The sequence below is a fragment of the Entelurus aequoreus genome, unplaced genomic scaffold, assembly GCF_033978785.1.
Source record: "Entelurus aequoreus isolate RoL-2023_Sb unplaced genomic scaffold, RoL_Eaeq_v1.1 HiC_scaffold_218, whole genome shotgun sequence".
In the NCBI taxonomy this organism is placed as follows: Eukaryota; Metazoa; Chordata; class Actinopteri; order Syngnathiformes; family Syngnathidae; genus Entelurus; species Entelurus aequoreus.
The window spans coordinates 5,001-56,800 of NW_026908143.1; the positions used below are offsets into that span (position 1 = coordinate 5,001).

At 38.2% G+C, this 51,800-nt stretch overlaps 2 protein-coding genes across 4 annotated transcripts; both read left to right on the plus strand.

The window, feature by feature from the left end:
* Nucleotides 1-13,067: 13,067 nt before the first annotated feature.
* Nucleotides 13,068-43,353, plus strand: LOC133645490 (gastrula zinc finger protein XlCGF57.1-like). The gene is made up of 2 exons (XM_062040330.1): nt 13,068-13,382; nt 40,274-43,353. The coding sequence occupies exons 1-2, from the start codon at nt 13,121-13,123 to the stop codon at nt 41,323-41,325; spliced, it is 1,314 nt and encodes a 437-aa protein (XP_061896314.1). The 5' UTR covers nt 13,068-13,120; the 3' UTR covers nt 41,326-43,353.
* Nucleotides 33,201-37,381, plus strand: LOC133645492 (uncharacterized). Of its 3 annotated transcripts, none has more exons than XM_062040333.1 (5): nt 33,201-33,911; nt 34,997-35,168; nt 35,323-35,475; nt 35,775-35,940; nt 36,671-37,381. In XM_062040333.1, the coding sequence occupies exons 1-5, from the start codon at nt 33,359-33,361 to the stop codon at nt 37,214-37,216; spliced, it is 1,590 nt and encodes a 529-aa protein (XP_061896317.1). In that variant the 5' UTR covers nt 33,201-33,358; the 3' UTR covers nt 37,217-37,381. The 3 variants fall into 3 exon arrangements, with proteins under 3 accessions (XP_061896317.1, XP_061896316.1, XP_061896315.1); XM_062040332.1 differs by having other exon boundaries at nt 33,203-33,725; nt 33,780-33,911; nt 35,775-36,800; XM_062040331.1 differs by having other exon boundaries at nt 33,203-33,911; nt 35,775-36,799.
* Nucleotides 43,354-51,800: the final 8,447 nt, after the last annotated feature.

Sequence of the window (51,800 nt, forward strand, 5' to 3'; positions counted from 1 at the left end):
ATGAGAGAAGAAAAGAAACGGCAGATCAACTGGTCTAAAAAGGGGGGTCTATTTAAAGGCTAGATTATACAAATGAGTTTTAAGATGGGACTTAAATGCTTCTACTGAGGTAGCATCTCTAACTGTTACCGGGAGGGCATTCCAGAGTACTGGAGCCCCAACAGAAAACGCTCTATAGCCCGCAGACTTTTTTTTGGCTCTGGGAATCACTAATAAGCCGGAGTGCTTTGAACGCAGATTTGTTGTCGGGACATATGGTACAATACAATCGGCAAGATAGGCTGGAGCTAAACCGTGTAGTATTTTATACGTAAGTAGTAAAACCTTAAAGTCGCATCTTAAGTGCACAGGAAGCCAGTGCAAGTGAGCCAGTATAGGCGTAATATGATCAAACTTTCTTGTTTTTGTCAAAAGTCTAGCAGCCGCATTTTGTACCAACTGTAATCTTTTAATGCTAGACATAGGGAGGCCCGAAAATAATACGTTACAGCAGGGGTGGGCAATTAATTTTTACCAGGGGCCGCATGAGCAACCCGAGCACTGCTGGAGGGCCACATCGACAATATTTCAATTAAATTTTGCTCAATATTATTTTTGATTTATACCGTAAGATAAATAATAATAATAATTAATAATAATAGTAATACTTCAACATAGTGTATGTAACAGCATTCCATGACTAATATAAATAAATTAACATTAATAATAAATGACAGTAAAATAAGCACACGTATGACTGAGGAGTCATAGTGTAACTTTGTGTGATGTTTGAGTTGTCCGACTTTTTGTGTGGCCATAAACGCACCAGTGGTTTAGTGCTATGCGTGTTGGTGACAGATGACAAGTTGGTTTTGGCCTGGTTTGTACGGCAGAAAATGACTAGTTTTTCGAGATAGAAGTGTTTTACTTATGTTTTTGGTGTGGTTATGGCCGAATATAAACAGTTTTGCTCAATAAAGTGATCGATATAATTCCTGGCCTCGAAGCATCTCGATAGACGTTACAATAATTGAACGGTGTTCAATTGAACGGTGTTGACGAACACCGTTAGGGCCGCTTGTTGTCACTGTCACTCAAAGTTGCATTGCAAAATTACATAGAATAAATATGTTTATTTTGTTTAGAATTCAGATGGGATTTGATTTGGTGCGCGGCATATATTTGCTGCGCGCAGCAGACGCTTGAGCAGTGCACAATTGCGCAGGCACGCACCTTAGAGGGAACGTTGCATGGCAGTCCATGTCTTGTTGGAAACACGCCATTCTTCATCAACTTTTCTCTTTTTAGCGTCTCGGGTGTAAACCGTGCATCACTTGTCGCTGCATGTGCACCTTCACTCGCAGGTTACACACTGACACACGCCCATAAATAATCATTTTCAAAATAAAAGCAGCACAGTTGTATTGCGCGCACGACATAGATGTTTTTTCAACTTTATTTTGTAATTAATGATTGCAGCTGTTCACATTCACTCACAATCACGCACACGCATACATCCACACGGAAGTAATACAAATAACGATTTTCAAAACAAAAGCAGCACCGTTGTATTGCACACTCGACATAGATACTTTTTAAAATTTATTTTGTAATTTATAATTGGCCTCACGCGGGCCGGACAGGGACGCACAAAGGGCCGGATGCGGCCCGCGGGCCGCAGAATGCCCAGGTCTGCGTTACAGTAATCGAGACGAGACGTAACGAACGCATGAATAATGATCTCAGCGTCACTAGTGGACAAGATGGAACAAATTTTAGCGATATTACGGAGATGAAAGAAGGCCGTTTTAGTAACACTCTTAATGTGTGACTCAAACGAGAGAGTTGTTTTAGTAACACTCTTAATGTGTGACTCAAAGGAGAGAGTTGTTTTAGTAACACTCTTAATGTGTGACTCAAACGAGAGAGTTGTTTTAGTAACACTCTTAATGTGTGACTCAAACGAGAGAGTTGGGTCGAAGATAATACCCAGATTCTTTACCGAGTCGCCTTGTGTAATTGTTTGGTTGTCAAATGTTAAGGTGGTATTTTTAAATAGATTTTGGTGTCTAGCAGGACCGATAATCAGCATTTCCGTTTTCTTAGCGTTGAGTTGCAAAAAGTTAGCGGACATCCATTGTTTAATTTCATTAAGACACACCTCCAGCTGACTACAATCCGGCGTGTTGGTCAGCTTTAGGGGCATGTAGAGTTGAGTGTCATCAGCATAACAGTGAAAGCTAACACCGTACTTGCGTATGATGTCACCCAGCGGCAGCATGTAAATACTAAAGAGTGCAGGGCCAAGAACCGAACCCTGGGGAACTCCGCACGTTACCTTGACATAGTCCGAGGTCACATTGTTATGGGAGACGCACTGCATCCTGTCAGTAAGATAAGAGTTAAACCAAGACAAGGCTAAGTCTGACATACCAATACGTGTTTTGATACGCTCTAATAAAATATTATGATCGACGGTATGGAAAGCGGCGCTAAGATCAAGAAGCAGCAACATAGATGACGCATCAGAATCCATCGTTAGCAATAGATCATTAGTCATTTTTGCGAGGGCTGTCTCCGTAGAGTGATTTGCCCTGAAACCGGATTGAAAAGGTTCACAGAGATTGTTAGTCACTAAGTGTTCATTTAGCTGTTGTGCAACAATTTTTTCGAGAATTTTGGAAATAAACGGAAGGTGGTCCTTGAGGTCAGCCCTCCTCACGATCGCATAGTCAATATAGTGTGTATATATATATATATATATATATATATATATATATATATATATATATATATATATATATATATATATATATATATATATATATATATATATATATGTATATGTATATTTAGTCTATACATATTTATCTGAAGTAAAAAAAAAGTGAGCATAGTGTCCCATTACGCCGGCCTACCTGGCCGGTCTAGGGTGCATGTGCCTGACCTAAGTTCAGGGAACACCTGATGTCCTTCCAGACCCTGATGCAACTAGTGTATCTCTGGGAAAATCTCACAACAACTCGGCTGTTCTCGTTGTCGGTTAAACTTTGACACATGCTTCCAAAATGGCTGTGCCATGTTGTTTATACCGATTAATGTTAATTATGCAACGACTTAAACAGTTGAAAATGTAAGAAAAAAGGGCATGTCACTGTGTTTTTATCAATTTATTCGTATAAACAATTACGTTACAATTGTCCATTATAAGGATGTCACGGTATGAACATTTATCACGGTTATTGTGACCACAATTATTACGGTTATCATTATTATCGCGGTCATTTTAAATGTGCTCAACATTTTCAAAAACTACTTATACTGAAATCCTTTAACCAAGTTTTAGTTTTTTTTTTAAAAACACAAACTGTGTCATAATGTATATATGTACCTCAAGTAGAAAGTTTAATGTGCATCTGAAAGCAACACAAGCATTATAAACAAAGTCATATGGCATAATTAAACTAATAATATAAATGTGAACAATTTGTAAGATGGCACCTTGTGGATATAAGATGTAACTGCACTTTTTGTCCATATAAATACAAGTAGTGTTCATGTATAAGATCTAGTCTTACACCTAGGACTGCACATTTATGGGCAAAATAATAATTACGATTATTTTAAAAATTTTAATATCTTGATTATTAATCATGATTATTCATTGTTTGGTAAAACAGTGTTGGTGTGAACATCATGTCATTTGTAATATCTCATAAAAAGGTTGTAGATTCTGGATCTATATATTTAAAGACACATATTTGTGTTTTTGTTTATTAATAGTATCAGCACGTCAGATTTTTTATTACATGATGCCTTTATATTTAGTTTTACATTTTCATAGAAAGAAGTATTGTTTAAAGGCCTACTGAAAGCCACTACTAGCGACCACGCAGTCTGATACCGTAATTTCCGGACTATAAGCCGCACCTGACTATAAGCCGCACCAGCTAAATTTAGGGGAAAATACAGATTGCTCCATATATAAGCCGCACCCGACTATAAGCCGCAGGGTTTTGATGTGTAATTACCGTAGTATATAGGGGTTCCTGCTACCACGGAGGGGATTGTCGGGACAGAGATGACTGTTTGGGAACGCAAAGCGTCCCATTTATTAACAATAAATCTTTCAATCATTCAATCAAACTTTCACATCTTTGACATGGCGAACAGCATTCGTGCAGAGTACAAATAATACAACGGTGCAAAGTAATACAAAGTGCTCGCCTGTACGTTATCAAAATAACCAGCCTATATGAAAAGTCAGTCTTTAATCATTGTGTCATCGTCTTCCTCCTGCGTACTAAAACCACCGAAATCCTCTTCGTCGGTGTCGGAGAAGAACAGGCCGTAAATAAGCCGCACCCTTGTATAAGCCGCAGGGACCAGAACGAGGGGAAAAAGTAGCGGCTTATTGTCCGGAAATTACGGTAGTTTATACATCAATGATGAAATCTTAACATTTCAACACTTGCCAAACTTCCGGCTGTTTCTTATTGTTTATTTGCTTTTCTGCACCAGGTTAGCCCATCAGTGGGAGCATGGTAACATGTTTAAGTACCTGCAGCATCATACACTTGTGTGTGTAAATGTGTTTTCATGAGGTTTCCTGCAGCATCATACACTTGTGTGTGTAAATGTGTTTTCATGAGGTTTTCAAAAATAAACCTCTCTTGAGGAAAGTGTACCCCTGGGAAAATGTATTCATAATTTATAATATTTATATTCAAGTTCATAGATTTGATATTTATATTCTAGTTGAAAACAGCCCTGTGAGGAATTTATAGTAAAGTTCATAAAAAGTTAATAGAATTAAAATTGATGGAAAATGTCAGACTATTTCATTCAGAAAGACTGTAGGTTAGCTAGCTCATTTAAAATATCCTAAACTTTTTTTTGACCCTGCCTCTTAAAATAATCGGAACCGAGAATCGTCAGGAATCGGAATCGAAACAAAGAATCGGAATCGGAATAGTTCGAATTCAAACGATACCCAACCCTAATCACGTTAGCTCCGTAGCTAAAGTGCTTCACCGATGTATTGTCGTGGAGATAAAAGTCACTGTGAATGTCCATTTCGCGTTCTCGACTCTCATTTTCAAGAGGATATAGTATCCCAGGTGGTTTAAAATACAAATCCGTGATCCACAATAGAAAAAGGAGAGAGTGTGGAATCCAATGAGCCAGCTTGTACCGAAGTTACGGTCAGAGCTAAAAAAGATACGTCCTGCACTGCACTCTAATCCTTCACTCTCACGTTCTTCATCCACGAATCTTTCATCCTCGCTCAAATTAATGGGGTAATCGTCGCTTTCTCGGTCCGAATCGCTCTAGCTCCATTGTAAACAATGGGGAATTGTGAGGAGCCTTTCAACCTGTGACGTCACGCTACTTCCGGTACAGGCAAGGCTTTTTTATCAGCGACCAAAACTTTATCGTCAATATTGTCTACTAAATCCTTTCAGCAAAAATATGGCAATATCGCGAAATGATCAAGTATGACACATAGAATGGATCTGCTATCCCCGTTTAAATAAGAAATTTCATTTCAGTAGGCCTTTAAGTTATGTATATTTCCATGTACTAATGTGTGTACATGTACATGCTGTATCAGGACAGATCCATTGAGAGTTTGAGCAGAAATATGTTGTATAGGAATTATTTATACACAATATAACATGAACAAAATGCTGTGTCACATGAATGGTTATTAAAGTAATTACTTTGTGAAATGAAAAAAAAAGACAAGTAATGTAAAAAAACATGGTGTTTACTTTGTGATGTCAATATAAAACATAAAGCAGTTTGAATAATGAAAATTAAGTCTAATAAACAATCTTTGTTCTTCAACAACAACCACGTACTTCAGTACAACAGTTTGGCCAACAAAAATAAAGAGTGATACCTCTCACATCTAACACACAATCTTTGTGCCTCATCGACAACTCAGCCAGCGATCAATTGGATGAGATGACAAAACATTTGAGCTAGTATTGATGTTATTGGAACACTAACAAAGAAAGCAGTTAAATAAAGGAGGAGTAAACAAACTACAGAGTTTATAAACAAGTTGTGACAACACATCACCTGCTGCATGCTAACTCTCAGTCCCAGCAGCTGACGGAAGGACGCTAGCTTCAGGTTCAAAATGAAAGTGCAACATCAAATATTGTTCTCCTCCAACAGCATTGTGCTCTTAATCGCACACCCACACTCCATGGAAGTAGAAGACATTGAAATGAAGTGAAACGAAGCGATCGGCTCCGTTAGCTCGGAGGGAACATTTTCAAAATAAAGTCCATGAAGTCTCCGCCATGTCTCCCGAGCCGTACGACTCTAGTGAGCATGAGCAGACGCTGCGGCACTTCAGTATTCAGGAAGTAAGCAGTTGCGTAAAGTGCATTGATAAATTACGGTTTTTTTGGTACTTAAAAATGTAAACGTGTTACTAAACATCTGGAATTTCACTGCTGTGTATCATTATAGCGTTTATTGTTACATCCATAGTCCATTAACAAGTAAAAAGTCAAAGGCGGTCACGGCATGTTCTTGCCTTAAATGCCGGTCAATTGTTTGGGGCATTACGGCAAGTCACAAGGGTGGTCACGGAAAATACAGCGGTTGGCGTGGTTCAATTTGAGCATCACAAGGAAGTGAAAAACACCAAATATGGGCACAGGACAGGAACTTATATACCACATACAGATAACAAGCAAACTTAAGTCCAAAACAGTTACAAAGATGTAACAATTTCCTCACTTTCGGACGAAGCTATCAACCTCTATTCTCTCTGGTCGGTAGAACCAATCAGATGTTAGGACCCGCCCACTGACTTTGATGGCTGAGTTTGAAAGATAAAATACATTTATAATGAATTATCACATTTAAGTAATTATTTAAAGATGTATTTATTTGTTTAATTTTGTCCCATTTGACCCTCCATATTTTTGGAACAGCAAGACTTCCACAATATGGACTCATTTAGCCTTTTCAAATCAAGAACACACTTATTCCAGAATGCTTATTCACTTTCATTTCAGCTATTTCTAGTTTCTTGTCTAAACTGACATTTTATGTTTCATATTGTTCAATGTTGTAATGTTTGTATCGTCTCTAGAAAGGCACCTTATAAATAACATTGATTATTATTATTCGTATTATTCCTAAACAGAGGATTTGGTCCTTTCACGTCATCTACAACCTTTTTTTCTTCCTGAGAACTACTCATTTGTTGTCGTGTTTATTTTCATAGCTTCTTTCAAGCCAAACAAAGGAAATACGATTATTTTGCCAGAGCACATTTGTATCACTACTAGAGGTATTTTGTCAAAAATAAAAGATTTTGTGTTTTATTAATATGAGCAGCAACATTTCAATGGTACTATATGTAGGACTTTACAATACTGTACTGCCATCTACTGGTGAATTTTGGCTACCACACGATAAATTGAGGTGTAGGCGAGAGGCAGTAGCTTAGTTTCACTTTCACTTTGCCTCTCACCTCATTTTTCATTATCATCAGAATAAAACACAGGACCAAAATGTATCGACTTATTGGTGAATAATACAACAATATATACATCATTTTAGTTCATGTAACAATTACAACAAACTAATGCAATTAATCATTTTATTACAAACAACAGTTTTAACAAAGTCAATAATGCAAAATAAATGTAGAAAATCAAAAAGTGATCAAGCTCCTGATTTACTACAAAGCTTTGAGTCTTCTGCGCATGACACATCTCGCGAGAGCAGAGCAGTCATAGACGAGAGCAGAACCGTCTTGTAACGTCAAGCGTGCCAACTGTCGTGAAAGCACATTGACGCAGAAAGAAGCCAGAAGGACGCTAATAAGTCAGTCTTATTATTTGTTCTCCAGTTTGTTAACATGTATGTCGTATAAAATACATCTTTGAGTCTTTAATTCAGGAAAAAACCCGTCTCGGTGAGCTAAAACCTTATCGTGCTAGCAAATTTAGCTATCTTAGCTTGTTAGCTGCTAACAAAGAGACGCGGATGTTATCAACACATCGCTAAGTAGAGATCAAATGTGAGTGTAAAGTGTTGTGATTGTGTGAACATGTGAGTGTAAAGTGTTGTGATTGTGTGAAGATGTGAGTGTAAAGTGTTGTGATTTTGTGAACATGTGAGTGTAAAGTGTTGTGATTGTGTGAACATGTGAGTGTAAAGTGTTGTGATTGTGTGAAGATGTGAGTGTAAAGTGTTGTGATTGTGTGAACATGTGAGTGTAAAGTGTTGTGATTGTGTGAACATGTGAGTGTAAAGTGTTGTGATTGTGTGAACATGTGAGTGTAAAGTGTTGTGGTTGTGTGAACATGTGAGTGTAAAGTGTTGTGATTGTGTGAACATGTGAGTGTAAAGTGTTGTGATTGTGTGAACATGTGAGTGTAAAGTGTTGTGATTGTGTGAACCTGTGCGTGTAAAGTGTTGTGATTGTGTGAAGATGTGAGTGTAAAGTGTTGTGATTGTGTGAACATGTGAGTGTAAAGTGTTGTGATTGTGTGAACATGTGAGTGTAAAGTGTTGTGATTGTGTGAACATGTGAGTGTAAAGTGTTGTGATTGTGTGAACATGTGAGTGTAAAGTGTTGTGATTGTGTGAACCTGTGCGTGTACAGTGTTGTGATTGTGTGAAGATGTGAGTGTAAAGTGTTGTGATTGTGTGAACATGTGAGTGTAAAGTGTTGTGATTGTGTGAACATGTGAGTGTAAAGTGTTGTGATTGTGTGAACATGTGAGTGTAAAGTGTTGTGATTGTGTGAACATGTGAGTGTAAAGTGTTGTGATTGTGTGAACATGTGAGTGTAAAGTGTTGTGATTGTGTGAAGATGTGAGTGTAAAGTGTTGTGATTGTGTGAACATGTGAGTGTAAAGTGTTGTGATTGTGTGAACATGTGAGTGTAAAGTGTTGTGATTGTGTGAACCTGTGAGTGTAAAGTGTTGTGATTGTGTGAACATGTGAGTGTAAAGTGTTGTGATTGTGTGAACATGTGAGTGTAAAGTGTTGTGATTGTGTGAACATGTGAGTGTAAAGTGTTGTGATTGTGTGAACATGTGAGTGTAAAGTGTTGTGATTGTGTGAACATGTGAGTGTACAGTGTTGTGATTGTGTGAACCTGTGCGTGTACAGTGTTGTGATTGTGTGAAGATGTGAGTGTAAAGTGTTGTGATTGTGTGAACATGTGAGTGTAAAGTGTTGTGATTGTGTGAAGATGTGAGTGTAAAGTGTTGTGATTGTGTGAACATGTGAGTGTAAAGTGTTGTGATTGTGTGAAGATGTGAGTGTAAAGTGTTGTGATTGTGTGAACATGTGAGTGTAAAGTGTTGTGATTGTGTGAACATGTGAGTGTAAAGTGTTGTGATTGTGTGAACCTGTGAGTGTAAAGTGTTGTGATTGTGTGAACATGTGAGTGTAAAGTGTTGTGATTGTGTGAACATGTGAGTGTAAAGTGTTGTGATTGTGTGAACATGTGAGTGTAAAGTGTTGTGATTGTGTGAACATGTGAGTGTAAAGTGTTGTGATTGTGTGAACATGTGAGTGTAAAGTGTTGTGATTGTGTGAACATGTGAGTGTAAAGTGTTGTGATTGTGTGAACCTGTGCGTGTACAGTGTTGTGATTGTGTGAACATGTGAGTGTAAAGTGTTGTGATTGTGTGAACATGTGAGTGTAAAGTGTTGTGATTGTGTGAACATGTGAGTGTAAAGTGTTGTGATTGTGTGAAAATGTGCAAAAGAACGATAGCAGATTACCAACAATCAACTACTGGACGATGTTTTCAAGAAACATCAAGTTGTGTTACACACAACAGGTTTGTTGACTTCTTACTCTCTCATCTTTACTAACTTTATATTTGATTATTAACACTTTTCTTCAATAGATGCTTTGTCTTGTGGGGATGATGCAATGCTTTCATTTAGATTCTTCATGAAAAGGAGACAGTTTGAGGTTGATGTTCCTCTCAGTTTGTAACAATGTGTGATTGGTTGATTGAAGGAGTTATGAGAAGTTTGCATAGGAAAGGCTACACTTTGATCACGGTACACATTCACTGCTACAAGAAAGCCTGAGATGGTTTCAGTTGAAATATTTGTTCACTCACACAGATAGAACACAAAGTATGCAGAAAGTAGCAAAAAGACAACAATACTGCAAGAAAATTGCAACAAAAGGTTTTGTATATTCCCAGTTACGAGTAGCCACAACCTGTAATGTCTTGTCCAAGCTGCTTTGAAGGAAGTAAGGGATTTACACTCCTTTATGGCTATTGATAGGAAGACCCACATGTTGGTGGTATAGCAGGCAAACTAATTACAACCTTTTTTGGAGTGAGATCTGGGTTGAATATGACTTGTACAACTACTTCTGGTGTTATAATGGTCAATATATTTTGAAGTATCTAGACAGGTACATGGGTATTTTAGTGGTATGGTGTATCTTGTACACCAGACCAACTGCAAGAAGATGTACTCTGTCACCTACCAAGAGCCTCCCCACGTTAAGGAAATGGTTGGCGGAAATGTGAGCCCGAGATGGACGGTTGAGTAGAAGCTCAATCATTTTGTTTTGGCTGTCTGGAGTTTGTTTTTCAGGGCTTTTAAGGCGTCACGGTACTAAACATGAACTCTGTAGTCAAAGTGGGGTTAAATGAGTGCTTGTGTTAGAGTCTTAAGTGTATTTCTACCCACCAGCCGGGTGATCCTACTATGTAAGAACTAGGGTTGTATGGTATACCAGCATTCGTATAGTATCGCGATACTAATTAATCATATTCGGTACTATACCGCCTCTAAAAAGTACTAATTCTATGATTACATCAATATTTTTTGGCATCACAACATCTTCTTTCGTTTAAAAAAAAAAAATATTATGTTTATAAAGTCAGTAAATATGTCCCTGGACACATGAGGACTTTGCATATGACCAATGTATGATCCTGTAACTACTTGGTATCAGATTGATACCCAAATGTGTGGTATCATCCAAAACTAATGTTAGTATCAAACAACAGAAGAATAAGTGGATATTACATTTTAACAGAAGTGTAGATAGAACATGTTAAAACAGAAAATAAGCAGATATTAACAGTAAATGAACAAGTAGATTAATAATCAATTTTCGACCACTTGTCCTTAATAACGGGGGACGGCGTGGCGAAGTTGGGAGAGTGGCCGTGCCAGCAATCTGAGGGTTACTGGTTCAATCCCCACATCTGAGGGTTACTGGTTCAATCCCCACCTTCTACCATCCTAGTCACGTCCGTTGTGTCCTTGAGCAAGACACTTCACCCTTGCTCCTGATGGGTCCTGGTTAGAGCCGTGGATGGCAGCTCCCGCCATCAGTGTGTGAATGTGTGTGTGTGTGAATGGGTGAATGTGGAAAATAGTGTTAAAGCGCTTTGAGTTCTTTAAAAAGGTAGAAAAGCGCTATACAAGTACAACCCATTTACCATTTAATAATATTGACAAAATAATAGTCAATATAAATAACAATATGTTACTGCATATGTCAGCAGACTAAATTAGGAGCTTTTGTTTGTTAACTTCCTACTAAAAGACAAGTTGTCTAGTATGTTCACTATTTTATTTAAGGACTAAATTGCAATAATAAACATATGTTTCATGTACCCTAAGATTTTTTTTTAAATAAAGCCAATAATGCACTTTTTTGTGGTCCTTTCTATTTAGAAAAGTATCAAAAAGTATCGAAAAGTATCGAAATACATTTTGGTACAGGTCCCGGTACCAAAATATTGGTATCGGGACAACACTAGTAAGAACAGAATTTGTTGGTTGATTATTTGACTACCTTAGTAGTCATTTTTTCACTGGAGAGATTAGTCTCTACGATGCAGCCAAGATAGGTCATCTCATTTTTGTTTGTTATAATATTGTCACCCACTTTGACTGTGAAGTTATCTACTTTTCTGAGGTTAGGAATTGACCCAAAAACCTGTGTACTTGCAAGTACCAGGCGAGTCTTAATTTGCCAGTTTGTCATTGAAAGCCTTGCTAGTCTAGGTCTTAAGGATTGTAGCTTTGCTTGTTTTGTGGCCGTCAGTCTCAGTTCTATGTTCTTTATGGGTACGGAAAATGATGGAATGATCACTTAAGCCGCATACAGTAGTTCCACTTGTGGTGATCTTAGACTGGTCAGAAGTAACAACGAGGTCTATGAAGGTTAAAAAGGACTCACTCACCCTGGTAGTTTGCTTAATGAGCTAAGTGAGACCATGTTTGTGGCACAGCTTAGTGAAGGTTTTAAAAATGGGTGCATCCTTTCAGGACATATCTGTGTTCCAATCCCCAAGAAGATGTAAACCTGTATCAACATGTTTACACAAAACTCACACACTCGCAAAAACATTTTATACAGTAATCAAATCAAATTAAATTTATAATTTCACTTCCTGATTCTGACTTACATGCAACAATACGTGAAAGTAAACATTTATTTTCAATAACCAAAGTAGTCAACACTTGAATTATTATAAGAACATAAAGGTGAGTGGCTTTCTGTCAGCGTGTCGTAGATGGTCTACCCAATTCCTAAAGAGGAATTGTTGATGGAGATACTCCATAAAACACCACATAGTAAAACAAGTTTTTGTTAAAAGTTCCTTTTGGCCCAGCCAACAAAATGACCACAAAAAAGTATTCTGCATGATAACAAAAACATACCATGAATGTTTTTTTTAAGTGATTTTGGAATTAGATTTTTTTTATTTCCATGATATTTAAGTTATGGTAATGACAATCTCAATATTTACACACTTTACATCAGTGAGTGTAAAGTTAAGAATGCCTCAATCAATGCTGCCTCGTACTTATAAAACTTTTCCAATTGACCCCCATCAAATGTCCAAGTCGGTTTTGTACTCACTGTGCCACTTTTAAATAAATTTTAGGACAAAAGGTGGTATTTCCCATGTTTTTATTGGTTGTTTTGCTACACACTTTTAACACAACACACAAAATAACACAAATAATGTCATTGTGTTAACAGTGTCAGTCCAAAACTATTTATATTATCTCTGTATCTTATTTACTTATTTACCCAACAGATGTCCAGCAGCCCCCTCACATTAAGGAGGAAGAGGAGGATCCACAGCCCACCCACATGAAAGAGGAAGATCCACACATGAAAGAGGAAGAGGAGGATCCACAGCCACCCCACATGAAAGAGGAAGAGGAGGATCCACAGCCACCCCACATGAAAGAGGAAGAGGAGGATCCCCACATGAAAGAGAAAGAGGAGGGAGAGTGTGTTGTAGGGCAGGAGGAGGATGATGTCAGCAAGTTTCCACTGACTGTTGTCTCTGTGAAGACTGAAGAGCATGAAGACAAAGCACGTGAGTCCTCACAGCTTCATCACAGTCCAAGTAAGCACATATCATTTTATTCTCAGGGCATTCAATCCATCACAACTGGACTGTTCACTTTGTCTTAGAAGACTCATCTAAGTAGGCTTCATCACTTCATGCTCATACACTTCAAGTCTTAAATCTAATCATTGCAATTTAGAGGGGAACTGCACTTTTTGGGGGGGAATTTTTCTATCGTTCACAATCATTATAAAAGACATGATGGTGGATATTAAAAAAAAAAACACACATTCTAACTAGGGCTGGGCGATATGGCTTTTTATAAATATGTGGATATGTTCTGGCCATGTCACGATACACCATATATATGTGGATATGTTTAGTCCATGTCACCATACACCATATATATGTGGATATGTTTAGTCCATGTCACGATACACCATATATATGTAGATATGTTTAGTCCATGTCACGATACACCATATATATGTGGATATGTTTAGTCCATGTCACGATCCACCATATATATGTGGATATGTTTAGTCCATGTCACCATACACCATATATATGTGGATATGTTTAGGCCATGTCACGATACACCATATATATGTGGATATGTTTAGTCCATGTCACCATACACCATATATATGTGGATATGTTTAGTCCATGTCACGATACACCATATATATGTGGATATGTTTAGTCCATTTCACGATCCACCATATATATGTGGATATGTTTAGTCCATGTCACGATACACCATATATATGTGGATATGTTTAGTCCATGTCACGATACACCATATATATGTGGATATGTTTAGTTCATGTCATGATACACCATATATATGTGGATATGTTTAGTCCATGTCACGATACACCATATATATGTGGATATGTTTAGTCCATGTCACGATACACCATATATATGTGGATATGTTTAGGCCATGTCACGATACACCATATATATGTGGATATGTTTAGGCCATGTCACGATACACCATATATATGTGGATATGTTTAGGCCATGTCACGATACACCATATATATGTGGATATGTTTAGGCCATGTCACGATACACCATATATATGTGGATATGTTTAGTCCATGTCACGATACACCATATATATGTGGATATGTTTAGTCCATGTCACGATACACCATATATATGTGGATATGTTTAGGCCATGTCACGATACACCATATATATGTGGATATGTTTAGTCCATGTCACGATACACCATATATATGTGGATATGTTTAGGCCATGTCACGATACACCATATATATGTGGATATGTTTAGTCCATGTCACGATACACCATATATATGTGGATATGTTTAGTCCATGTCACGATACACCATATATATGTGGATATGTTTAGGCCATGTCACGATACACCATATATATGTGGATATGTTTAGTCCATTTCACGATACACCATATATATGTGGATATGTTTAGGCCATGTCACGATACACCATATATATGTGGATATGTTTAGGCCATGTCACGATACACCATATATATGTGGATATGTTTAGTCCATGTCACCATACACCATATATATGTGGATATGTTTAGGCCATGTCACGATACACCATATATATGTGGATATGTTTAGTCCATGTCACGATACACCATATATATGTGGATATGTTTAGTCCATGTCATGATACACCATATATATGTGGATATGTTTAGTCCATGTCATGATACACCATATATATGTGGATATGTTTAGGCCATGTCACGATACACCATATATATGTGGATATGTTTAGTCCATGTCACGATACACCATATATATGTGGATATGTTTAGGCCAGGGGTCTCAAACACGCGGCCCGCGGGCCAATTGTGGCCCGGGAGACGTTATTTTGCGGCCCCCACCTTAATATGAAAGTTTAATGTTAGTGCGGCCCGCGAGTTTTAAATGAATGGCGCTTGACAGCGTTGTGTGCGGAGCTGAAGAAATCTACCAATCACGTTGTGGTATGAGGCTCTCGACAATATCGAGGGCGTGCCGTGATGGCACTGTCATCAGTGTCCTCTAGAATCTGTCACCGCATCATCTTTTTCTCCATACTAACAGCGTGCCAGCCCAGACACATGTTGTATGAGGCTTCTAGAGACACACGCAGGTTATTGCAAGACATACTTGAGGAACAGCCATACATGTCACACTGAGGGTGGTCATATTTTATTTTATTTATATTTTAACACTGTTACAAATATGCGCCACACTGTGAACCCACACCAAACAAGAATGACAAACACATTTCGGGAGAACATCCGCACCTAAACACAACATAAACACAACAGAACAAATACCCAGAATCCTTTGCAGCCCTAACTCTTCCGGGCTACAAAAACACCCCCGCTACCCCTAACCCCGCCCAACTCAACCCCCCCCATCTCCCGAATTCGGAGGTCTCAAGGTTGGCAAGTATGCATTGATGTCACTTGCGTAATGCAAGCAGAGAAACATTTTGCTGCTTTTCTATGACACACGCTCTTCCTTCCTCCCTCCCTGCCTCCCTCCCTCGCCCGCCTGCTCGCTCCCGCCCCCGTTGTAAACAGTCCGGGCGGGGAAGACGAGCACTCCGCCGAAGGAGCGAGCGACAATACAAAAGTGTGGTGCACTGGACCCCAGCGCTGATACAGACGTGGTGATGTTAACCCGTTCGGGGCTAATTGTGCTACCGTAACTGTAAACTCCACCCCCCACCCTCCTCCCGTTGGCTCCAGACAGAGACGATTTTTGATGCAATATTTCTTTCACAGGGGCACCCCGACGTGTCTTATTTCATTTCATTTCATTTTTATTTATCTCCTTCATTGATGTGCATCTTTGATCGATAGACAATTATACCTCAATTTTTAAATTATACATTTACACACCAATGCCTGAGAAGGAGCAGGATGAAGAAAAATCTTATATTTTTCTGCCCCCTTCAACATAGTACGTAGTCTTACTTAATGATATCATATAAACAAACAATTACATCCAAATATAACGAAAACAAACAAAAAAACACAAGAAGTGCAAAACTTCATGATGTACAAAACGAACAAAAAAAACAAAATAAGTAGTATACACCTCACAGGATGATACAAAACAAATACAAAACTAGGCAAAAAATAAGTAAAATAATAAATATAAAGCAAAATGTAAACAGTTATGGCTGTCCATATGATCTCATTGTTCTGTCCTTATATATTTTTTCAATTGGAATATATTTTTACAATCTTTTATCTCTTGTAAAGAGAATTCCATAGTTTAACCCCCACCACTGATATACACATTTGTTTTAAAGTTGTCCTTGAATACTGATGTTTGAAATGACCTTTTCTTCTATGCTCTTCATTCTCAGAAGTGATGACAAACATTTTTTGTAAATTTGCTGGTAATGTTTTACTTTTAGCCTTAAACATGACACATCATGTCTGTAACTTTACTAGCTCCTGTAGTTTCAATAAACCCGAATTAATAAATAATATGTTAGTGTGTTTTAAGTAATCTACTTTATGAATAATCCTTATAGCTCTTTTCTGTAGTTGATACAGAGAAAGTTGCGTTGCACAAGGAATACAATTTGAAACGTCATTATACAACTAGACATGCTGAGGAGTATGCAAAATACTAGGGGAGTGAACCGGGTTGCAAATTTTAAAACCAGTCTACTGAGGCAACAAGATTTCGTCAAGAATTGAAATGACCTTTTCTTCTATGCTCTTCATTCTCAGAAGTGATGACAAACATTTTTTGTAAATTTGCTGGTAATGTTTTACTTTTAGCCTTAAACATGACACATAATGTCTGTAACTTTACTAGCTCCTGTAGTTTCAATAAACCAGAATTAATAAATAATATGTTAGTGTGTTTTAAGTAATCTACTTTATGAATAATCCTTATAGCTCTTTTCTGTAGTTGATACAGAGAAAGTTGCGTTGCACAAGGAATACAATTTGAAACGTCATTATACAACTAGACATGCTGAGGAGTATGCAAAATACTAGGGGAGTGAACCGGGTTGCAAATTTTAAAACCAGTCTACTGAGGCAACAAGATTTCGTCAAGAATTGAAATGACCTTTTCTTCTATGCTCTTCATTCTCAGAAGTGATGACAAACATTTTTTGTAAATTTGCTGGTAATGTTTTACTTTTAGCCTTAAACATGACACATAATGTCTGTAACTTTACTAGCTCCTGTAGTTTCAATAAACCAGAATTAATAAATAATATGTTAGTGTGTTTTAAGTAATCTACTTTATGAATAATCCTTATAGCTCTTTTCTGTAGTTGATACAGAGAAAGTTGCGTTGCACAAGGAATACAATTTGAAACGTCATTATACAACTAGACATGCTGAGGAGTATGCAAAATACTAGGGGAGTGAACCGGGTTGCAAATTTTAAAACCAGTCTACTGAGGCAACAAGATTTCGTCAAGAAAGCAAGCGAAAAGAGCGATGCAGCAGTCAAAGCTAGCTACATGGTGAGTGAGATGGTTGCTAGGGCGGGAAAGCCATTCAAAGGAGGTGAATTCATTAAAAAGTGCATGTTAGATTTTTTTTAAGAAATCTTTTCTTGCGGCCCAGCCTCACCCAGTTTCTGCATCCAGTGGCCCCCAGGTAAATTGAGTTTGAGACCCCTGGTTTAGGCCGTGTCATGATACACCATATATATGTGGATATGTTTAGTCCATGTCACGATACACCATATATATGTGGATATGTTTAGTCCATGTCACGATACACCATATATATGTGGATATGTTTAGTCCATGTCACGATACACCATATATATGTGGATATGTTTAGTCCATGTCACGATACACCATATATATGTGGATATGTTTAGTCCATGTCACCATACACCATATATATGTGGATATGTTTAGTCCATGTCACCATACACCATATATATGTGGATATGTTTAGTCCATGTCACGATACACCATATATATGTGGATATGTTTAGTCCATTTCACGATCCACCATATATATGTGGATATGTTTAGTCCATGTCACGATACACCATATATATGTGGATATGTTTAGTCCATGTCACGATACACCATATATATGTGGATATGTTTAGTTCATGTCATGATACACCATATATATGTGGATATGTTTAGTCCATGTCACGATACACCATATATATGTGGATATGTTTAGTCCATGTCACGATACACCATATATATGTGGATATGTTTAGGCCATGTCACGATACACCATATATATGTGGATATGTTTAGGCCATGTCACGATACACCATATATATGTGGATATGTTTAGGCCATGTCACGATACACCATATATATGTGGATATGTTTAGTCCATGTCACGATACACCATATATATGTGGATATGTTTAGGCCATGTCACGATACACCATATATATGTGGATATGTTTAGTCCATTTCACGATACACCATATATATATGTGGATATGTTTAGGCCATGTCACGATACACCATATATATGTGGATATGTTTAGGCCATGTCACGATACACCATATATATGTGGATATGTTTAGTCCATGTCACCATACACCATATATATGTGGATATGTTTAGGCCATGTCACGATACACCATATATATGTGGATATGTTTAGTCCATGTCACGATACACCATATATATGTGGATATGTTTAGTCCATGTCATGATACACCATATATATGTGGATATGTTTAGTCCATGTCATGATACACCATATATATGTGGATATGTTTAGGCCATGTCACGATACACCATATATATGTGGATATGTTTAGTCCATGTCACGATACACCATATATATGTGGATATGTTTAGGCCGTGTCATGATACACCATATATATGTGGATATGTTTAGTCCATGTCACGATACACCATATATATGTGGATATGTTTAGTCCATGTCACGATACACCATATATATGTGGATATGTTTAGTCCATGTCACGATACACCATATATATGTGGATATGTTTAGGCCATGTCACGATACACCATATATATGTGGATATGTTTAGTCCATGTCACGATACACCATATATATGTAGATATGTTTAGTCCATGTCACGATACACCATATATATGTGGATATGTTTAGTCCATGTCACCATACACCATATATATGTGGATATGTTTAGTCCATGTCACCATACACCATATATATGTGGATATGTTTAGTCCATGTCACGATACACCATATATATGTGGATATGTTTAGTCCATTTCACGATCCACCATATATATGTGGATATGTTTAGTCCATGTCACGATACACCATATATATGTGGATATGTTTAGTCCATGTCACGATACACCATATATATGTGGATATGTTTAGTTCATGTCATGATACACCATATATATGTGGATATGTTTAGTCCATGTCACGATACACCATATATATGTGGATATGTTTAGTCCATGTCACGATACACCATATATATGTGGATATGTTTAGGCCATGTCACGATACACCATATATATGTGGATATGTTTAGGCCATGTCACGATACACCATATATATGTGGATATGTTTAGGCCATGTCACGATACACCATATATATGTGGATATGTTTAGGCCATGTCACGATACACCATATATATGTGGATATGTTTAGTCCATGTCACGATACACCATATATATGTGGATATGTTTAGTCCATGTCACGATACACCATATATATGTGGATATGTTTAGGCCATGTCACGATACACCATATATATGTGGATATGTTTAGTCCATGTCACGATACACCATATATATGTGGATATGTTTAGGCCATGTCACGATACACCATATATATGTGGATATGTTTAGTCCATGTCACGATACACCATATATATGTGGATATGTTTAGTCCATGTCACGATACACCATATATATGTGGATATGTTTAGGCCATGTCACGATACACCATATATATGTGGATATGTTTAGTCCATTTCACGATACACCATATATATGTGGATATGTTTAGGCCATGTCACGATACACCATATATATGTGGATATGTTTAGGCCATGTCACGATACACCATATATATGTGGATATGTTTAGTCCATGTCACCATACACCATATATATGTGGATATGTTTAGGCCATGTCACGATACACCATATATATGTGGATATGTTTAGTCCATGTCACGATACACCATATATATGTGGATATGTTTAGTCCATGTCATGATACACCATATATATGTGGATATGTTTAGTCCATGTCATGATACACCATATATATGTGGATATGTTTAGGCCATGTCACGATACACCATATATATGTGGATATGTTTAGTCCATGTCACGATACACCATATATATGTGGATATGTTTAGGCCGTGTCACCATACACCATATATATGTGGATATGTTTAGGCCATGTCACGATACACCATATATATGTGGATATGTTTAGTCCATGTCACCATACACCATATATATGTGGATATGTTTAGGCCATGTCACGATACACCATATATATGTGGATATGTTTAGTCCATGTCACGATACACCATATATATGTGGATATGTTTAGTCCATGTCATGATACACCATATATATGTGGATATGTTTAGTCCATGTCATGATACACCATATATATGTGGATATGTTTAGGCCATGTCACGATACACCATATATATGTGGATATGTTTAGGCCATGTCACGATACACCATATATATGTGGATATGTTTAGTCCATGTCACGATACACCATATATATGTGGATATGTTTAGTCCATGTCACGATACACCATATATATGTGGATATGTTTAGTCCATGTCACGATACACCATATATATGTGGATATGTTTAGTCCATGTCACGATACACCATATATATGTGGATATGTTTAGGCCGTGTCATGATACACCATATATATGTGGATATGTTTAGGCCATGTCACGATACACCATATATATGTGGATATTTTGCCTTAGCCTTGAATGAACACTTGATGCATATAATCACAGCAGTATGATGATTCTATGTGTCTACATTAAAACATTCTTCTTCATACTGCATTAATATATGCTACTTTTAAACTTTAATGCAGAGAGGGAAACCACAACTAAGTCAATTTAGCAAAAGTGTATTTATTAAACAGTTATTAAGCAGTGGCACAAACATTCATGTCATTTCAAAACAGAAAGTGCAAGATTGTCAGAGACATTTTAAAACAAGCTATTAGTGCACTTTTGTGCATGATGTCACTAAGATGACATATCAAAACAACACTAAATTAAAGTGCACTTTTTGTACAGAACGCCACTACAATAGTTTAAAACAAATAAAGTGCACTTTTGTGCATGATTTCACACAAGATATTTCAATAAGTGTCAAATAAAAATGAGCTGCATAATAGGACATCAAATAGTGTATGTCCTTCACTATGTGGTAGGTTCCTGCGGACGTTATCTCCTTCTGTTGTTGACTATTTGTTTCATACGGTGTTGATGTGGAAATGGTTGCTTGGGCATTTTGTGGGTGTGGCACTGAACGGAGATGTTGACATGCAGAGTTTCAAGCACTCTTCATTCTCTAGCGGGTGACTTTTTAAATGATGCTACATTAGCAGTGCTGCTACTTTTTGTAGCAACGCTTTTGCCGCATACTTGTTCACCATCTACCCGCTTGAAGCCAAACCACCGCCAGACGATGGACCCCCTGCTGTTTGTCTTGGGAATTCATTATTCCTTCATTTGTTATCAGATTGGTACCTTCTTTCTCTCGTATTACCACTAGCACCACAGCTAACGTTACCATGCCGCTACCTGTCTGCTCCGTGAGAGCGTATGACGTTGCACACGTGACAGTATGTGACGTATGTAAGAAGGTGCGCTTGTTTTATGTCTCTGTGAGAAGGAGAGACAAGAAAGAGTGAGAAGAGCCTGTAGTGTAATGCCTGCAGCTAAAAGCAACTGTGTGAGAACGTATACTCCAATATCACCATATAGTCATTTTCTATATCGCACAGAGACAAACCCACGATATATCCAGTATATTCCATGTATCACCCAGCCCTAATTCTAACTCATAAATGTAAATAAAAGTCCACTTGCAATGGAGCCAATGGGAGGTCCTCTATAACCATCCAAAATAGACCAACAATACTCCATTTGCATTTTGTGGCTTGAATGTCCACCAAGTGTTAGTTGACTTGACTTGACTTGACTTTGACTTTATTTGGAACATGCAAGCATACAACATGATACATCACACATGCATGCATACAACATGATACATCACACATGCAAGCATACAACATGATACATCACACATGCATGCATACAACATGATACATCACACATGCATGCATACAACATGATACATCACACATGCATGCATACAACATGATGCATCACACATGCATGCATACAACATGATACATCACACATGCATCCATACAACACGATACATCACACATGCATACATACAACATGATACATCACACATGCATGGATACAACATGATACATCACACATGCATGCATACAACATGATACATCACACATGCATGCATACAACATGATACATCACACATGCGTACATACAACATGATACATCACACGTGCATGCATACAACATGATACATCACACATGCATGCATACAACATGATACATCACACATGCATGCATACAACATGATACATCACACATGCATGCATACAACATGATACATCACACATGCAAGCATACAACATGATACATCACACATGCATGCATACAACATGATACATCACACATGCGTACATACAACATGATACATCACACATGCATGCATACGACATGATACATCACACATGCAAGCATACGACATGATACATCACACATGCATGCATACAACATGATACATCAAACATGCAAGCATACAACATGATACATCACACATGCATGCATACAACATGATACATCACACATGCATGCATACAACATGATACATCACACATGCATGCATACAACATGATACATCACACATGCATGCATACAACATGATACATCACACATGCATGCATACAACATGATACATCACACATGCAAGCATACAACATGATACATCACACATGCATGCATACAACATGATACATCACACATGCATGCATACAACATGATACATCACACATGCATGCATACAACATGATACATCACACATGCATGCATACAACATGATACATCACACATGCATGCATACAACATGATACATCACACATGCATGCATACAACATTATACATCACACATGCATGCATACGACATGATACATCACACATGCATGCATACGACATGATACATCACACATGCATGCATACGACATGATACATCACACCTGCATGCATACGACATGATACATCACACATGCATGCATACAACATGATGCATCACACATGCATGCATACAACATGATACATCACACATGCATGCATACAACATGATACATCACACATGCATGCATACAACATGATACATCACACATGCATGCATACAACATGATACATCACACATGCATGCATACAACATGATACATCACACATGCATGCATACAACATGATACAACACACATGCATGCATACAACATGATACATCACACATGCATGCACACAACATGATACATCACACATGCATGCACGCAACATGATACATCACACATGCATGCATACAACATGATACATCACACATGCATGCATACAACATGATACACCACACATGCATGCATACGACATGATACATCACACATGCATGCATACGACATGATACATCACACATGCATGCATACAACATGATGCATCACACATGCAAGCATACAACATGATACATCACACATGCATGCATACAACATGCATGCATACAACATGATACATCACACATGCATGCATACAACATGATACATCACACATGCATGCATGCATACAACATGATACATCACACATGCATGCATGCATACAACATGATACATCACACATGCATGCATGCATACAACATGATACATCACACATGCATGCATACAACATGATGCATCACACATGCATGCATACAACATGATACATCACACATGCATGCATACGACATGATACATCACACATGCATGCATACGACATGATACATCACACATGCATGCATACGACATGATACATCACACATGCATGCATACAACATGATACATCACACATGCATGCATACAACATGATACATCACACATGCATGCATACAACATGATGCATCACACATGCATGCATACAGCATGATACATCACACATGCATGCATACAACATGATGCATCACACATGCATGCATACAACATGATACATCACACATGCATGCATACAACATGATACATCACACATGCATGCATACAACATGATACATCACACATGCATGCATACAACATGATGCATCACACATGCATGCATACAACATGATACATCACACATGCATGCATACAACATGATGCATCACACATGCATGCATACAACATGATGCATCACACATGCATGCATACAACATGATACATCACACATGCATGCATACAACATGATACATCACACATGCATGCATAAAACATGATACATCACACATGCATGCATACAACATGATGCATCACACATGCATGCATACAACATGATGCATCACACATGCATGCATACAACATGATGCATCACACATGCATGCATACAACATGATACATCACACATGCATGCATACAACATGATACATCACACATGCATGCATACAACATGATACATCACACATGCATGCATACAACATGATGCATCACACATGCATGCATACAACATGATGCATCACACATGCATGCATACAACATGATGCATCACACATGCATGCATACAACATGATACATCACACATGCATGCATACAACATGATACATCACACATGCATGCATACAACATGATACATCACACATGCATGCATACAACATGATACATCACATATGCATGCATACAACATGATACATCACACATGCATGCATACAACATGATACATCACACATGCATGCATACAACATGATGCATCACAATTTCCAGTTTGTCTTTTCAACATGTTGGAAAAGGAGTAGGAAGAAGCAGAGCTTATTTAATCCAACCCCTTTTCTGTTAATTAACAGTTGCTAAAACTTTTGTTCACTTCCTGTTCTCAATGTATTCACAATATACTCCATAAGTAATCACAATAACAATAAATAAATAAATAAATAATAATGAGTGAAGTAAGTTATATTTCATATGGTGAGATGAGTAAGATGATGTAGAAAATGAATTGGGTTTCATTTACTCTTTCAATTTCTATTCCGTCTATTTGTATTTGTGTCTGACTTTCTCTTCTACGTTACCAAATAGCATTATTTTACTTTTACTGAGATTCAAAGATTGTCAAAGCATCTTTTTAATGTGTTCATTTCTTCTGTTATTATTTGTATTATCTTCTGTGTGTTCTCTCCTGAACAAAACACTGTTGTATCATCTGCAAATAATACTAACTTTAAATCTTTTGTAACTTTACAAATGTCATTTATATAGAGATTGAATAATGTAGGTCCTAGTATTGATCCCTGAGGTACACCACAGGATATATTTAGTGTTGTAGAAGTGTATTGGCCTAGCTTCACGTATTGTTTCCTGTTGGTTAAATAACTTCTTATCCAGTTTAAGACCAACCCTCTGATGCCAGATCCTTCTAGTTTTTGGATGAAAATATTGTGATTAATTGTGTCAAATGCTTTAGTTAGATCCAACAACACTGCTGCTGCACATTTTTTACTATCTATTGCATTGCTCATTTCTTCTGTCATTTCAATTAAAGCCATCAAAGTTGAAACATTAGCTGTGTATCCATATTGGTTCTCTTCTAGTATTCTATGTTTGTTTGTGGAACTCTCTAATCTGTTATTGGACACTTTTTCAATGATTTTAGAAAACTGTGGAAGTAAAGAAACAGGTCTATAATTTGTAAATTGATGTTTGTCTCCAGTCCTATAAATTGGTGCAACTTTAGCTATTTTCATTGTGTTTGGGTATTTGAAATGATAGGTTACTAATATACATGAATGGTCCTGAGATCTCTTCTAGAACCTTTTTTATGGTTTCCATATCAATTCCATTACAAGTCTTAGATTACAGGATTATAACTATTTCCTCCTGTGTCACATTACTGAGGAACATGGAGTTGGGATTTGGCTCTATGGTATCATTATAGTCCTCAATTGAAACTGGGTCTGGAATCCTTTCTTCCAATTTTGGTCCAATATTTACAAAGTAATTATTGAAGCTTTCAACTACTTCCTTCATGTTGTCATTATTTGTGTTTCCGTGTAAGAACTATTGGGGGTAATTCCCCCAAATATAAGCTTTGGCTTCAGCCTATTCCTTTTTCTGTCATTCTTTTTCTTTTATTTTCTTTTTGTGTGTAAATGTGTATGATTGTTAAATATGTATCATCTGCACTGTTAAACTGCTCACACAGAATGGTTGATGGTTGATTATATGATGGAAATAAACTTATTTCATTAAAATAAACATATGGGACGCAGGTTGTCTTACGTCAGCACCAGAAGTGGTAAAATCAGCTGTTCACCTGGCAGGTTTTTTGGGGATGAATAGGGAAGTCCTTCTTTAGCTGCCGTCTTGTTTTATCATATATTGCTGCCTTTGCACCTGTCAATGTTCACTTTTTTATGCACATTAAATCAACAACACATCTTGACTTTGGAGCAATGTTCACAGACTCTAGTATTTGGCTCTCTATTAGATGTGACAGTGCCTACCTCTTTAGGACCACCCTTTCTAGATATATAATGATGTGTATTTACAACATTAATATATACATACTATGCAAATATAAAAAGGTAAGCTTTTAGTTAATTTTAATTAGTTTTTTTTAAAATGTTCTGTTTGTAATTGGTTTTTAATCTTCATTATTTACTTCAAGTTATTACAGTATGTCTCTATATACATATTTATTTTATACATTTTGGCCAAAGGAGGCACATTTCAATTTCTTACTCACACTTATTTTTTTTATTTTTTTTATATTTTTTTAAATGTCCTGCCCAGCTTCTTAGGCAAATCATATAGTAGATGTAGATGATCATATAGTAGATGTAGATGATCATATAGTAGATGTAGATGATCATATAGTAGATGTAGATGATCATATAGTAGATGTAGATGATCATATAGTAGATGTAGATGATTGATCATATAGTAGATGTAGATGATCATATAGTAGATGTAGATGATCATATAGTAGATGTAGATGATTGATCATATAGTAGATGTAGATGATCATATAGTAGATGTAGATGATCATATAGTAGATGTAGATGATTGATCATATAGTAGATGTAGATGATCATATAGTAGATGTAGATGATCATATAGTAGATGTAGATGATCATATAGTAGTTGTAGATGATCATATAGTAGATGTAGATGATCATATAGCAGATGTAGATGATCATATAGTAGATGTAGATGATTGATCATATAGTAGATGTAGATGATCATATAGTAGATGTAGATGATTGATCATATAGTAGATGTAGATGATCATATAGCAGATGTAGATGCCCATATCGGCTGTTCAGATTTACTTTACAAAAGAGAAGTGTAGGATACTTCTCTTGTTGCCTTATTTGTATTTGACTTTATTAAATGTATTTATATTATCATTTGGTGCAGCCGGGCCGGAGCAGGAGGGGATAGAAAGAGAAAAAAAGGAGGACAGAGGGGAGAATTGTGGGGACAAGAGGGGGATTAGACAGAGAGACAAACACAACAACAGCAAACACAACAACAACAACAACAACAACAACAACAGAGCAACATCAGCAAATACGACATGTACAAATATGATAGTAAAAGTAATAGCAAATAAGCAGTTCGCGAAAATAAAAATAATACAGAAATGACAATGAGCATTATTACACTACAAATGGAGCAATATGAATACCAATAGAAATAGTGTTATTGATAATAAACAATACCAATACTTTACCTTTATTATCAACAATACAATTGTTCAAATGCAACAATACATATACGTCATGATAACTTGAGATACGAAAGAATGCAGAAAAATGGAGGGGAAGAAAGAGAAGCAACCTATATTAACCTTGTAGATTGTTATAGTAACTATAGGTTAAGCTTTGTCAGTGTGCCATGTGTTATACCCAGTTTACCCTAGGGCAACAACGTTAATATATGTTTGATGAAACGTGATTATGTGCATGAGTGTATGTGTGTATATGTACTTGTATATGTACAGTATGTGTATATGTATGTTTGTACAGTGAATGTATATGTACAGTATGTGTATATGTGTGTTTGTACAGTGAATGTATATGTACAGTATGTGTATACGTGTGTTTGTACAGTGAATGTATATGTACAGTATGTGTATGTGTGTTTGTACAGTGAATGTATATGTACAGTATGTGTATATGTGAGTTTGTACAGTGAATGTATATGTATAGAGGCTTTGCAGTCACGTGATTTTATCACGTGACTTTGTGCTATGCCGCCATCTTGCCGGTCAACCGGTCAGCTCGTTCCTACGTGTTCGTACAGATTCAGTTTGATTTCTGCGCTACTTTTTCACCGATTTCATCCGAATTATGGCTGATTTGCTATCCAATGAAGTTGTGCATTTGGATGAAGAGTCCAAGAAACGTTACCGAGAGAAGTTGAACCTTGTTGGCACAAAGGATCCGTACCTTTTACCGAGAAGCATGCTAAAATCACCTGAGCATTTTGCAACAGCCGACCTGCCTGATCTCTCATATCCAGACATTTATAATTACCTCGTCGATTCACCATCTCCGTACACTGGAAAGGACCTTAAGGCATACAAGAGTCTGGATGCCTACAAGTATTTTACAGCAGGTTTTGTGCATGATGGGCTGATATGGCAGATTCCAAACAAGAATGGAATTCTTCTCATGACCAAGGTAAGGAAAATGCACCCAGCATTTTCAACAATCATATTTGTATCATCCCATATTGTATTATTTCACATTTTGTGAAACAAATCAGGGGTAAATAGTTTGTTTACATACCTGATATGAAGTGTTCATTGCATATCCTTGTGTAAATCGTAGGTTTCCATCGTTCACGACAAATCGCCGCGATCCATTTATCGCGTTTTTTGATGTTTGCCGGGAATCTATAGAAGCACAGCAGGTTTCCGGCATTTCCAAGCTCAAATAGCAGCAGATCTAACATGAAAGTGTGTGAGTCGTTGACGGCACTAAACTGGTGACCGGCAAGATGGCCGCCAAGCTAATGTCACGTGGCTGATGACTTCAGCTGCAAAGCCTCTATAGTATATGTATGTGTGTGTTTGTACAGTGAATGTATATGTACAGTATGTGTATGTGTGTGTTTGTACAGTGAATGTATATGTACAGTATGTGTATATGTGTGTTTGTACAGTGAATGTATATGTACAGTATGTGTATATGTGTGTTTGTACAGTGAATGTATATGTACAGTATGTGTATGTGTGTGTTTGTACAGTGAATGTATATGTACAGTATGTGTATGTGTGTGTTTGTACAGTGAATGTATATGTACAGTATGTGTATATGTGTGTTTGTACAGTGAATGTATATGTACAGTATGTGTATACAGTATATGTGTTTGTACAATGAATGTATATGTACAGTATGTGTATGAGTGTGCTTGTACAGTGAATGTATATGTACAGTATGTGTATATGTGTGTTTGTACAGTGAATGTATATGTACAGTATGTGTATACAGTATATGTGTTTGTACAATGAATGTATATGTACAGTATGTGTATGTGTGTTTGTACAGTCAATCAATCAACCAATGTTTATTTATATAGCCCTAAATCACAAGTGTCTCAAAGGGCTGTACAAGCCACAACGACATCCTCGGTACAGAGCCCACATACGGGCAAGGAAAACTCACCCCAGTGGGACGTCAATGTGAATGACTATGAGAAACCTTGGAGAGGACCGCATATGTGGGTAAACCCCCCCCCCCCACCTTCCCCCCCTCTAGGGGAGACCGGAAGCAATGGATGTGGAGTGGGTCTGACATAATATTGTGAAAGTCCAACACATCAGCGAAAGTCCAGTCCATAGTGGGGCCAGCAGGAACCATCCCGAGTGGAGACGGGTCAGCAGCGTAGAGATGTCCCCATCTGATGGACAGGCTAGCGGTCCACCCCGGGTTGGGAGCAGAGTAGAAAAGAAAAGAAAATAAACGGCAGATCAACTGGTCTAAAAAGGGAGTCTATTTAAAGGCTAGAGTATACAAATGAGTTTTAAGATGAGACTTAAATGCTTCCACTGAGGTAGCATCTCTAACTTTTACCGGGAGGGCATTCCATAGTATTGGAGCCCGAATAGAAAACGCTCTATAACCCGCAGACTTTTTTTGAATGTATATGTACAGTATGTGTATATGTATGTACAGTATGTGTATGTGTGTGTTTGTACAGTGAATGTATATGTACAGTATGTGTATATGTGTGTTTGTACAGTGAGTGTATATGTACAGTATGTGTATATGTACAGTATGTGTATACAGTATGTTTGTATAATGAATGTGCGTGTGGATGTACGAACTTTGAGTGTGTAAATATGTACTGTATTTGTATATGTATGTGGGAGCGTAGGTACCTATGTATGTGTGTATGTATGTGTGTGAGTATATGTGAATTTGCATGTACAATACATTTGACTCCCAGTGTGTGCGGGAGCCAGAGTACGGCCCCAGCCTCCCCGAGAACCCATCCCATAAACAGTAGGTGTGGTGCCCAGGGAACCAGGGACCACCGCCCCCACTCAGCCAAGCCGGACAGCGACAGGAACCCCAGAGCCCGGCCCACCGCGCCGCCCACAAGGGCCAGCAGCAGGCCGCAGACAGATGCACCCGGCAGAGGACAAGGCACGAGAAAAGCAGGTAGGGGAAAAAAATAAAAAAAATAATATTAATAAAATATATAAAAAAAATTAAAAAAAATAAATAATTAAATCTTTTTTTTTTTTTAATAATTAAAAGAAGATCACAGACATGCTGACACACAAGGTCACTACCCCAACAACTGGCCGACTCGCAGCACCTCGGAAAACCTTGCAGCACCAAGCCACCACAGTAGACGCAGGGACCAGACTCAGCAGGCCCCAACCAAGACGGGCACCCGGAAGGGATGGACGGTGGGACCCAGGAGCTCCAGACACGCAGTCCGGATGCAGTAGCCCGAGGCGCCGACCCCCACCCGACAGGCAGGCCCAGAACATACCCCCAGAAATATACATACATATCTATATACATACACATACACACACACATATATACACATACACATATATACACATACACATATGTACACATACACATATATATACATACATACATACATACACACACACACACACGTATACATACATATACACAGTTTGTCAGCCCCGACAACCACCACGCGCGCGCTGCCACCAGTCACAACATCAGCCACCCCCCTGCACCAGACCCAACAGCCACGGGCGCCCACACCACAAACAAACGGCAGCAGAAACAGCAGCCGCAATACCCCCAGACAGCCAGCACCACCCAATCAAATCAAAGCGATCAAAAAATTATGCACATTAAATCAACAACAAATCCTGACTTTGGAGCAATGTTCACATACTCTACAAGTAGTATTACATGCAATGTTATTGGGACCATGATTTATGTCATCACTTGTTCACACCTCCTCATATGGAAGATACTTTTCCTTCTTCATGTATCAAGAACACACACACACACACGCACGCACGCACGCACGCACGCACGCACGCACGCACGCACACACACACACACGCACACACACACATTATTGTATGTGTGACCTTCTTGACAACCTCTGAAAAATGTCTCCAGCATTTTTATATATATGAAGATTTATATTTACAACATTAATAATATATACATACTATGCAAAAGGTAAGCTTTTATTATTTACTTCGTTATTACAGTAGGTCTCTCTCTCTTTCTCTCTCTCTCTCTCTCTCTCTCTCTCTCTCTCTCTCTCTCTCTCTCTCTATTTCTATCTCTATATATATCTATATATATATATATTGTTTTGATTCATTTCAATATCTTACATACACTTGTTAAATTTTCCTGAGGGAACTCTCCCGAAGGAATCAATAAAGTACTATCTATCTATTACAAACCCCGTTTCCATATGAGTTGGGAAATGGTGTTAGATGTAAATATAAACGGAATACAATGATTTGCAAATCCTTTTCAAGCCATATTCAGTTGAATATGCTACAAAGACAACATATTTGATGTTCAAACTCATACATTTTATTTTTTTTTTGCAAATAATAATTAACTTAGAATTTCATGGCTGCAACACGTGCCAAAGTAGTTGGGAAAGGGCATGTTCACCACTGTGTTACATGGCCTTTCCTTTTAACAACACTCAGTAAAGGTTTGGGAAGTGAGGAGACACATTTTTGAAGTGGAATTCTTTCCCATTCTTGCTTGATGTACAGCTTAAGTTGTTCAACAGTCCGGGGGTCTCCCTTCTGCTATTTTAGGCTTCATAATGCACCACACATTTTCAATGTCTGGACTACAGGCAGGCCAGTCTAGTACCCGCACTCTTTTACTACGAAGCCACGTTGATGTAACACGTGGCTTGGCATTGTCTTGCTGAAATAAGCAGGGGCGTCCATGATAACGTTGCTTGGATGGCAACACATGTTGCTCCAAAAGCTGTATTAGTGCCTGTGGTCAAGGCTCATATCGTTCAGTTTCGCTCCCACACCAACGGCACAACATCATTTTTACTTCATAAAATAGATTTACTGGTAGTAAGTAAGATACCAAAAGTTCGGAAATTGACACCTAGCCCATTTTGTGTAATCGGTGTTGAAAGCCGGTACTATTTTTCAGTGAGGCGCAGTGATATCTAGTGGGGAGTGGCGCGGTTTTGGTCACATGGACCAATCAGGTAGCAGCTTTATTCTAACAACATACCTGCTATGGCGACGACAACATCCGAGAGTGAAGAGGAACGAAAGACCTCAAAAGTTAGAAAAAAAGTGCGTAAAGAGGAAAATAAAAGATGCTATATGCATCTTTCATCTGTGAACAATGAGGACGTCCAGCACTTCACTCGGACACGGTGGGACACATACAGAAACTATTTAAAACAGTGGCTTTGTCTGCAAGACCAGAACAAGCATCTGGCAGAAATCTATAAACATTGCTCGGATGTAGATTTTGACGCTATTCCTGACGACGCTGGGTTTCACGCAACATGCTACCGACGTTTTACAGATAAATCTGCATTGTTTTATGCCGAGAAAAGGACCGCACGGGCGGTGGGAGAACCATCTGCAGCCGCAGGTCAGTCAGCAGGCACGTCTGAAACTCCCCGAAAGAAACTTCGATCTCGTTCAGGTTTGCCCGTTGCTTCTGCCGGCCCCGTCCTGCCAGCCATCTGTATAATTTGTCAAAAAGTGGAAAAGTACACTCGTGTGGGAGGAAAACGCCAGAGGGATCAACTCACACAAGCAGAAACCGTGTCGGCAGGTATGTGACACACACACACACACACACACACACACACACACACACACACACACACACACACACACACACACACACACACACACACACACACACACACACGTGTGTGAATCTATAGTAATAATGTTACAGTACATAGCGTAGGATTGAAAGAATGTGTTGTTACTTTGTAAACCAAATGGACCATTTATACACTGTCAGAGTTAAGGGGAGACCTTGGAATTTAAAAGTTTGAGAACCACTGGCCTAGAAAAGGAAGCCCCACCCATCCCCCCATATACCTTCACACCACAGCCCCAATCTCTCTCTCCCCCCCCCCCCCACACACACACACACACACACACACACACCCCTGGACTGATTTACACATCACAACCCCCACCCCTCCCCCCGCACACCTTCACACCTCACCCCTCATCCCTGAACTGACTGAACTGTGACCACTACCCACATCCCTGCTGTGACTTCATGTCACCTCCACTGCTGCTACAATAATTGAAGAATGCATAGTGCACTTTATACATCATCATTGTCATATCATCCATTATCATCTTCACTGTGAACTGAATGTGCAATACTGCTTCTGTCTACTCATGCCCACTATAGATCTGTTGTAAGATCCACACTTTAATTTACTTTATCTTATTTCTTTATTTTTGTTTCTTATTTTATTTTATTATATTTATTAGTATTAAACATCCTTAGCATTTACATTTTTAGTAAGTTTATTGTAAGTGTGCAATATAGTTTAAGTTTATTCTTGTTTAATTTTTATATTCTGTGATTCTTTATTTAGCTTAAGTTTATATTTATATTTATATTTTGTGAATTTGCAAGGGGGACCAGCAAAATAAGCTTTTCATTGTGCAGTGTGACTGTCTGTTTATCTGTGCATATGACAATAGATATCTTGAATCTTGGAATGTTTAGCTGGGAGTTCAGCAGCTCACATCACAGAGTCGTAAATCACAGGGTCATAAATACCTCTCCAACCCCCCACTCAAGACACACACACACACACACACTTTTTTACTTGTAAATCTCTGATTTTGCCAATAAAGCTTATTCTAATTATTTTTCTTTTAAAGGCCAGTTGCTGAAGGCAGCTGAGATTAAGAAAGATGCTGCCATTCTTCTGCACATCAACGACAAAGACTGTGTTGCTATAGAGGTCCGGTACCATAGGACCTGTTACAGACAGTACACCAGGTTCTTGTCACTGTCTACAGCAACGCACACTGCAACCAGAGATGAAGAAATGTGAGTAATTACACTGTACTGTCATTTTGCTCACATTTAAAAAGTAAAAAAAATTTCAACAACATGCAGCTTATATTTAGTTTTGCTTAAGATACAGCTTTGAAAGCATGACTCTTTGCACATGTTAAGTGTGTGTGTGTGTGTGTGTTTTCAGACAACCCTTTGCTGACAGCTACAACCTCTTCTGTGACCAAGTGATCCGTCAAAGGATTATAATTGACAAAGAGGTGCTGAGAATGGACAAGCTAAGGAAGTTGTTCGTGGACACCGTTAAGAAGCACGAAGATCTTGATGCTTCAGGCTACAGGTAACTGAAACAAAAATAATAAAATATTCATACTGAAAAGTTTATTATTTATAGATTTAGTCTCTCCCCATAAAGGCTATGAGAGTATGTTTAAAGTAATTTGATTATCATTGATGTGTGTGTGTGTGTGTGTGTGTGTGTGTGTGTGTGTGTGTGTGTGTGTGTGTGTGTGTGTGTGTGTGTGTGTGTGTGTGTGTGTGTGTGTGTGTGTCTGTGTCTGTGTCTGTGTCTGTGTCTGTGTCTGTGTCTGTGTGTCTGTGTGTAATGTGCTCATATTTCCCTTTAACTTTATGTTTCAGGAGGGATAAACTGAAAAGAAGGTTGGTCCGTGATTTCCCCCAGCTGGTTTTCCACTGCCCTCCCCAGCGCAACGTCTCTGAAATGGTTTTTGTTGAGACATTATCGTTAGCAGACAGGGTACCTCTGCCATCAGGCACATCACCATCATCTACCGAGTCAACTGAGGTGAGCCAAGCTGAAAGCCAAGCTGAAAGTGACAGTGAACACACGGCTAGTACAACAGCTGGTCAGAATACCACGGAGAACACAAGGACACTTTACAGTGCAGGGCTGATATTGAAGCGCCTTCTAAGTGACTCTCCCGGTATGAAATGCCCGTGGCCTCCCACAGCAGAGGATTTAAATGTATCTGAAGCTAAATCTGTTGTGCCTGTTGAACTGTACAACTTCATTGCCTGGATTATAGGTGCAACAGAAGAGCCAACACTAGCCTGTTATGTTGATGTTCCTGATGATGTGAATCTAAAGGTTATCTCTCTTTGTCAAGACATTGTGTATCTGGCATCTAAAGGTCGAAAGCAGACACCCAAGTCATTGTGTCTTGGTCTAACTGTTCGCCATTTAACAGGTTCATCAAATGTTCTGTCACTGCTGAATAGGTTAGGACATTGTGCTTCACGGGACACAGTTGTCAGTCTTGACACTAGCCTTGCTCAGCTACAACTTTTAGAGGGTAGAAACAAAATACCCAAGGGATTCGCACAGAAGGCACCCACAATACTGGTGTGGGACAACATTGATTTTGGGGAGGAGACACTGTCAGGTCATGGAACTACTCACCACACAAATGGCATTATGCTCCAAAGTTCTGTCACACCATACCTTCACAGGTTGTGACTCGACCAGTGCCTTTCATGGCAAGGGCAAAAGGAAGACATTTTCTCTTGCTTGTCAGAAAGACGAATACCTGACTGCGTTCTCAAATCTGGGCAGCAGTTTTAACCTTGACCAGTCTACGTTCAAAACACTGAGCAAATATGTGTGCCACCTGTATGGACAGGCATCTGCCAAAGACGTGAACGATGCAAGATACAAAGCATTCTGTATGGCATCGTCAGCTTTGCCAGAACTGTCCATTCCCCCAACAAGTGATGCCCTCCACCAACACTGCAAAAGGGCAAACTACCAAGCAGCAGTAATGCGACATTCCCTGACTGGTATGATGTGTGCCCCTTCACCCATTGGCAATGGATGGTACATTGAGGATGGGGAGTTAACAGTAAGATGGATGACTAGAAATCCTGCCCCAGATAGTGTGCTGCAGGTAGTCCACTGTGGTTGCAAGACAAGCAAATGTGAAACAGAAAGATGTTCATGTATGTCTGCAAAAATGTCTTGTACTGATTTATGTCACTGCCAGAACTGTGGAAATGTTTCAAAGGAAACAGAAGAAAGAGGTGCATGGGATGATGACACAGATGAAAGTGATATTGATGAGTAATTACGCACCATGTCACCATGTAAAATTTGCCACTTTTGTTTCTTTATCAAGATGTTTGATTATCGAGATGCCACACTGCCATTTTAACGGTAAAGCTTAAATAATGTCTGTATTACCTTTTTTTTCAAATTTGTTTTGGTCTTTTGTGTGTGTTTGTGTGTGTGTGTGTGGGGGGGGGGGGGGTATAAATGACACATGCTGTGAAACAATTTGCTACTTTAATAAATATTTATCATATTTTATACCAATTTGGGCCTTTACTGCATCTATTTTAATCTTGTCCATTTTTGCCTTATTCCAGTTTTGGGGTGCATGGTAATATTTTGCTACATTTTAAGCCACTTTTGGCCACGGTGTGTTACTTCTTTTGTACCTTTGATTACATAGAAGGTTGTGACATTTTTTTAATGTATGATACATAAGCTTTTAGCTAAATTTAATAAGTGTGTGCTTCATTGTGCTGGGGCAAATCACTTCAGTTGAATCGTTTTTTAAGAAATTTGCTACATTTCATGATCTAAATTCACATATGAGTATACTAAGGCACCAATATTTGTTTCAGATGTTAGGTATATGTATTTATGATATTTGAGAAAGATTTTGTGTTGCCAAAATGAATAAGACATATTTTACAAGCCAAAACTGCAGCACAAGATTTTCGTTTTTTGTGATTTACCTCTATATACATTTCTGGCTTGTGACAAAATTTGGCTAGGTATCATGTTCTGAACTTTTAACCCAAAGTCCAGAAGGGTATTATCTATGCAAAAATGCATTGAACAAGTTGTGCTTAGACGTGGGAGCGAAATTCATTTTCTAGGCACTTTTTCTCATGTCAGCTCACCGTCTATATGTACCTTTCAGCATTAATGGTGCCTTCACAGATGTGTAAGTTACCCATGTCTTGGGCACTAATACACCCCCATACCATCACACATGCTGCCTTTTACACTTTGCGCCTATAACAATCCGGATGGTTCTTTTCCTCTTTGGTCCGGAGGACACGACGTCCACAGTTTCCAAAAACAATTTGAAATGTGGACTCCTCAGACCACAGAACACTTTTCCACTTTGTATCAGTCCATCTTAGATGAGCTCAGGCCCAGCGAAGCCGACGGCGTTTCTGGGTGTTGTTGATAAACGGTTTTCGCTTTGCCTAGGAGAGTTTTAACTTGCACTTACAGATGTAGCGACCAACTGTAGTTACTGACAGTGGGTTTCTGAAGTGTTCCTGAGCCCTTGTGGTGATATCCTTTACACACTGATGTCGCTTGTTGATGCAGTACAGCCTGAGGGATGGAAGGTCACAGGCTTAGCTGCTTACGTGCAGTGATTTCTCCACATTCTCTCAACCCTTTGATGATATTACGGAGCGTAGATGGTGAAATCCCTAAATTCCTTGCAATAGCTGCTTGAGAAAGGTTTTTCTTAAACTGTTCAACAATTTGCTCAGGCATTTGTTGACAAAGTGGTGACCCTCGCCCCATCCTTGTTTGTGAATGACTGAGCATTTCATGGAATCTACTTTTATACCCAATCATGGCACCCACCTGTTCCCAATTAGCCTGTTCACCTGTGGGATGTTCCAAATAAGTGTTTGATGAGCATTCCTCAACTTTGTCAGTATTTATTGCCACCTTTCCCAACTTCTTTGTCACGTGTTGCTGGCATCAAATTATAAAGTTAATGATTATTTGCAAAAAAAAAAAAGTTTATGAGTTTGAACATCAAATATGTTGTCTTTGTAGCATATTCAACTGAATATGGCTTGAAAAGGATTTGCAAATCATTGTATTCTGTTTATATTTACATCTAACACAATTTCCCAACTCATATGGAAACCAGGTTTGTATATATGTTGACCAGATGTTGAGATATTTGCTAGGAGTCCATATTGGTTCTCCACCAGCGTCCCACTTTTGTAGATAAATAAATCTAATCAGCTATTGAATAGTTTATCCATGATTTTGTAGAATGGTGGAAGTAATGAAACTGGTGTGTAGTTAGTAAACTGGTGTATGTCTCCATTCTTATAAATTGGTACGACTTTTGCAATTTTCATTTTGTCAGGGAATTTGCCGGTTAGAAATGATACGTTGCTGATATATGTCAGAGGTTCTGAAATGTCTTCTATAACCTTTTTTATGGTTACCATATCTATTCCATGACAGTCGCTTGAGGTCTTGGATTTACAATGTTTTACAATTTGGATTATTTCTTCTTTTGTCACGTTCTTAAGAAACATGGAATTGGGATTTCTGTCTATGAGCTCACTCAAGTCCTCAACTGATCCATCATCTGCATTTGGAAATCTTTCTTCCACATTTTTAACAAAGTCATCATTAAAACGTTCAACTATTTGGTTCATATTGTCATTTTTTTTATTTCCATGTAGAAAGTACTGGGGGTAATCTTTCTTAGCAGCATTTTTAATGATGCTATTTAGGATGTTGCTCTCATGTTGTTTCTGTTCTTCTTTAATAATTGTCTGTAGTATTCCTTCTTACATCTTCCTAGTATACCAATTAGCTGGTTTTTATATTTCTTATACTTATTTTCTGCCTCTATAGATGTCTGTGTTATTAATATTCCATATAATGTCTTTTTTTTGTGACAAGCATTTTTCAGTCCTTTTGTCATCCATGGTTGGTTGTTTTTCTTTTGCTTCTTACTAACTTCTTTCCATGGACAACATAAACATTGATATTATACATGTGGGCCAATATATATATATATATATATATATATATATATATATATATATATATATATATATATATATATATATATATATATATATATATATATATATATATATATATATACACATATATACATGCTGTTAAATGTAGCTTTGATGTGGCAAGCTACTTTTGTAGTGTAGCGTGCTACAGTTCTCTGAGGATAGCTTAGCTCCATTTAATTGAGAGTAACTTGTAGCTTAGCTTACTACATTGTCCAGGTAGCTTGCCCATCACTGTCTATTTGGCCTAGCTCACATGTCAATAGTTTGAATACTGCAAACTTCAATACAGTAACACCTCATTTGTTCTGCAGACGTCCAGCGGGTGTCAGCGGGGAGTCATGAAGAGGAGTGGCACACCAGTGTGGGACAGAAGGAGCTACAGGCCCCCTCCCACATTAAAGAGGAGCAGCTTCATGATGAAGATGAAGCTCAGTCCTTACAGCTTCATCACAGTCAAAGTGAGGAGAACAGAGGGGCGGAGCTTGTAAGTCAACACATCACAGAAGCTGATGGAGAGCATTGTGAAGATATAAAGTCAGAACCAGACAGCATCTTTGCTCCACTGTCAGACATGGACCACATGATGTCACACTCTTCTGATCACAGTGACCACATCCAAAAACCTTTGGAGAGTCAAAATGACTCTAAAGGTGATACGAGACATCACACTAACAACAAACACTTTGACTGCTCTCAATGTGGGAAATCATTTAGACACAAGAGTCGTTGTACAGTACACATGAGAATACATACTGGAGAGAAACCTTTTTTTTGCTCTGTTTGTAAGAAGAGTTTCTCCAGAAAGCAACACATGACCACACACATGAGAACACACACTGGAGAGAAACCTTTTCCTTGCTCAGCTTGTGCTAAAAGGTTCAACACTAAGAATGAGATGACAATACACATGAGAACACACACAGGTGAGAAACCTTTTCCTTGCTCAGCTTGTGCTAAAAGATTCAACTCTAAGAATGAGATGACAATACACATGAGAACACACACAGGTGAGAAACCTTTTATTTGCTCTGTTTGTAAGAAGAGTTTCTTCAGAAAGGGATGCATGACCAGACACATGAGAACACACACAGGTGAGAAACCTTTTACTTGCTCTGTTTGTAAGAAGAGTTTCTCCTGTAAGGACCGCATGACCACACACATGAGAACACACACTGGAAATAAACCTTTTACTTGCTCTGTTTGTAAGAAGAGTTTCTCCAGAAAGGAAAAAATGACCGAACACATGAGAACACACACTGGAGAGAAACCGTTTAGTTGCACTGTGTGTGTTAAAAGGTTCAGGTTTAAGTATCAGGCCAGTAGACACAAGTGTGTAACAGTCATGGAAGCTGCAGGGATTTAATAACACTTAAACAGTGATTGTGCTGAATGTAGTTTAAAGGCCTACTGAAAGCCACTACTAGCAACCACGCAGTCTGATAGTTTATATATCAATGATGACATCTTAACATTGCAACACATGCCAATACGGCCGGGTTAACTTATAAAGTGACATTTTAAATTTCCCGCCACACTTCCGGTTAAAAACGTTTTATTATGCTGACATATGCGTGTGATGTCACGAGGGCAAGGGAAGTATTCGGAGCCCGTAGAAAAAGCTCTGTTTTCATTTCATAATTCCACAGTATTCTGGACATCTGTGTTGGTGAATCTTTTGCAATTTGTTTAATGAACAATGGAGGCTACAAAGAAGAACGTTGTAGGTGGGATCGATTGGTGTATTAGCGGCTGGCTGTAGCAACACAACAAGGACTACTTACTTAGCAGACGCCTAGCCGATGCTAGCCGCCAAACCCACAGATGAAGTCCTTCGTCGCGCCGTCGATCGCTGGAACGCAGGTGAGCACGGCTGTTGATGAGCAGATGAGGGCTGGCTGGCGTAGGTGGAGCGCTAATGTTTTTATCATAGCTCTGTGAGGTCCGGTTGCTAAATTAGCCTTAGCGTCGTTAGCAACAGCATTGTTAAGCTTTACCAGGCTGAGAATTATTAACCGTGTATTTACATGTCCATGGTTTAATAGTATTGTTGATCTTCTGTCTATCCTTCCAGTCAGGGATTTATTTATTTTGTTTCTATCTGCATTTGAGACAGATGCTATCACGTTAGCTCATGCTAAAGAGCTTCGTCGATGATGGGTGAAGTTCTTCGTCGCGCCGTCGATCGCTGGAACGCAGGTGAGCACGGCTGTTGATGAGCAGATGAGGGCTGGCTGGCGTAGGTGGAGCGCTAATGTTTTTAGCAGAGCTCTGTGAGGTCCGGTTGCTAAATTAGCCTTAGCGTCATTAGCAACAGCATTGTTAAGCTTTACCAGGCTGAGAATTTTTAACCGTGTAGTTACATGTCCATGGTTTAATAGTATTGTTGATATTCTGTCTATCCTTCCAGTCAGGGGTTTATTTCTTTTGTTTCTATCTGCATTTGAGAACGATGCTATCACGTTAGCTCAGTAGCTAAGTGTGTCACCGATGTATTGTCGTGGAGATAAAAGTCACTGTGAATGTCCATTTTGCGTTCTCGACTCTCATTTTCAAGAGGATATAGTATCCCAGGTGGTTTGAAATACAAATCCGTGATCCACAATAGAAAAAGGAGAGAGTGTGGAATCCAATGAGCCAGCTTGTACCTAAGTTATGATCAGAGCGAAAAAAGATATGTCTTTCACTGCATTCTAGTCCGTCACTCTAACGTTCCTCGTCCACGAATCTTTCATCCTTGCTCAAATTAATGGGGTAATCGTCGCTTTGTCGCTCCGAATCTCTTTCGCTCCATTGTAAACAAAGGGGAATTGTGAGGAATACTAGCTCCTGTGACGTCACGCTACTTCCGGTACAGGCAAGGCTTTTTTTTTATCAGCGAGCAAAAGTTGCGAACTTTATCGTCGATTTTCTCTACTAAATCCTTTCAGCAAAAATATGGCAATATCGCGAAATGATCAAGTATGACACATAGAATGGATCTGCTATTCCCGTTTAAATAATAAAACAATAATTTTAGTAGGCCTTTAAAAGCACAGCATGTTTAATAAGAATGTATATTTGATGTTGTATGTAGTGCTTCTCATCTTCTAGTCTTATATGTTGTCCTGTACTTACTGTTTAAGTTGTGTGCATGTATGGAACATTATATATGTAGCTACTATTTCAGTCTATTTTCTCATCTTTAAAGAGAGGACATCTTATTATTTTCATTAGTTTTTTTCTACACATTTTTCCATTGCATTTTATTGATGTTATTATCCAACTAAAAGTATGAATGAATAAAATGGTTACCAAAATGTGGACTCTGGTAGATTAGCAGCATTGTTACATCATGGATGTTAACTACTGCAAAACATCAACAAAGAAGAAAAATGCTGAAGTTAGCAACACATCACTGAACTTTAGAGCCATCGTGAGTGGAGTTGCTTGTTTTTATTGCTGCATTTCTACTTATTTCACCTCACATCTTCACTTTTAATACTAAAGTCTTCTTCAAATATATTGTTGTAGGCTTCTAACATTTATGTTTCTGATGTGTGTGTAGTCTGTGGAAAGGGTTGTTGTCCCTTGTGGATCCAATTGTTCACTTGCACAGATACATCTTCATCATCATCATCATCATCATCAGGCATTAATGGTCCACTACTGGATGAAACCTTAGCATTAATGTTTTAATATAAGTGTGACCTCAATATTCCTTGATAATAAGACTAAAAATACAAACAAGCACTGTATTAGAGTGCCTCTTGTAGTACTCCAACTCGCCACACTGAGAAGTGGGGGCGATCATGAGCTAGCAGATGCATGTTGCTATCATGTTTTATCAGCGAGGAAGACAACATTTGTGTTTAGTTTTTGTCAGATCCAAGTTTTAATGCTCTGCTGAATAAATGAATGACTATGGCTGCCAATATGGAGGATTATATATATATTTAACATCAAATACTTCTCTTAACAGGTAGAAAAATGACACCACAATAAAAGTGACACAGCAGCAGGACTCAGTAAATATTTTATTAATTGACTAATTAATGAACTATAAAGAGTAACATGACAGTGGATATTTCACAAGAGTTCAGTAAAAAGTGTAAAATGGGAATGCTACATAAAATGCTTAACATAGACTGATACTGATACTGTGTCATCATTTATTTGTCCTAACATTATTTTGGGATATAAATTGATGTCCCCCCAATGTTAAACTCATTTCTACGCTCACTGTGTGAAGACTGGAGGTTAATAAAGTCAAAACATTTAGCACAAATGATGTGTATATATGTTAGCCAATAACAAGTCCGTGTGTAAGGCACACAAACACATTTATTCAACATCGTTATGATGTAACATGGAAGATGCTAACGTTAAGCTAACTAGCGAGGTGATGCTGTGAAGAGCTGCTCCGCAAAGTTGGCATACAACCAAAAATTACTTATTATTAATGTTCACTTGCAATGTATTTATTTGGAACATGTCAAAACTTTACAAGCACAACTTTTGCTCAAGTGATCAAGCGTCCAACATGAGTGGAAGAAGCAGAGCTTGTCTGGTCCCCCCCAGTGGAAAAACTAAATGATGTGTTCACTTCATTTATTTATATGTCACATTTAAAACAACCTCAGTTGGCCAAAGTGCTGTACAGACATAAGACATAAGGTGCACATAGTGTCACATTAACATGGTAACATAGGAGGATGAATACAATACAATAGTCAAATATACCTTAAAAGAAGAGCAGAATATATCACCTTAAAAGTTAATAAATAAATACAAAAGGATAAAACAAGAAATAATAAAAAACAGCCAAGATCCTGCCTGACTGGATTTGAACGCCAGGGAGTAAAAATATGTTTTTATATTGAAATAGTGTCAGAGACTGGGAGGATCTAATAGATAGTGGAAGGTTGTTCCACAGTCTGGGCCCTGACACTGAGAAGGATCCATCTCCTCTGGTATTAGCCTAGTTGTTAGGACAGCCAGGAGGAGCTGGTCTGAAGACCTCAGGGTCCTGCTGGGGCAATAAGGCTGCAGGAGTTCAATAAGATAGGGCGGGGCTTCTTGGTGTAAGCATTTAAAAACAATAAGTACAATTCTAAATTGAACTCTAAAAGTAACTGGGAGCCAATGAAGGGAAGCCAGTACAGGGGTAATGTGCTCACGTCATTTGGTTTTGGTTAAAAGACGAGCAGCAGAGTTCTGCAAGCGCTGCAGTCTCTGGAGAGAGTCCTGATCCAACTTACGATTCAGTTCTGAAATGGCCACAGTCTGTGTTCCCACAGCCCGACCCATGTCTTCCATTGTGACGGGCAGCCTTTGGGCTCCTTGAATGTCTGCCATCATCCACCGAATTTGAGGATACACCAAAGCAATGCCCAGCCCAATCAGCAGATGGCCAGCGATCACGGTTCCAAATAGGTAGAGGACTTCCACGTCCTGGACGGTAAGCACTGAGAGGCACATAATTCTCCATTTCTCCCAGGAGTCTCTCATGTACCCTGCAGCAATTGTTCCGTCAGGGCAGCCAGGCTCCCCAGAACCCCCACATCTATGGTCCTCTCCAAGGTTTCTCTTTGTGCCCATTGGGTTGACTTTTTTAGTGAGTTTTTTCTTGCCCTGATGTGGGATGTCCTTGTGGCTTGTGCAGCCCTTTGAGACACTCCTGATTAAGGGCTATATAAATAAACTTTGATTGATTAATTGATTGATCTTAATTCAACTTTTAAAATCAGCTTTAAGTCCGCGCGTTTGATCGTTGCAGTGAGAAACCAGCGAAGAAGAAAAGCCGGAAGTTAGCAACACACAGGTTTTGTTTCTTTAAAAAATGTGTCCGGTCAGAAAGTTGAGACTAAATTCTGTCGTTGAAGAAATATTTGGAGTGTTTGAAAGAACCATAGCAGAGTACAAAGAGGGACGGAAGAGGAAAAAGAGCGTCAACAAGAACTACTGGATGCTGTTTTCAAACCTCAAGTTATGCTACTCAGATCAGGTTTGTTTACATCTTTTTATTCCATCATGTCATTTAAAAGAAACTTTAAAGGCCTACTGAAATGAATTTTTCTTTTTTAAACGGGGATAGCAGATCCATTCTATGTGTCATACTTGATCATTTTGCGATATTGCCATATTTTTGCTGAAAGGATTTAGTAGAGAACATCGACGATAAAGTTCGTAACTTTTGGTCGCTGATAAAAAAGCCTTGCCTGTAGCGGAAGTAGCGTGACGTCACAGGTTGAAGGACTCCTCACATTTCCCCATTGTTTACACCAGCAGCGAGAGCGATTCGGACCGAGAAAGCAACGATTACCCCATTAATTTGAGCGAGGATGAAAGATTCATGGATGAGGAACATGAGAGTGAAGGACTAGAGTGCAGTGCAGGACGTATCTTTTTTCGCTCTGACCGTAACTTAGGTACAAGCTGGCTCATTGGATTCCACACTTTCTCCTTTTTCTATTGTGGATCACGGATTTGTATTTTAAACCACCTGGGATACTATATCCTCTTGAAAATGAGAGTCGAGAATGCGAACCTTAACAATTCTGTTGCTAACGACGCCATTGAAGCTAAATTAGCTACGGGACCTCACAGAGCTATGCTAAAAACATTAGCTATCCACCTATGCCAGCCCTCATCTGCTCATCAACACCCGTGCTCACCTGCGTTCCAGCGATCGACGGCGCAACAAAGGACTTCACCCGATCATCGATGCGGTCGGCGGCTAGCGTCGGATAGCGCGTCTGCTATCCAAATCAAAGTCCTCCTGGTTTTGTTGCTACAGCCAGCCGCTAATACACCGATCCCACCTACAGCTTTCTTCTTTGCAGCCTCCATTGTTTATTAAACAAATTGCAAAAGATTCACCAACACAGATGTCCAGAATACTGTGGAATTTTGCGATGAAAACAGAGCTGTTTGTATTGGATTCAATGTGTCCCAATACTTCCGCTTCAACCATTGACGTCACGCGCATACGTCATCATACATAGACGTTTTCAAGCGGAAGTTTCCCGGGGAATTTAAAATGTCACTTTATAAGTTAACCCGGCCGTATTGGCATGTGTTGCAATGTTAAGATTTCATCATTGATATATAAACTATCAGACTGCGTGGTCGCTAGTAGTGGCTTTCAGTAGGCCTTTAAATACGTGCACTGATTTAACGTTTTGCATTTTGTTTGGTAAATGCATATCAATCAATCAATCAATCTTTATTGCAGACCTTTAAGATCCATTAAACATATAAAAACAGAATACAATACATTAAAAACAAAACAATAAAACATAAAAACAATATAAAACATGAAGCCCAAATGTCAGTTTCTGACCTACAAACATGTGTGCCAATGATTCCACAGTCCAGATGAGTACCTAACAGAACTGCGGCCAGGGTTCGTTATCACAGAGATGATGTCATTTTCAGACTCAGATACCCTACACATAAACTTATACATAAGGTTGCGTAGCAACGCTGAGAAAGTGGGCACCCCAACACTAACAAACATCTGGCTTGCACTGGAGCTTCTTGGTATTCCCATAGATGGGGTCCAGTTGGTTATACTACAACTCTTGTTTTGAAAATATGTTATTTTGCTGATTTTTAAGAAATATGGCACATGGCACATATATGGTCTTCATTCTGCTAGTCTGTTATAGTACAAGTCTTATTTTGAAAATACAATATTTTGCCGAGTTTTGAGTACTTGTAGTTATTAATTTTTTAATAGCGTCCTGTCAACGTGACATCTGAAGTCAACGTATCCGTTGCCGCGAGCAGAAATTGGCGTTTTTATCCAATTTTAGGTCGCAAATACATCATATTTTATTTTGGATGCCTATTCTGGATACTTTTATGGACATTTTACGGACAATTCTTTTTTTTTTTTTCATTTTATTTTTATTGACATCCAGCATCAGACATTCCTATCCATTACATCATATTCACATACATCTTATATCTGTTGTCTGCCCTAAATGTCCAATTTTTTTTTGTTTGTATCCCAACCATACCACCCCCCCCCCCGAAAAGAAATTAACAGCAAAAAAACAACAACAAAGTAATATCTACAAATACAACAATTGAATAAACAAAAAATAAATGATAATACATTAATAATAATCAGAAATAAAATAATTAAAAAATATATAAACAGATACATATATGTATATATACACACACACATACACATGTACATACATACATACCTGTACACATATAGAGAGTAATCCTTTTTTTTTTTGAGTAGTACAATCACTAATTCGTCAAATTAAAGTCAGGTTTATGGGGCGTGACATAAATGACCCAGTTTTCCCAGTATGAAGTAAATTTTTCCAATTTATAATTAATAAAGGCAGTTATCTTCTCCATTTTATAAATGTCCATTGTGATTTCCATCCATTGCTTCCAAGTTGGGCTCTCCTGGATATCCATTTCCTAGTAATGCTCTTTTTACAGGCCACCAGTAGGATATTCATCAAGTGTTTATCTTTCTTCAGCCAGTCCTGAAGTACATGTCCAAAAAACAAAGTTTTACTTTCGAGGGGTATTTATGTTGAAAATATCCTGTAGAGCTTGGTGTATCTCTTTCCAATAGTCCTTTATGGTGGAGCAGTCCCACAAAACATGCTAGTGATTTGCATTTGAATTCCCCACAATTTCTCCAGCAAGCAGGGGAGTTGTTATCATAGTGACACTTCTGAGAAGGTGGAATAAAACATCTGTTATCATAGTGACACTTCTGAGAAGGTGGAATAAAACATCTGTTATCATAGTGACACTTCTGAGAAGGTGGAATAAAACATCTGTTATCATAGTGACACTTCTGAGAAGGTGGAATAAAACATCTGTTATCATAGTGACACTTCTGAGAAGGTGGAATAAAACATCTGTTATCATAGTGACACTTCTGAGAAGGTGGAATAAAACATATGTTATCATAGTGACACTTCTGAGAAGGTGGAATAAAACATCTGTTATCATAGTGACACTTCTGAGAAGGTGGAATAAAACATCTGTTATCATAGTGACACTTCTGAGAAGGTGGAATAAAACATATGTTATCATAGTGACACTTCTGAGAAGGTGGAATAAAACATCTGTTATCATAGTGACACTTCTGAGAAGGTGGAATAAAACATCTGTTATCATAGTGACACTTCTGAGAAGGTGGAATAAAACATCTGTTATCATAGTGACACTTCTGAGAAGGTGGAATAAAACATATGTTATCATAGTGACACTTCTGAGAAGGTGGAATAAAACATCTGTTATCATAGTGACACTTCTGAGAAGGTGGAATAAAACATCTGTTATCATAGTGACACTTCTGAGAAGGTGGAATAAAACATCTGTTATCATAGTGACACTTCTGAGAAGGTGGAATAAAACATCTGTTATCATAGTGACACTTCTGAGAAGGTGGAATAAAACATCTGTTATCATAGTGACACTTCTGAGAAGGTGGAATAAAACATCTGTTATCATAGTGACACTCTGAGAAGGTGGAATAAAACATCTGTTATCATAGTGACACTTCTGAGAAGGTGGAATAAAACATATGTTATCATAGTGACACTTCTGAGAAGGTGGAATAAAACATCTGTTATCATAGTGACACTTCTGAGAAGGTGGAATAAAACATCTGTTATCATAGTGACACTTCTGAGAAGGTGGAATAAAACATCTGTTATCATAGTGACACTTCTGAGAAGGTGGAATAAAACATCTGTTATCATAGTGACACTTCTGAGAAGGTGGAATAAAACATCTGTTATCATAGTGACACTTCTGAGAAGGTGGAATAAAACATCTGTTATCATAGTGACACTTCTGAGAAGGTGGAATAAAACATCTGTTATCATAGTGACACTTCTGAGAAGGTGGAATAAAAACATCTGTTATCATAGTGACACTTCTGAGAAGGTGGAATAAAACATCTGTTATCATAGTGACACTTCTGAGAAGGTGGAATAAAACATATGTTATCATAGTGACACTTCTGAGAAGGTGGAATAAAACATATGTTATCATAGTGACACTTCTGAGAAGGTGGAATAAAACATCTGTTATCATAGTGACACTTCTGAGAAGGTGGAATAAAACATCTGTTATCATAGTGACACTTCTGAGAAGGTGGAATAAACATCTGTTATCATAGTGACACTTCTGAGAAGGTGGAATAAAACATCTGTTATCATAGTGACACTTCTGAGAAGGTGGAATAAAACATCTGTTATCATAGTGACACTTCTGAGAAGGTGGAATAAAACATCTGTTATCATAGTGACACTTCTGAGAAGGTGGAATAAACATCTGTTATCATAGTGACACTTCTGAGAAGGTGGAATAAAACATCTGTTATCATAGTGACACTTCTGAGAAGGTGGAATAAAACATCTGTTATCATAGTGACACTTCTGAGAAGGTGGAATAAAACATCTGTTATCATAGTGACACTTCTGAGAAGGTGGAATAAAACATCTGTTATCATAGTGACACTTCTGAGAAGGTGGAATAAAACATCTGTTATCATAGTGACACTTCTGAGAAGGTGGAATAAAACATCTGTTATCATAGTGACACTTCTGAGAAGGTGGAATAAAACATCTGTTATCATAGTGACACTTCTGAGAAGGTGGAATAAACATCTGTTATCATAGTGACACTTCTGAGAAGTGGAATAAAACATCTGTTATCATAGTGACACTTCTGAGAAGGTGGAATAAAACATCTGTTATCATAGTGACACTTCTGAGAAGGTGGAATAAAACATCTGTTATCATAGTGACACTTCTGAGAAGGTGGAATAAAACATCTGTTATCATAGTGACACTTCTGAGAAGGTGGAATAAAACATCTGTTATCATAGTGACACTTCTGAGAAGGTGGAATAAAACATCTGTTATCATAGTGACACTTCTGAGAAGGTGGAATAAAACATCTGTTATCATAGTGACACTTCTGAGAAGGTGGAATAAAACATCTGTTATCATAGTGACACTTCTGAGAAGGTGGAATAAAACATCTGTTATCATAGTGACACTTCTGAGAAGGTGGAATAAAACATCTGTTATCATAGTGACACTTCTGAGAAGGTGGAATAAAACATCTGTTATCATAGTGACACTTCTGAGAAGGTGGAATAAAACATCTGTTATCATAGTGACACTTCTGAGAAGGTGGAATAAAACATCTGTTATCATAGTGACACTTCTGAGAAGGTGGAATAAAACATCTGTTATCATAGTGACACTTCTGAGAAGGTGGAATAAAACATATGTTATCATAGTGACACTTCTGAGAAGGTGGAATAAAACATCTGTTATCATAGTGACACTTCTGAGAAGGTGGAATAAAACATCTGTTATCATAGTGACACTTCTGAGAAGGTGGAATAAAACATCTGTTATCATAGTGACACTTCTGAGAAGGTGGAATAAAACATCTGTTATCATAGTGACACTTCTGAGAAGGGGAATAAAACATCTGTTATCATAGTGACACTTCTGAGAAGGTGGAATAAAACATCTGTTATCATAGTGACACTCTGAGAAGGTGGAATAAAACATCTGTTATCATAGTGACACTTCTGAGAAGGTGGAATAAAACATCTGTTATCATAGTGACACTTCTGAGAAGGTGGAATAAAACATCTGTTATCATAGTGACACTTCTGAGAAGGTGGAATAAAACATCTGTTTCATAGTGACACTTCTGAGAAGGTGGAATAAAACATCTGTTATCATAGTGACGACTTCTGAGAAGGTGGAATAAACATCTGTTATCATAGTGACACTTCTGATGAAGGTGGAATAAAACATCTGTTATCATAGTGACACTTCTGAG

Coding starts and splice junctions, on each gene's coding strand:
- LOC133645490 (XM_062040330.1), top strand. CDS start 13,121: ATGAAAGAGGAAGATCCACACATGAAAGAGGAAGAGGAGGATCCACAG. Junction 13,383..40,273: donor ACAGCTTCATCACAGTCCAA/GTAAGCACATAT, acceptor TTTGTTCTGCAG/ACGTCCAGCGGGTGTCAGCG.
- LOC133645492 (XM_062040331.1), top strand. CDS start 33,359: ATGGCGACGACAACATCCGAGAGTGAAGAGGAACGAAAGACCTCAAAA. Junction 33,912..34,996: donor AGCAGAAACCGTGTCGGCAG/GTATGTGACACA, acceptor TTTCTTTTAAAG/GCCAGTTGCTGAAGGCAGCT. Junction 35,169..35,322: donor GCAACCAGAGATGAAGAAAT/GTGAGTAATTAC, acceptor GTGTGTTTTCAG/ACAACCCTTTGCTGACAGCT.